This window comes from Tripterygium wilfordii, chromosome 16, assembly GCF_013401445.1.
Source record: "Tripterygium wilfordii isolate XIE 37 chromosome 16, ASM1340144v1, whole genome shotgun sequence".
Lineage (NCBI taxonomy): Eukaryota > Viridiplantae > Streptophyta > Magnoliopsida > Celastrales > Celastraceae > Tripterygium > Tripterygium wilfordii.
Window position 1 is genome coordinate 4,549,070 of NC_052247.1, and position 69,631 is coordinate 4,618,700.

A 69,631-nucleotide genomic window follows, 5' to 3' on the forward strand; every position below is an offset into this window, starting at 1 on the left:
CCAAGCTTTGACCACACCCTTGAGAAACCCACAAGAAATCGCACTCTTGTACACTCAAGGATGATCTCTCAAAACACTCCTCTCACTCTGTTTTTGTCTCTCTACAAAACCCTAAGAGAAAGCCCCAAACAAAGAACCCTAGATGGGTATGGCAAGGAGGGTTTGAAATTAAGCGATGTGGAAGGTCAAAAGAATATGATATAGACATGGATCCTGAAGAATATAGAAACAACAAGCGTATTATTGAAAGATAAATATGACTCATCAATCATGACAGATGCGAATTGCAAGGATAAATGATCACTACTTGTGCTAATCTCTTCCCTCTAAACTCTAGTCTTCAGAATTAGCAGCAATGGATTCAATCATATTCTTGAAGATTGTCAATGGAGATCAAAGAGGAAAAGCATCAGATGATCATTTTAGAGTAATATACTACCACCTAGTGTTTTCACATTGCTGGATAAATCTGGGATCTATTTTCCTTTCACGTTTCTCAAGGTAATGACATTTCAAACATATTTATGCGTAAGGCTACAGTGGGTAATACTAATTTCATGCTTTCATGAAAATCATTTATAAGAGTTCTTTCAAAAGCACACATGCCTAAAAAAATGATGTATGGATTCTCCGGATCGCGGACCGACCATAGAACCCTGTTCAATAAGTGTTTTATTTGTTCACTTATATATTGTATTTTAGCTACACAAAACAATACATTAATGCACATCTTGCTAATTAGATGGGTAATGCTATAGTGGGTCATAGTTTTGACCAACATTAGTGTATATTTGGTGAGAAATAGATTCATTTTAGGGTTATTGTAATATTACTTAGTTTTGCCTTGGTTATGCAAAATGGTTGTGTTGTCCCACATCGGTTGGCCTTGTGCCAACCAAGTGGTTTATATGGACAAAGTACACCCTCAATATGTAACAATGCCTTTTCCTAGGTTTGAGTGAGTTAGGCCTAACCCACTTGTTTGGGCTTAAGGAGAAACAAAGTCGTGCGGGTCCAATATATCCATCCACGAGAACCGAACAATCCAAAGAGGACAATATTATTGGTGTGTATGAGGGCGTGGATTTACAACAGGGTGTGACAGTACGTTGTAGCTTATTTTGATGCTATGTAATGGCACATTAAATGCATAATGTAGCCTCCCATCACCTGGACCTCCATAGAAGAAGCCACTCTCGCCAGAGTTGCCAATGTAGGATCCAAGAAATATCTTTATAGATGAATTAGTCTTTATATAGGACAACTGTAGATACGCAGCTCCACAGGTGCACACTTGTTGTACCTACAAAGAGCTAGGAGATGGAACTCCCCAATTTTCATGTAAGCTCAAAAGAGCTTCATTGAAGTGCAAATAGGTTAATCATATTCAAAAAACTACTCATAAATTCTAATTCAAGCATGATAAATTAAATTTGGCATATTAGAATGATAATTCTAAATTTTAAGTCATTTGGAAAATGTTTGATCATGTAATGAAGTAAATCATTCAATGTGTGCAAAATTTGAATTTACACTGTGTAAAGTGATGTCCTAAGTAATCGAACCTCTTATAAATGATCGATATCCTCTCATAAGTGATCGAACGGCTAGCTCTCTGATGCTATAGCATTCAGGATTTTAGCACTCAACTTCAAGTGACTAACTTTCTCATATGAGCTTCAAATTGAGCAAGTTTGGTGTCTATGAAAAGGTTAAGAAGTCTAGTTTTCAATTTTCAATTAAGATAATCAGATTCGAAGATTTGTTGAATAAATTATAGTCTCCTAAGTACCAAGACATCAATATCAAAGTTCACATGCAAGCATTAAATCATACGAGTACAAGTAATGCATTCAAGTTCATCACATTTCATGTACAATCAAATAGCATATAATGTTTTTATCATCGAAACCAACAATGTAGGATCTAGGTCCAACAGGGAACATGGACGATGTACGCAAATTTTATCCTCATATAATAAGTGGAGCAGATAATTCCTGAACTAGTGACGACCTGACAACTCTATTACTCCGCCACATGTTCGCCTCTCATAAAACCATAAAAGAAAAGACATAAGAGTCCCACTATGAACAAACAACTTTGAAAACCTAGGTCATAATGCATGTTGCTATCTTACTTTTTTTCATAAGCAAAACATAGAGACACGTAACATATAAGTTTGTATGCGTGTAATGTTGAAAATGTTGCTTGTAGGCAATAAAGGAATATATTGGTAATTAAGATATTGATACAATCAATTGTAATATTTATAATATGATCAATCCAATTTAAACACATGAACATAAGTCTAAATGAGAATATCGTTGGGGCGTTCCCTACTTGCGACACATTGCATCGGAACCCAGGTGCATTGAAACAAATACGTGTAATGGATTTCTAAATTCCAATGATGTTCTCATATACTTGTGTAGTCAACCCCAAATTTTTGGGATAAAGGCTCGGATGATGATGATGATGATGATGATAATCTTCTCAAAAAATTATTAATATTAATCATTAATTATAATTATGGTAGTTCAATACAATCACTCTCTATTTATAGAGGAATGATAAATTAAATCTCCTAATCATTCTCTAAAAGGACAAAGATCTAAGATTATAATTCAAACATATCGTTTGATTGCTATATTATCTCTAAGAAATTGTGTAAATATAAGATTACATGGTTGGGTTATTTTAAATACCAAAATTACCTCTAAAATAAAATAAAAACAGCTAGCTAGCTAGCTAGCCTTTCTGGGTCCTAAATTTTTCTGGCCCATGCCAAAGCGTATAATGGACTAGGTCATTATCAATTTTTAAGCATGGGCCGATTGGTACCACTTTTTCACCGTTGGGCTTACTAAGCTATGAAGCAGATCTCCCTTACAGCCCATAATAAACTAGCCATCGTTTGCTTGCTAATTCTCTGTAGCAAGTTCGATCAACATGGGAGGATACGAGGAGGAACTGATGAATTGTGTATCGAGTCATTTTACTTGTAATTGTAGAAACCAAGTCATCTATTCATATAAATCCAAAGAAGAAGAAGAAGAAGTTCAATAGAAAACAGACTCTGGCTTGTGAGTCTATGCAACAAGAACTGGTGTGGGTTATTGCATCTGTGTGGTTTGACGACGTCTAACTTAATTGGTTAAATAAATATGAATGTTTTTTATCGTTAAGACAGATCAACTGACTTAAATGCTTTGTCCAGATACGTACTGCAGTTTGTTGGAACCCGTCTAATGTCTAATCTATGCATGATGCATCCCTCTCTCCTCTACTGGCTCTGCAATCTATATATATATATATATAGGCCAAGCTTTATTAAAATTCAAACACATTTAGTGAATTGGTTGAACAGAGCAGTGACCCATTAATTTCCAAAATTATGTTTATTATTTTTTTTTTTTTTAAAAAGAGAGCCCACTCAATAGGTGGACCATCCTAAGACTCCTCTTATGGACCTAAACTCAAGCCGTCAAGTTCATGCGCACAGAAGTTTCTCACCTGACAACATAATAAGTTGGGTCAAAACCCAACGTATGGCATGCACACTCCTAACAAATTAAATGAAAATGAATATAATTTCTCATACATTATGTCAACATTCACATTGCTTCAAAAGAGTTGGTCCATTCTCGGGTATGTACATCAACATAAAGTTGATTAATTTTATAAAAGAAGTTGGTTAATAATTGAACAAAAATACCAAAAGAAAATACACAACAATAATATTATAATTATATATGTGATTAAGACCAATATTGGTCCTCCATGAAGGGGGACCATGAATTAATGCCAAGTATGTAGTTCTATTAGTGAAGCTTTTTTGCATCACATGATTCACCAAATTCCAGTCTTTAGGCAGGAAAAGGAAGAAATAGCACCCATGCATGCACTTGTCTAAGAAGAATATATATGGAAGTTATATTAATTAATTAATTAAGAATATATTAAAATTAAGAAAAAAAAAGTCTTACCTGCTTGTAATTATGATAAGAAACATGGGCTCTCATTAGCCTTCTGTAACAAGTCCACTACTCTACCATATGCATATGTACCTATTAAATGATGTTCCAGAGGAACCTTCCTTAGCTTCCTCAGATTATGTTGTAAGGAACAAAAATTCCACATCGTTTTGACATAACTCAATCGAATGATTGATAAGTAAAGCTCAATTCTTTTCACATTGAAAACACATTTTCATGCGTTTATGAACCAATGACAATGACTCATTAAAAACAAATCCGTGCGGACCCGTGACTTAAAACGGATATTATCTTGAATGTATTTGAGTTGAGAATTTTGAATTTCTAACATCTGTATGTATACATACACATACATATAGAGGAGACTATTTGTACTTATGATACTTCTTTTTTGCCATATTAAAGGGCAGAGGACTAAAGAGCTGTTGTTGGGATGTCATTTTTAGTGTGAGTTGTGAGAAGATGAAAAGTCAATACTTGTGAAGAATACACAAATGTCAAGACCTTCACATGTGTGCATTTAAAGGGGCTTTTAATTAAGACCCAATTGCATATTCCCAAGGCAATACAATTTTTAGTTTCTCTGGATCATAATTTCACGAACAAATTTCAAACCCTGCAGGGGGATCCTGTGATGATTTTAACTAAATTCAGAATAAACCATTCCTCAAAATACTTTATCAAATTTGAAAAAATAATAAGTAAATGTATCTTAACATTGTGAATACAATCATGTATTTTTTGTTTCCTTAAAAATAATTAAATTCATCAAAAAGAATTAGTGTCAAATATGAACGGTCGGATGAAATTTAATTAATAACTTTTTAGTTTTTTTTTTATGATTTTTACGATGAATTTAAAATTTAATGATTGAAATCACTTGTATTCTACATTTATGATTTTTCCAAAATTTTTTTAAAAAAATTGGTGCACCAAATGGTGCCCCGGATCCATGAAATAATCAAATGTGAATCCATTTTTTATTTTTTTGACAGGGGCATCTTTGTGACCTAGTCAAATGGGACCCTGAAAATCTAGCTACACATTTATTTGTGTATATTAAGGATATCATCCTTGTGGGGGCCTACAAATAATGTCTGGTCAGTGTCTAAGAGCCACGTCAACATCTTGCTACATACGTGTCAATTAATGGGTGATTCAGTCCATTTTGATGACCCAAATTTTCATTGTAATAAAAATAAATAAATAAGGAAAAAGTACCTTCTTCTTCTTTTTTTGTGATTTTCAATATCATTATTTATTGAGTCCATTGCTATAACAACAGATGTTATTGTGTATTACCCTGATAACTAAGATTCGAATCTTCCTATCTCGTTTAAAAAAAAAAATAGATCTTGCTGTACTTTTTATTACAGTCCCATTTGTCTTTTTTACGGAATATCATAATTTTTTTATTGAATTTACCATTCCAACAATATATTTTTTTACCAAACAAAAATCAAATTCATATGAAAAGAGACATAAAATTTTGAGTTTATATTCAATGATCGAGAATTGTCATATATGTCTTTAATGTTGAATTTGATTTTTATTTCAAACAAAAAAATAAATTGTTGAATTAGTAAAAAAAATCAAAATATAAATATAATTTTTCCAAGAAAAATTTGTAATGTCAAATTTTGTATTTTCCAAGAAAGTTCGAACAAGCTCATCTAAAAAATTTCGAGCTAAATCAGTCCTTCTACTTTGTATTTTGGAGTTCTGTTAACCCTAGTAGCATACTTTTGTTAAAATCCACTGACGTGGTGAAAAAATATGACATAATTTTTTATTTTAAGAAAATAGAAATGAGAGGTAAAATCGAATTTGTGTTATTATAACAATTAACAATGAGAGGTGGATGTACCATCTGGTTCGATGGTTTCGTGGTGGGGGTGTTTGGTGTGGTCTTTGGATTGGTTTTCTTGATCGTCTTGGTTTGGGGTTTGGTGCGGTTAGGGCTAGAGTGTTGAAATCTTAATTCTTTTCTTGTTGGTGATGGTCCAGGCATGTTGAAGTTGTCATTCTCATCTTCTGGGTTTCTCAAGTGGATTTGATGGAATCGTCGTTAATTTTTCTTGGTTTTTTCACTGTTTCGAATTAGGGGATTGTTTGATCTACTTTTTCAAAGTTTAGGGGCTTAATTGATTCTTTATTTGAAGTACAAGAGATTTTTTAATCTTAAAATGATAAGTTTAATAAAGTTAACGGCCATGTGAACATCGTGGGTCCGTTTGGTAGAGCGATTGGATTGATTTTCAATGCTAACGGAAAAGTTGTGAAAAAAAAAAAAAAAAAACACTGAGCTTAAAGCTGTGAAATATGCTGTGAGATGTTTGGTGAACTAAAAGTTGATGTTAGCGGAAAACATGTTGAATTAAAGTATTATAATATTAGATTTTATGATTTTTATAATAAAATTAATTTTTAAATTTACTATTAGATTAATATAATAAATATAATTTTATTAAAATTAATTTTAAGCATAAAAATCTCTTAAAAGTTAATATTCATATATTTTATTAAAAATATTAATTTTAAAAAATGGATCCCACATTTAAAATATTAATAAATTATTTAAAATGAGAGGTTATTTTCAAAGTTTAAGAAACAATGGGGCCACGTTGGGCCCACTTTAACCTTTAAAAAACAATAATATTTAACTACAAACAGTGGGGCTACTGCGAACTTCACTTTAACTTTTCGAAAAAAAAATATATACGAAGACGTTTCCACTTCAGATTCTGAGTTTCAGGCGGAACCGCTGAAGTCTCGGCAGCGGTTCCGCCTTTGCAGTTGTGCCGTTTGGTGCAGTGTTAGACGCCAGTGAATCTGCCTTGTCCGACGCTGCACCAAACAGGATGCGTATGAGGGGCTTGTTTAGTCTGTGGAAGGAGGATTCGTCATCTCAAATTCTCAATGACCAAAACAGACGGTTTTTAGCGTTGAAATCAATTACATCATTTTTGAGAATTCATAGATTAATAATGTGATTGTGGCAACCTGTTAGAGTTTTGAAATTGACCAACCACCTTTTTACAACCCTATTGCCCTATTGTGTCTAGAAGGGTTTTTTATTTTAATGGAACTTGAAATTAATATTTTGTTTTTTTAATAATTGAAAATAACATCATACAAGTTTGTCATTTGAACATTCGATATGAACCTAAATTCGAGACGTCAAGTCCGCTTGTGTAAAAGTTTCTCACCTAACAAGAATATTAGAATTAATAACATTCCAATATATATTTTATACGTTCATCTATTCATGCAATAGTCCACAAATCAAACGTATTAGGCAAGACGAAAATTTCATGTGGGTTCGCTCATGGAGAGAATTGAAATATGAGAGAAAAACATATAGTTTTTTCACATCTATATATAATGAGAGAATACCTCTATAAAAGTGTTTTTTTTTTCCGTTTTCTATTTTCAAACAATTCTTAAGTGATTTTCTATTTCATGTTTTTTCTAAAACGAGCAACCAAACATTTTTTCGAGATTATTTCTTGAAAAATAAAAACATAAAATGAATGGAAAATCTTGATGTTTTCTTCTTCTCAATAAACCACCATGGTCTTCATTAAGTATGTTGTTGGAACTACAAACCTAAAGAGCATCGGATGCCATGTCCTCGTCACTCGATCATAGTGTATTATCATGCATCCACTTAGTTGAAATCCTTACCAAAGATTATGTAGCAACAACAAATTGATTCATTGATTGCTATGTCAATTGGGCATGATGAGCTAGCAAGCATATACAAGGATTTAGCCTCCAAAACCATACTTTTCAAGTACTCCTTTAATTTGTCTTAATCTCCGACTCATTGTCACAAAGTGAGACCATTATATTTATTTAATTTTAGGAGGTCCCCATACATTGCCTCAACTTGACGTTGCGGTCAACGTCATTGACATGTCATTTAGACATCATATATTAATTGGTAAGCCAAAATAATGTGTGTATCAAAAAATTATAGTAAATCAAATATGTATTTGAAAAGAATAATAATCTTAAAAGTTATTGGGTGTTTTTATATGACATCCTCAATATCTCTCGAGTTGTAATTCAATACCAAAAAAAAAAGGCCGAGGTAAGACAAGGTATTGAGCAATTACATATCCTGGACCTATAAGATTATTCCACACTCAAATACACGTCTATGATTTTGTCTACTTTGGGTTATCTGGTTTCCATAGATATATTGGATCCGTACGATTTTGTTCCTCTGGACCCCAACTACTACAAACCACAACCCAACTCACTAAGCAACCTCAATTATTATGGGTCAAAACCCAACTCATTAGTAAATGCCCTTTTTGTCATGTCTCTAATTATTAACCGACAGTTTTACAAATAACTGAAACTGAAATCCTACAACCTCAAAGGTAACTTGAGAATAATTTGCTACTAGCTAGTCAATTAGCAACTCTCAACCTTAAGACAACCATTTTGTTGTATTAATACTATTTAGCATATATATGAAGGAAATTAGACGACCTTGCAAGACCGTCCGTCTAGCAAGGGGCGAATGTAGGGATGTGTAATTATTGATCATTAGATGTACGGTCTGAGCTGAGCTGGGCAAGGAGGGACTCCAATTCTTAATGACAATTCTCCACCAAAAACCATGTTATCAGGAACCAAAGTAGTAGTTATAGTTGTAGTTGTATTATAAACCACTCATCTATTTCATTTTTTGTTTCAATGTGGGACATTTGGTGTGGGTTCTATATGAAGGAAATTAAGCGACTTTGCAAGACCCTCTAGTAAGGGGCGATGTTGGGAGGTGTAACTACTCATTAGTTTGAGTTGGGAGGGATTTCAATTCTTATTTACAACTCTTTTGTAAATTCACACCCCATACACACCAACAATATTGTCCGTTTTGGGTTTTTTCGATCTCGATGATACATCAGACACGCACTGTTTTGTTCCTCCTGAACCCAGCTACTAAGGGCTGAATCCCATGGGTCAAAGCGCAAGTCACTTAGACTAGAAAAATGCATTGTTGTGTTTGAGGTGGGCTTGTCCTTACAAAGGATATTATCCTTCCTACATCTACCGATTTGGGATTCTAACACCCCACCAAAAATCATGTTAGATCATGTTTTTATGTGAAAAATAGCATATTAGACTTTAAGAATTAAGAACTAGTGTTTAAGATTTAAGTTTTAGAGTCTCAACTCTACCACTAAGGAAAAAAAGCGAGTTTGCCACTCAGATAAAAGACCAAGGTAAGTCGTCTCTTGGGTGGGTTCTCGGTAAGAAAAACAGACGAGCCACGAGGCTGGCCCTGATGGGCAGGATTGCTACCTAGCTTCTCGTTTAGGATTCCAATCCCCACACTTTCTCTCATTGATATATTGACCTTACCTCAAAAACATGTATAACATATGAGAAAGAAAGTTAACAGATATTATACCAATACATGTATCCAATATCATAGATACCTATATATATATATATATAATATACACTTCTTTTCTTGCTCTAAGAGAGCTAGGATATGTAGTATCTTTCTGCATAGGCTAGACCTATACATATATATAATATACACTTCTTTTCTTGCTCTAAGAGAGCTAGGATATGTAGTATATTTCTGCATAGGCTAGACCTATAAATATATGTATATATAGGTACAAGTTCCACCAGCTTGATTAAGGCCTAAATTGATGACCAAATTAAACACAAGAAACAAGTCTCCCCACCTAGACTGATTGTCCTAAATTAAGAAAAGCTATTTTCAGAACAACTCATCGCTATCCTCTAATGAAAAGGTCAACAGATCTTCATCATGATCACCATGAGAGACACCTTCATCAAAGAGCCACTTCTCCAACAGTGTCAATTGTGGAATTTGATCATCATGATTACTACCAGTCTCCAAGTTGGGCTTGGTTTCAGGAGTAGTAGCAGTAGTTAGATTTGCATTATTCTCATCTGCAGGAGAGGAATTGGAAGAGTTGAAGCTTGTTGTTGTTGCACTAAGTGCTCCTTCACTAGAATAAATAGTAGATCCTTTTGAGTTTGATTTTGGTGTCTTGTTCATCCAGTTCTCAAGCAACTTTGCTATGTTTTCAGCACTTGATGCATAAGTAGAAGGCTTTGTCTCTTGATCTTCAGGAACCAAAGTAGTAGTTGTTGTTGGCTTGTCAAGTGATAGAGCCTCACATAGGGCTTGTTTGGCCATGTGAATGTTTGTTTGAAGCCTCCTCTCCCACTGACCTTTTGACAAATTAGGACTTGGAGATGAAAACCCATCTTGGTTTTGTCCTGATTGGAGCTTCTTCAGCTTCTTCTTCAGATGGGTATTCCAGTAATTCTTTATATCATTATCTGTTCTTTGTGGAAGATATGATGCTATAGCTGCCCATCTACACCCACCAGGAAAAAAAAATCATGATTAATTCATAGATCTAAAGTAATCATGAACAAATCCCACATCTAATAAAAACAAATCAGAGATCTTGGTGTCTCACCTGTTACCCAAAAGGGCTTGAAGATGTATGATCATTTTCTCTTCATGGTCAGTGAAGTTGCCTCGTTTGATGCCTGGCCTGAGATAATTAGTCCATCTGAGTCTGCAACTCTTGTTGCATCTGAGCAAACCTGATGATAAGAACAAAACCCACCAAATTTTGAGGCCAAGAATTAAGTGTAAAGAGAAAGAGATAGAGATGAACATTAAGTACACAACTTTAATGCTGAAATCAACCCAAACAACCACCACAACCCTTGAAAAAGGAGAAATTGAAGTGTGTGGAATTGGGTATAGTACCTGTATTGGTAGGAACTGATCTCCAGTTGCCAGGTCCATGTTGTTGTATGTAAGAGACCAAGATGATATCTTCTTCTGGTGTCCATGGACCTTTCTTCATTCCAACTTTGTCACAACATGGTGGTCTACCCATCTCTCTCTCTTAAAACTCTCTCTATGGTTTGAAGAAGAGTTGTGTGATGAACAACGGAGAGAGAGATTGTGGTGGTGGTGTTCAATTTTTCTAGTAAATTGTTAGTAGAAATGGTGATTGAGAGACAAGAGTCCGAGGGCAAGAGTTCTGCATAATCTCTATGCATATGTAAGCCATATATAGAGAGAGTATAAACAGAAAAAGCCAAAGGAGTAGTGTTTGTTTAGGCTGACCATATTGAGGTAAAAGAGTCAAATGGGACAGCAATTAGCATTTACTCATTTCTTTACAGAAAGTCAGCCCCCTCTCTCTCTCTATCTAATTATGTACATTTGTGGAGGTGGCAGAAGCGTCCAGCAAAAAAGAAAAACCCTAAATTTACCCTTTTTTTTTTGTATGGACCCTAAATTTACACTTACCCTCTTTAATGGGGATATCCGTTATCAATATCATCATGTGAGTTATAGTAATTTAGTTAAGAAAATGATAATGAGTGTCCATATGACGTCAGATAAGGATGAAAAATGCATATTGAAATATGAAAAAAATAATGTGTATTTTAAGTTTTAAAGCATTAGGTGAGAGAGTGTTTATCGTACATGGTATAGTGTGGTATAATGTAGTGAATTCTTAACGAATGCTCTTAAGGTATACGTCATGCTCGGTTGCTTTTTTTAGGAAAAATTGATAATAATAATAAATGAAAAAACTTTTCAAAGGGATATAAATGTGAGTTGTCTTGGTGATGTGTACGTGGAAGGTGATGGGGGAGACTTTTGAAGTTGTATTGCATGGTCAATTTAGGATCAAATGTGTAAATAATGTCCATCAGGGGCTATCACCACTCACCCACATAACTGTTCACATTTATGATCATGTATTGTAAGTACACCATAAGTGGGGAAAAAACACAGAAAGTAAATGAGAATCATCAAAGGTAGATAAGTAGATTTCTATTTTAAGGTACCTAGTGATTGGTTGTTTCAAATTAAGGAGTTAAGGTTACCAACCTCCTGGGTTGCAAATTATGTGCTCTAGCTCATTAGGGCTTATATTAAGTTGAATTGAGGCAATCTTAAAGAGTACTCGCATGAGAGTTTCTTAGCAAATCTTTTATTATAGTACTCAAATAGGAGTATTATTTTTTGATAATTTACAGTATCTCTATAGAATAACAATTGTATCAATATCTCCATTATAGATCTTTACAACATTTAAATATTAATTTTATATTAAAAATTCCTAAAATAGCGTGGACACATTTTTTGGAGAGAGGGGAGAGAAAATAGGAGAAAGGAGAGAAGAGAGAGTATATTCTAATATTACATTATATTTTATGTTAAGAGGTTTTGAAGTGAATCTCCATAAGTAGAGAGCCACTCTTGCAAGTATCTATTTATCTACTTTTTAAAGATATTGATCTCGTAGTATTTTCGCAATAATATCATTTTTAATTATCTATTTTAGCTACTTATATCATTTTACAGGATACTGATGCATGTGTCGTAAGTTCGAGCTCAAACTCAAGTGATCTATCGATTTAGATTTTAATTTTGTTCTCGAACTTGTGTCAATAGTCAGCTTAGATTTCAATCTAATTAGAATCACAAATGATGTATGTATTTGATCAGTTTGTAAATTCAAATGTCGTTCCTTTCAAGCATAGTATTCTAATTAAAGTGTAGATAGAGGCTTCCTTAAATTGTGGATGAAAGGTAAATCTTCATGTATCATCTCACTTTTTTTCAAAATATTATTGGCAAGTTGTATTTTGTCAACGTGAAAAGTCGTAATGTGGTTAATTTTGATTTTGAAACTTGTAATTAGACTCATTCTAACAAAATAAGAAGTTTAGTTTCAATATCTAATGACCACGACGTTAATTATAAAATGTTATAGTTGCGGTCACATAAAGTCACATCAATAAGTAGCCGATTTATGTTTTTTTTAGTGCTAATAGCCACTCTTCCATATAGTTTGATCTCCTAATTCAAATCTATACCTTAACATCTAATTCACCGGCTACCTTACGAATAGTTGAGGGATGAAATTAAGTTGAAAAATAGTTTTAAGGATGAAAGTAAAAATAAAAATATAATTGGGGACGAAAAATACTATTTAACCAAAAAAAATTAGGGCGACTGTGATGAGACTCACTATTATAGGAAAATTACGAGATATATATTACACATTAATGGTGGAGATAATTTATGTCAAAGACTTGGAGATAAGCTCTCAAATTCCTTCTCCCTCTTTCCCTCCTCCCTCCCCCTTCAGTTTCATTTTTCTCTTTTGATTTGGTGTCTGTCCCTACAGATATGGTGGTTTTACCTTCTGATCTGATGGTTTTTCCCATTGATCTGAGGGTTTTGCCTTCAGCTCTGGTGGTTTAAAGTGGCGTCAACGTCCGTCCTATGGCAACTCTGATCAAACTTGTGAATGATCTGTCTCAAGGCTACAACACATGCTCCATTCTTTGGTAAGGTTTTATGGCAGTACCTCATCGTGCAACGGATGCTCCAAGACCGCTGCCTGTCTCTCAAAAAGAGTTTTATCTCTCTGTTAGCATGTTTGTGGCATCTGTTACAGTCTTGGGTCTTTCCTTTCATCTTGATTTAGGAGTTTGTTTCTATTGTTATGTATCTAGAGGAGTATCCTCACTTATGTATAGTGTATCGGTTTGACAGTGTGTTTGCACTGTGTTTAGGTGCACCTCACCTCATAGCACCACAGTTTTTTCTGACTCGCAAAACCTTTTTTGTCAGCAGAACTCACCTCACAGCACCACAGCTTTTTACCTCGCAGTATCTCACCTCACCTCACAGCACTCCCAAACGAGTACATTATATGTTGAATTGTCCCACGTAATCAAATTAGGTCAATTATTTTATTTTAGATTAATGTACAATGTAAACGTTAAGTGATTTTATATTAATATTATTATTCATCTAATATAACCGTAATTTAGATGCATCAAACGCACCTCACAACACCGTACCACAGTTTTAAAAGTGATGCGTCAAACAACTTCGCATTTGAACTAACGTCACAACAGCACAGTTTTAGACCTCACAGCAGTTCACAGCACGCCCAAACGGACACAGTGTAACTTGTCTTTTGGCTTAATACAAGTTTCTATTATTAAAAAAAAAGACGTGCAGATATATATTACACATTGCATACATGAATAACAGATAAATTATTCATAAAAAGGGCATCTAGCATTTAATTTTAACACTCATACAAGATGGTGACTTATGTAAGCAATGTTATGTCATTATTCTCTATCTTCTGTACTGGACAGAAGATATTCAAATTCCAGCTATTGGGGATAGAAGTGTTTTAGTTATGGATGATGTGTGTATTTAGGTGTGTCAGGACTTACTGTCAGTCCAAGATTCTGATATGACGTTGCACCAAATTTGATATGTTACAAAACGAGCTATATGGAGTCTGAGAACACAAGGTTGCTAGTTCGAGGTTGCCTTCAGGGAAAAAGACTTAGAATTTGATAAATGTCAAGCAAAAAAAGCAGGAGATAGAAGACTAACACGGGAATGAAAGAACTCCAATTGAAATTGAAATGAAAAACAACACATTGCTGGAATGTATCAGGAATTTCATTGATTGAGAATACATCCTGAAATGTATTAAGGCATGCTTTACAAGCTAAAACAAAAATATAGTCACGAAGGCTACAGCCACGGAGGCTTCAAATGTAAAGGGTTAATCTAAAGAACTAGTTGGCCTAAGCCATGCTAATTGTAAAGATATATGACCTTAGTCATTGCCTAAGAAAGAAGTAATGTTTTGTCGACGAGGGGTATGTGTTTGACACGGAATCAATATAAATCTCTCTTCTTCTTCCTTTTATTGTTTTCATGGTAATCATGGTGATCTTAAACTCCCGTTTTCCTAACACGATCTAGACATGTTCTGTCATGGGAGGTCGTGGGAAACTATCCTCTTGCTTATTGTTATGGTTATTGGGTCAATACTCTATCTAACTGTAACTTCCTCCTGATAATGGGCATCGTGGTGGGAATTCCAAGGCCATACTCCTTCAAGGCGGATGTGGGAGTGCTGGAAATATGCATCTTGCTCCACTATCCTTGATTGTAGGCCTTGTGCTTGCACTTGAGGGAAAATTGCTAAAAGTTGTCACATTACGCTATTGTCTTCGTGAACGTGGGAGAATTTCTTCTTCTTTAAAGTGCAGAACGAACGTGGGTCTGGTTTCATGGTTGACACGCAATCGTTGGAGTCGTGTCTGAGACTTTTTAGGAATATACATGCCTCAAACTCTAATTTCTCCTGAACCTCTATTGTGCTTATCCAGCTGAAATCTCGGTTTTTGTTTAACAAACTGTTTTAAATCAAAATTAAAATAATTATAACAATGAATCCCTTGTTTGTAGCTTGTTGGACAAGATTCTTCAGACATCCTTGATTTTCAACAATTGTTGCCTGGATTTCGACTTAACTAACACGGGATATACATGCAAAATGAACACACATTGATCTAAAATCTTTTTACCCTTGTCACGTATCTACTGGAGATTAGTTCACCATTGTAAATTGTAGATCCTTCACTACCACATGTTAGCAGGTGACTGAAGGTCATTTTTGATACAAACAGTAATATGCGGTGATAATTGGGCCTATTTATATACTTTTGTCCTATTATATTCACTTTTTCTTCTTTATCAAAATAGCTGAAAATATGTAAAGAACCTAGCTAGTAATTTCGTAAAGAATAGTGAATATCAGACAATCAGCGGCAATAAGATGACTAGAGAGAATTAGGTTTAGTAAACAAAAGATATTTTGATTGAAATAATTAATCTTCCATTAATTATATTGAATAAGGTAAACTTATTTCATTGATTGGTCCATGCATGAGGCCATTGAAAACCAAGAAACCAAGTCAAAATTGTTGTGTCGACTACTTGCACACGCAATTGTGAGTTGGCATATATATATATATATAGTTCTCAATTAATGCTCTAGTCTTGTATCATCTGTAACACAATACTTATCTTGTACAAGTTTACGTACCCCGTATCTCATATATATATATATATATATAATAATTCTCCTATAAGTAATCAAAGTAATAATTTAAAATAAGTACAGCTTTTTGACCATTGATTTAAGTGAAATGATTAGTGGGACTCATTATTTTGGATTCCGTATGTTTTAAATCAATGATCAAAAAGCTGTACTTATTTTAAGTACTTACTTCGAATATTTATAAGAGAATTCCTATATATATATATATATATATATATATAAAAGTTAGACTGAATTTTCACAAAGGATAAGGAGTTGAATTCTGCTTTAGAAGATTGTGGAACTTCAAATACTTTATCCAATCATGTGTGTACGCATTTCATGGTTATGACGCCAACACTTATTTTATTTTCTATCATTTTCTATTATTATTATTATTATTATTTGTTGAATATAGACATGTCATTAAGATATCGGGTCTGTTTCGCAGAAAATTTTGTCAATAACATAAATTTTAGCACCTCGCATATATAGTGATAGAATATATACTGAACAAAAATAATAACAGATATATTGTCTAAATGGTTATCATATCAATTAAGTATGAAAAAGTCAAGTAATTTTCAGTCTCTTGCTTGGATTGCGATGTGAGTAGACCTAAAACAATGCTTAATGATGCAACTCTGTCAATGTATAAAGGACATCAAGATGATACAAAATTGAAGGAAATTGATGATCATCGCTTTCTAAATTAATTAAAATTGTTGAATTGTCCACAAAAGGACACAAGACATGTACAACACTATTTATATATATAAGCGTGAGTTTTTTTTTTTTTTTTATTACCTGCCAATGAGTTAGTTGTTGAGAACAGTCTCGTATCGCTAAAATCATGAGCCCTAAAAAGCCTTAAAACAGCTATGATGGGTTAGGCTTGGACTTAAGCGTGAGTTTTTTTTTTATTACCTACCAATGGAAGTTAGTTGTTGAAGTCTTATATCGTTAAAATAATGATATAATGTATAGGTTATAAGTTCATGATTTCCTTGACTAAGTAAGATGTGTTTTAAAATCATGAGGCCTGAAAGGTTCAGGAAGACCTATGATGGGTTGGGCTTAGATTTGAGCTTGGGAAAGCTGACAATATCTTATAATGATAGTTAAGTTTGTGATAAGGAGTCCATTGTTGTTTCCTAACATTAGTAACCGAGTTCGCAAGAGTTGTTTCTCCTGTATGAGATTGTGGTTCAAGATTCATGAAATGAAAGATTTGTTTATATTTCGTCATTCCTATGGATTGGAGGAATTTTGCGCCTCACAAACACTTGTGAATGCTTATTGGTGGTCCTTTAGGCAGCTGGCCGTCCCTGTTATCCTTTCCTACAAAAAAAAAAGAGTTCTCTTTTTATTTCCTAATAAATTTTGAACTACAATGTCCTATTTGTATAGAGGTCCTTTAAAGTCGGCAAAATAAAATTTATTCCTGAAAAGTTTTTCCTATAATATTTATTGGAAGCCATGGTTTCAATTTCAGTGGGGTGTTTCATTTTTAAAATAATTAATATTTTTCTTATCAATATTATCACTTTAGATTTGGAAAATTCGAAAGTACATGTTTTTAGAGTACAAATATAATTATAAAAACTACATAGAATTTTTTTTATTAAAAAATATCTTATTAACTATCATGAGGTTCCACGACTTTTTGAACGAGGGAGGGAAGATTCAAACCCTGGTCATTAGGGTGATACACACCATCCTTATCATTTCAAATAATGACTCAGGTGTTGTTGAGATTCCACGACTTATAAACTCTAAATGTTTCAGTTTTTTAAGCATTTTATATATATAAATAAGTCTTTATCTTTAGTTTCCATGAATTTTTCTTCACATTAAATTCTATCTAATTCATTTTAATCGAATGACACATATTTAATTGAAAATATATTATAATATATGGCAGTAAATCATGTTCCCATTGTAGCAACTTAATTCAATGAAATCACTTCTCACATAAATCAAATTCATCATATTTAATTGGTTGCCACTCCATTGGTTTGAAATTGTGCCACCTCCCAAAATATTTTTAATCAATTATGTTGAAATTAAAATGTCAACAGTAGTCAGTAGAGAGGCCCATTGGGCCAATTAAAGCCAGGTAAACCACATACGTGGCAAACTCAAAACAATGTAGATTTGTAGTTTTGTACATTTAAAAGGACGGCTTGCATGTCCTCGTCACACTGCATATGAAATGGACGAATGGACATGACTTTTCTTAAAGAAAATGGACATGAAAGTATCATTTTAACTCAACCATTAGGATCTCAGTTATCGTATCTGTTGAGTTGGACGTATAAAATTTAAATAAATTTATAGGCTATATATGTCGCATATGATGCACATAAAATCTTATACATACAACATAATAACTAGAATAATTGAGATACTAAACTGTTGGGATTCTTATCATAACTGTAAATTTTAATTGTATCTCGTAGAGTTCAGGCAATAATGTCCGGTGTCCAAACTTTACAATATTAAAATAAAAGGGTCTTAAAGAGACCATAGGACACCTGTCAAAATCTTGATCAAATTGGTAATTTATTGCCACGTATACAACTAGCGGGGGGGCCCAATTCCCCGACAGAGGATTCAATGTGGTGTGATCTTGTGGAGTTGTAAAGAGTTGACCCCCCATGCATGTAGTCTATATATTTAATTAATTAATTAATTAACTAAATAATTAAGGAAGGTTATTTTTTTTTTGTATTTTGTGTTAAATAAGGTTCACACATGAAAATTCAAACTTCTGCGTCGACCCATAATCCTCGTTTTGATCTTTTCACTTCTCTTTTTTTTTTGTACAAAAAAATATATATTATGTATGAAGCACAACCAATTTGAGGCCCCGATTGGTCATGGGGTAAGTGATGAGATCCCTAAATTTGATGGAGATCGATATTTTTGATGAAGAGGAAGTCAAAAACCTAAATCCAATGCATGTCTGTTGTGTTTCTTTTATCTTTGTTGTTTGGTTGTCCGTGTTCATTTTGGGACAGTGTTAGTCATCGGTGAACCCAGGCTTTTGGATCACTGGGGGCACATATACAGTGTTGCGGGGGTCGCAACCCCTGAATTTTTTTTTAGAATTATTTATGTCATGGGTTTACGATTAATGAATATAGACCACATATACTTATACATTAATAATACTATACAACAGCTCATTGTGGCTATTGATTGGCTTGGAAAACACACTCGATGATAGAAATTATCCAAGATACCAATTGAAAAAATAAGTGAAATTTTTTGTTAAGTCCGGTTGCTCCAAAAGAATGTTTCACTAGGCATACGATCAGTCTAATCATACGTTAGCCTTTAGGGCACACCACAAATGAGTGGGTTTTTGGTCTTTGCTCACTCATGGGCTCCAACTTCTAAGTAATGGGCTTGTGGGCTTGTGAACTTGTGGGTTAAACTCACTTTAATGGGGCCCCAGTTTTTTTGAGTGAGGGCCTATAAAAAAATACTAAAATTATTTAATATATTTAATGTAAATTTTTTTGCCACTGGGAGCACATGCCCCCAGTGGCAATATATTAGATCCGCCTCTGGTCACCCCGTGTTTGTTTGTTTATTTTATTGTTCTTGAGTCCTGATGTCTATCTTTTATGGCTTCGCTTTGTAATTTTTTTACGCTACTATTACAGTGTTAGTGACATAGACAGAACAACAAAGGATCGGACCAACGTTTAAAGCAAAGTAAACACATTTCATCAGCTTCAGTCTACCATCCAGGCTGCCTCGTTGGGTGCAAACCACCAAAACTGGTGGCGGAATTGTGATGTGCATGGAAATAATGAAAGGAATTTATTATTTTTTTAATTTCTTAACTTAGATTGTTTTCCTCGTCTCGATCGCTTGATGTATTTGGTTTGGCTATTATTAGGATTTACATTAAAAGTGTTTCTAACAAAGAATGCATTATATGTTACTACAATGTAAAGATCAATCACTATTGTTTGTCCTCCTAATCTAAAATTCATTTCAAATCAATTCGGTCATTCGAGATCTACATAACTTAGAAATAAAACCTACTATATATATTTTTTTAAATGATATCGATACCATACAAATTTACCCAAAAGGACATATGATATGAACCTAAACTCGGGTTATCAGACTTGTGCGCATAAATTTTTTTCACCTGACGACATGATAATAAGTTGGGTCAAAGTCCAGAACGTGGTTATATATATTTTTTTAAACGATATCGATACCATACAAATTTACCCAAAAGGACATATGATATGAACCTAAACTTGGGTTATCATACCTATGCGCATAAATTTTTTTCACTTGACGACATGATAATAAGTTGGGTCAAAGTCCATAACGTTATCATAAAGATATTGCTATCAGTAAGAAATGTAATCAGGACTTTTCGAATCCATACCGTTTAACCTCAGAGAAATTCACCAGCTAGACTATTAAGTCAAGTCGATCATTCGGGAACTACATATATAACTTTAAATCAAACTTACCATATATACTCTATATTAGTAATAACCACCTCCTTTGGATTAAAACTTGTAAACTATTCAACTTTTTTAAATAATACATGCCAAAATATATATGTATGTATTCTTTTTCAACTTGTTTTTTATTCTGTTGCCACTTGCCGCTGCCATAAACATGATTAGTGACTCTTAATTAAGTATAAACCACCATGATTTAAAGTCTAACCATATGTAAGAATATCAAAGCCTGTTAGTTATGATTTATTATTTCTAGCCCCCAACACATTACACTAGACCCTTTTAATTTGTGTTTCTTTCGCTGATCTAATTACACTACAGACCCCAATTGATATTTGAGGGTAAATAAGTAATCTGCATACAAAATGGTCTTCAAATTGCTGTAAGTCAGACCATTTGAGAATCAACAATAGATTGTTATGAAATGGTCTCGGAATTTATATTGAGATATTACCGTTTGGTTGCCTTGGACAATATATGGTTGAAGAACCATATATTGTTGTGAGAAATAGTGCACCAAACAGTGCCTATATTTGGATTCCAGAGATACATAAATCTTAAACAGGTTTTCGTTGCTTAGGTGACCAAGAATAATGAGTCGCCGAGGTGGTATGCTTTGATAGCTTCGAGTCATTTCAATCTATCGAGATCATTGCAAAGAGGCAGCAACAACAGCCCTTGAATGATGTAGTGTACTGAGATTCTTCTTGATTGAATCTCCGTCACTGCGAGTGGCGTGATTGATATGATTCCACTAATCACGTCATTACCATTGGTTTGATTGGAAAATAATTAATCACGTCATTAGCAATAACGTGATTGAAAAAAACACAATACTAATCACACCACGAGTAAGTGGGGTGACATGCTAGATTGGTAAAAACTTGAAAGGCAGTATTGGTATATAATCATATGTTGGGTTCTATAATGGTGAAAAAAGGACTCGATAATCCAACATAAGCAGTTGGGAGTGGTTCAGTTATAAAAAGCCCAAACCAACTCATGTGAACCCTTCTCCCAAACAAAATTTCCTGATTAAACATCCTCAGCACTCCAACCCTCATCCCCCAAACATTCCCAACCATCCCCTTCTGAACATCTCCAAAACGTTGTACCAATCACAGCCTAAAGTTTTCCATTTGCATAACACAGGAGGACTGATTCATGTCAAGTAAAATTTAGTTCTTTCTGAAGGTGTGCATTGCACTACAAATCTTCTTTTATAGATAGAAATACGTATTCATAGATTGCAGGTATACAGAACCTTGGTGACAGTTGGTATGGAAGTATAGCAGCGTGGGAAAGAGAACTCATACCTCTTTCAATTGACAGAATAAAGCAGCACCATCATTGATGTTAAGCACTTAATTCAAAAGTCTCTTGCAAAAACTTGTATAGCTCGTCTGCAACAACAGTTGGATACTCTTCTTGTGGCAAAAGAGCACCGGGAACCTCAACAAATTTGCTTACTCCTTTTGAACCCTTGAGTGCTTGCATCTCTGCTTTCGACCTCTTTGGAGATCCCTCAGTTGACACAACCAAAACTGGTAATTTTCCTTCCAAATCTGCAAAGAGCTCAAGGAAGTCCTCTCGGGATTGAACGGGATCAAGGAGACCAGTCAAAAAAGAAGCAGGCACATAACGAGCACCCTTTTGTTTTGTTAGTGCATATCTGCTTTCAACAATGCTAGAAGTAACATTTTCAGGATTTGCATAGACATGTGATTTGTACTGGGATTGAATTGCCTTCTCATTGCTGACAAGCATGTTATACATCATCCAGCCAACCCCTGGCGCCTTTAAGGTTCCTCTAAGCAGTCCATACCTGTTAGTTAGGGAGGAATGGGCAAAAAATACAGGTTTAGGGAGGTTCGGAGAGGATCATATGGTTCATATATCGAGTTCCAAGCAAAAGACAGACCCATAACATGCCATGAATCTGAAGATTTATGAGATAATGTATCTGAAGTTAAGAGATTATAATTAACAGTTCACAATATGGGATGACCAACTTAATATCTTGCCTATGCGAATATAGACAGAAAAATTTATCGACTTTCAAGAAAAATGCATGTTCATCTAGATTTTCTTATCCAATCAAAGAAGCATGCAGATCGATTCCACTTCATTATCTACCATAAAGGTCCTTTTAAATACCTTGTTTCCATGCTGGAGTCTCTACCAAATACAATGGGAAGAGGACCAGCCCAGGTGGGAGCAACAGCAGCAATTGCTGCTGGCTTCACCATTCCCTTTTTCGCAGCACGAACTGTTATTGTTGCTGCATGCCCTCCTCCAAAGACCACCAAATCATTTTCTGACATACAAGTGAAAAAAAAAAGAATTAGCAGAATATACTTCTCAACAAAAAGGAGACTTGAAAATAATTTGCTACAGTCAAAGGACAAAAGTCAATTACATCCAAGAGATGATACTAATAGCAGCTTCCCCATCTATCTTTCATCAACCTCAACCAAAGTTTCACCTGCCCTGAAAGCCCTTCTATGCATTCCCGTACAAATAACTTCAAATCAATTAGAAGGATCATAGCATTGTATTCTTCTACTCTCATCTCCTCTTTAAGGGAAAACTAAACTATTAATTTCGTCCCGTTGTACACACCAAACCCAAGAACTGCCATAACAATTAAGCTGTGTCCCATAACCTTCTTGCACCGAAATGAACCTTTTGGAAGTTACATTGAGCATGCTCTTCATTTTATATCATGTCTAAGCATCCACTGTATACATGCATATTTCTACATGGACATCGATACAAAAACATACACACAAGTTTACAACAGAGCAACTTATGAGTTATGTCTCAAAAAATCAAACATGAAATGAAAGCGGACTTAACCAAGGAAGCAATAGAATTTTTTTGGTACACTTTCATGACTTACATATATACCTTAAAATATTATCTTTTATATTTTGGCTTGAAAGGATAATTATGCATCTTGGCTGATTGGACCATGACGCCACTTTAAGACCATCTCATGAGAGTAATATATGTCATAGGTATGCGAGACAATTGGCATATTAATCAATTATAACTCAAAGTTCAGATGATCATTATCAACATACATAGCCAACATGGTAATGGATCAGTCCTACGATTATTGAAAAATAACAAGCATTTACACTATGACAGTTGCTTTAACAACCTGAGCAGCTTAGTGGACTGTCTGGTGAATTGATGAAGTCAACCAGAAATTTCTCCATGATATCAGCATCGTAGTCCATTTTTGGTCTATCGGAATAACCCAAACCAGGCCAATCGACAATAGTAGCACGCCAATTGCCTAGACCAATTCTTTGAACAATGTCTATGGCCACTGATCTCCATTCTTCGACAGTGCTAACATCGGAAATGGTTGGTATCATTAGAATATTCTTAGGACGGTCTGTGCTCTCCCTCCAATGTTCTTCATAATAAATATTAATAGCATTGTTGTTGAATTTCCACTTCCAATTATTAGACTGAAAACAAACAAGATCGATTTTGAGATAAGACAGGGATATCAAAATGCAATGATTGACGTCACAAACTGTAGCAAAAATTAACAAAGACATCAATTTTCATAACAAAGATCATTGAACTAGGAAGCACATAAACGGACATGAGACACGACACGGACACTCCGACAGGAGAATTTCAAAATTTGACAGACACGAACAAGGCAGTGACATGCATCACCAGATCTTCAACTTTTAAGTTTCAAAAATTTTAAAAGATAATTTTTTTTTTGGGGGGGGGGGGGGGGGGGACTTAAACAAATTCCTCATGGTAGAACATCTATAAAAGTTCATATTATCACTGAATTGGTTAATCCATTCAGTTCAAACCTGTAGGGTAGGCTTGGTAGCACATGTATAACTATTTATTATATCAATGAATTTATTCAGATCAACTTCCATACCATGATGCTTTCTATCATTTTCTTCTTACTATTATTATTGCAATCAAATGAGAAATATATATACCCAAGATAATAACATGAGCACTTTGGTCAGTGACTGCTCCCAGATACATCTCTAGATTGGATTTTAAGCCAAAGTTCCAAACAATGCACTGAATACCTAAAAATCCTACACATCTAGCCACTCTATACGAAAACTAATTCACTCCAAGCAACAAGGGACCAAGCGCGTTAATCTGTTCACTAGGTGAATGTCAAAATGACCAAGTCAAATTCTCAAGCTGGGAGCCACGTCTATCTAGTGATTCATAAAGCGTGTGAAATCAAGAACTCCATTTCGTACAATCCCATCTTTTATTGCTATCAAATTATATAAATTTCAATAAAAAAGAGAAAAGGTGAATGAACAGAGAACTAATCAAGAGAAGTAAGAAAACAACATCGAAAGGTAAACTATGGAAGATTATATTCTTACCCTTAATGGGATCGGCGGCTTTTGTACAATGGATGCCGTAGAAGCCTTAACTGAGAAAAATTTCCGAGAATAAGCATTTGGAGAAACAAAGGTACGGCCTTGATATGTTTTGCAGGAGAAAGCGAAGGAGAAGATTGCAGTGGAGGCCATGAGAAAATGTGAAATGAAGAAAAAGTGGCTGTTGTTAAACGTTCGACGTTGTTGGTTATGAAACGAATAATCAGCCGCTTTGATATTCTTCCTTGTGTCGGTTCGGATCCCGGCCCCAGGTCCGAATCCAAGGCTAAGCCCGGCCCGTGAGCCTAGGAGTGGGTATTCGGGTTTTGCTAAAATGTTGAATTTTGACCAGATCCTGACCGTCAAAAAGAGAAAAAGATATCAGATTTAGGGCACAGTATCCAACACTCCGCTAGGGCTTTTAACTTAGTCAGTCACCCTCCATTAAAACCCTCAGCTACTTAGCCTCTGCTGCGCGAAGGGGAGGGAGGAGAAGGACAGACGGCAACGATGGTTCAGCGGCTGACGTTTCGTACACGCCATAGCTATGCCACGAAATCCAACCAGAACCGGGTTGTCAAAACTCCTGGTACACTACTTGACTACCTTATCTATGTATGTATGCATAGTATTCATCTTTGCTTGGAAATCAAGGTTAGATCTGCGTGCTATGGTGCTTAATGTTGAGCGTTTTTCGGGGCGGCTGTTGATTTTTTCCGGTGCAGAGTTTTTGTTGCTTTCACAGCCGATGAGAGTGTCTGTCTGTAACTAGAAACTGGCGAGATTGTGAGAAATCTGATATGGATATAGCTCTTATTGGAATAAAGATGCTTTTAGGATAGTTTTTTCTATTTTGTTTCCTTGAACATTGATATGCTGTTGAATGATTTTGATATTATTTACTTATGAGGAAAAGGAGAAATGTGGTTATAGAGACATAGCTAATGTTATTTTTTTGGGCTAACATTGGAATTCTTTTAATCTAACTGTAATGAAAAGGTATGCCTGATACATTTTTTCTTGTATTGTTGTTCTTGATTACCTGGCCTTGTTTAATGTCTCAAGTTTTATTATTGAAGTCTTATGCTTATTAGCTGTCACTCATTGATATTTAGGTGGGAAGCTTGTGTACCAAAGCACCAAGAAGAGAGCAAGTGGTCCCAAATGCCCTGTCACTGGAAAGAGAATCCAAGGGGTATCTACTGTTAAACAGTTATTATCTGAATGATGAATTTTTTAAGTTTTTTTTAGCCATTAAATTTGCATTATATAATTTATATTTACGATATCGAAAGCCAATTTGGTTTTATACTGGGACGATCCATAGTAGAGACTTGTAGAAATAAATAGACAAGAAAAAAGACCTCCATTTAGTATTTATAGATTTGGAGAATACATATGATAGGGTGCCTAGGAAAGTAATTTAGTGAATTTTAGAGGACAGAAGTTCCAATTTATTATATTACCAGGATCAAGAATTTGTGGGAAATATTCGTAGCTGGTGTTAAGGAATGGAGGAGTTTCAGGGGAGTTTCTCATCACAATAGGAGTCACAATAGATTGGTCTTATATCCATACCCTGTGCATATAAAATATAGGCATCTGTTGGTGCTGGTAGAATACTTCAAGTCAGGAGGCTGTGTTGCGTTTTTGAATGTTGTTAGTTTGAATATTCTTCTGACTAGCTGTTTTGTAGTAGTACTCACAGTATGCTGGGCCATCTGCAGATTCCTCATCTAAGACCTGCTGAATACAAGAGGTCTAGACTATCCAGGAATAGGAGGACTGTGAACCGTTCTTACGGTGGTGTCTTGTCTGGTGGTGCTGTCAGGGAGAGGTATGCTTCATTTTGGTAAATGAGCCCTATTTGTTCATTGGAGTGCTATTTAACATTGACATTTTTTGGATTTCCATTTGCTATGTAGGATCATTCGAGCCTTTTTGGTGGAAGAGCAGAAGATTGTGAAGAAGGTTCTGAAGATTCAGAAGGCCAAAGAAAAGCTATCGTCAAAGAGCTAAGATGGAAAAAGTGAAAAGAAATGTGATTTTGTTAATTCATTGGGCTGAATTAATTTTTGACTTAGACATGATAGATTGTGTTCTAAATTATTATGAGGTATTTATTTTGAACGTGAATGAGTAATTTTCATGGATTGGATTCTTACCATTGGCAAGTCGAAAATGGATTTAGATTCATGCCCTGTTTGTTTGCTAGATCTGTAGTTTGAAAGTTTTACTATTGTGCACTTCCTCGGTTTTCTTAGTTTAACTTCTATGAATTGTGAACTGTTTGGGTTCATGACTGCAGTAGCTAAGCTTTCTAAATGATTTTAAGTTTTTAAATGTCGAAAGTAATTGGAAATTCTTGTTTTGATGGTTGTGATATTATTGGGATTCAATATAAAATTATTTTGTCCCGGTGGTATGATTGATATTGAAATTAATTGGAACTTGGTCTCATAGCTGGGTTTCTTGGAAAATCTTGGCTTTTGATTATAGTGAGAGATTGCATCTCGTCTTTATTCTTCTTAGTGATTAGTTTTGCAGATTGGGGATCAATTACTTTTTAACTGATTAGTTTCATCTTGTCGGGGAAGATTATCATGTGTATGGCAGTTTTAGAATGTCTTGCAAGTGTCTAAGAAATGTTGTCCATTTTGTTCTAGAAAGAAAAAGGAGAGAATGTGTGCAAGCACGCTGCATATATTTCTTTTATTTTGCTTTTCAAGCAGTTAGGGGAGGGGGATTTGAACACGCGGCTTCTTGATTTATGAGTCGCGTGTTTTAAGTTAGGCTTTACGGCCACTGGGCCGCGACTTCTTTAATCTTTTAGGTGCTTTGAACAAGGGAATCTCTCTCTAGTTTTCTCACATTAACATCTGCATTTTGTAGCGTCACGCTGCCACCCCATTCCAATCATGGCTTGTTGTATCCCATTTTGATGCATTTCAGTTCTTGCATGTGAATTATTTTGTTCTTGAAATTATCCTGTGTATATGATGAAGGATAAATGAATTGCTTAAGATTGTAGTTCCTCCGTTCCCATGTAATTTCAATTTCATTAACAGTTTGTGCATTGTTTGTTCACTCTAGAACCAGTTCTTTGTATAGAATTCACATAGATCTCTTTTGTCAATTTTCTGAGCACCAAGGTTGGCAGTAGCTCTTTGTTAGTTTGCATTATGTGCAATGTTTGTATGAAACAATCCAGTCCTGGTCTGAATGGCACTTTTATGCGAGGAACAAGATTTTCATTTCTCTCTTGCTTTACATCTATTCTCTCTGAAATCAGTTCGAATATTAGTTGCCCTAACCCTAAAAATAGAGATGGTCAATGAGCCTTGGTCGTGGTTTGGCCACAGACACTCTGATGCTCAAGTAAGTCAAGTCAAATTAAAACCCATCTTAGAACTATATGCGTGTAGTGATTTTACAACACTATCCTCCAAAATCAATGCAAGCAGAAACTAATACCATAAAAGTCACATAATTAGGCTTAAGAACCCGATAAGAAGAACAAGCTAAAACTATATTTAACAAACCCAAATCAAACTTCTTGTCCCTAAAATCCCCCGAAATCATACAATTAATGGAAACAATTGTTCTCTCACTCGGAAATGAATCAAGCTATTCAGTAAGAACGTGACAATGTATCGATTTCCCCTCGCGAAAGGCCGAAAATTGATTTCAAGCTTTGATCAAAGAGGCATACACATAGGGGTCGAGTTGTTGCTGTTGGTTGGCAAGTATAGCGAGATGGCGGAGGATGGTAGGGGAAGGGGAGGTGGGTAAGTAGGCTGAGGAGAACGATGGTGGTGGTGGCATGGAAGAGCGTGGATGGGTTTGCGGTGGATCATGGACGGTCGGTATTTAGTTGATTTTCTACTGAATGAAATTTCGACTTTGGAAAGAGAATATATATACTAAGTTACTAACACACATATCTATTAGGGAAAATTAAGGATAAGTCCCTCATTGGAAAGTTTTGTTCCAATAAGTATACTTTTAAAAGTCTTATTCCATAAAGTTCGTATAGTTTCAACTAATATTCCAAGAAAGACAAAAAGTCAAAATATATGGTTTTATTGTCTAAAATACCCTTATCTTCATCCTCAAACATGGCACATGCCTCCTACACATGATTCATGTTGGATCTCCATCGGAAGCTTTGTTTACGCTGCCAGAAGCTTTGTTTCCGCCCTCTCGTGGCTTATTTGAGAGTTCTATGACATTTTTTATTTATTTTTCAATCGGGTTTTTGTTGTGTTCGAACGAGACTTGTAGATCTTGTTGTTTTCCTTCGATCTGTCATCACATCATTATTTTCGACAGTTTCTGTGGTGATTTTCATGGTTTTTTGTTCTGATGTGAGATCTACAGACTGCAGATGATATGTTATCTGTTTCGATTAATTTGATATCTGTCATAATGTTATCTGTTTTGTTAAAATGTTATCTGTTTGAAGTTTCAAAATGACCAAAATCGATAATATGTCATAACAGATCCAAAACAGATATAATATCTGCATATTCATATTCGATTTAGAAGAATATTGATTGATACAAGACATATAATATTGACAGATACAAAACAGATATAATATCATATACGAAACAGATATAATATCTGTAGATTTAGATCCGATTTCAGATGGGAAAAAAAATTTCGAAAAAACAATAAAACCTCAAAGGAGATACGCCTTAGTCTGTGGAGTTGATTGGAGGTGTTGATGGTCGCCGACGTTGGCCGTATTGGCCGAATCTAGTTCTTTTTCAAATGGTGACCGTGCAAGGGCAGAACTGGGGGGACTGCACTGTGCTGTAGCCCAGTGCAGATTTTTTTTTAAAAAAAAAATACTTATACAGATATATATACATAAATAGAGGCTAGGCCAATTATTCTTATTATACAAGTTATGAGTTAATAAACTAAGGCCCACTATCAATTTCTCTCCCAATTCTTAATAAACCAAGGCCCATGAATGATAATCCATGACCATCTAAGAAGCCCTTCAGCCCTTCACTGCTTCACAGTAACCTGATTCACCTCTTTCGAAGTGGCTTTTGAGTCTTCGAGAATTCAACTTTTCCACAGTAGCTTGCTTGTGCCGTGCGAGATTCAACTCCACTTCCACCCTCTAGTGCGGCTGCTCATCCTAATTCCTATGCTCCTGCTTATATAAGGTTGGTATAACTTATAAGGGTATGAATGGTGGTATTCCACTTGTAGCCCATTAGCCCCTAATTGTATTTTTTTTATGCTCAATCGTGACAATTTTTTATTGTAATGGCTGCAGCCTGCAGCGTCCTTTATTGCTCATATTTGCTCACAGTGAAGTGGCCGACAAAGATATCATCCCCTTGTAAAAAGGTTAGAGTTCTTGTTAATCCCAGGTATGTGGGTGACATGTCATTTGTTTTAATTTGGAATAGAGTTTCTCTTTAATCCCAGGCATGTGGGTGACATGCCATTTGTTTTAATTTGGAATACAATTTTTATTTAATCCCAGGCATGTGGGTGACATGCCATTTGTTTTAATTTGGAATACTGTTTTTCTTTAATCCTAGGCATGTGGGTGACATGTCCTTTGTTTTAATTTTCCTTAGATAACTAAAATTGTTCTGCTTACTTAGGTTATAAACGTAATGGCCCATCATCAACCACCACCTAAAAGAGGGAAAACTCTATTTTCCTTCTTTAAAAAGAAAGATGGTATTCCTGATGATCAACAAAATGCAGCAGCACAAACTTCAATTCCTAATTTGCGCACTTCTGAAACTGTTGTGGTTGAAAGTTCAATTCCTAATGTGCACACTATAGACACGACTTCTTTTCAACGAGATCCAGGCTTACGTATCCCAATTAATGGTTATCCAGTTAATCAACGAGATGAGATTAGACGTAAATATCTAAATGCAGGGCCTTTTCAACCAAAACTTTCTGAGTATCCTGGGACAGAAGTTGGGGACCAGCATCGCCGATTTCAGTATGCTTGGTACAAACAATTTCCATGGTTGGAGTATTCTCCTTCTAAATAGGTGTAATGTCGTAAATAACTCTAAAAAAATTTTCGGTGGCGCTACCCCCGAACCCCCATCAACTTCTAGTAGCCCCCAACTCCAATTCCTGGTTCCGCCCTTGTGACCGTGATTTCACGAAGCTTTTTCGACGACTCAAGTGATTTTCTTTTATTGGTGATTTTCTTTTATTGGTGATGACTGAGTTTTGATCGGGCTGACCAAGAGCTTCATTTCGTTAGTTCGTTCATCGAAAGTGATGACCAGACCACCAACTTCCGATATGGTGACGCAAGGAAAAAGAAAGAGGAATACGAAGAAAAGAGGAGGAAGAAGGAGGGAGAGTATTTTGATAAGTTGTTAGACTTTGTCATTTTTTCTAAAGTTTTTTTTAGATTGTCCTTTGTTTAATACAACTTTTAAGTTTTATTCTTATAAAAACCCCTATATATTAAGATTATCAAACTATAGTTTTGCTTCGAACTTTGTGGTCAACAACAAGAAGAATTATGTCAGGAGATGATTGGTCATTTGTAATGTTCATACAGTGTTTCTAAAGGACCTGATAGCGATAACTGCCAAGTTCAACAGAATCAAAAATATTCTCTCAAAACATCGAAACCAGGGCGGAGTTGTGCGTCTTTGAAATCATCACCACTGCATCTGTTTGTTTTCTCTGCAAAATCCAAATCCAAACCCAATTCTTCTTTTCGGTTCTCACCCGCATTTTAACATACACTCTCTCCTTCTGTTGTCCACTAGAGAGAATATGACGTTCATTTGATTTGGTCAGGCTAAAGTTCCTCACTTTCACCGTAAGAGTTCTCAATTCTCAGCTTCAATGGATCTGTTTTTGTCTTTCTTCTTCTGATGATGTCTGTTATAATGTTTTCATGATTCACCCTTTTCGTTTGTGATTCTTGTGATATGTTGCTTTAAGATTGATTGGGTGCTGCGAAAACTGAAGGAAATTATCTGTTGTTTTGATTACCAGTTAACGAAGAACTCATGTTCATTAAGCTGGATAGTTGTGTTAGATGTATTAGAAACTTATTATGGATCTAAGTTGGTTAAATTCCAATCGGTTATTGACTTGTTCAAAGGCATTCTTACATTTTAACTTGTTTATGGATTTGGTCACAGTGGTGTAGGAATCATTTGAATGGTTATTCATGAAAGGTTGGGTTTCTTTTGGTTTGCTTGATTTTTCTTTCCTACTATGCAATTTTCATATTCCAAACAAAATGTCTTATGTTGAGAGGAAGATTTGAGGAAGGTTTGTTTCGTGACCGTCTTATGTTTTGCCTTTCTCTTTTGGTTTGTTGTACAGAATCTGCATCAAAATGGCAACAAAAGGGAATTCTGGGGACAATAGAGCTAGGAGTTCAGTGTCCATCTTCATTGTGGTTGGTTTGTGTGGTTTCTTCTATATCCTGGGTGCATGGCAACACAGTGGTTTTGGCAAGGGAGACAGCATAGCTGCAAAGATTGCCAGACAGACAGACTGCACCATACTCTCAAATCTGAATTATGAGACACATAATGGTGCTGATGCCAGGACAGACGATGGTTCTGAATCTGAAGTGAGGGAGATTAAGCCATGTGATGATCGTTACATTGACTATACACCATGCCAAGATCAAATGAGGGCAATGACATTTCCGCGAGAAAATATGAACTACAGGGAACGGCATTGTCCTCCTGAAGAAGAGAAACTTCATTGCCTTATTCCTGCACCAAAAGGATATGTGACTCCATTTCCATGGCCAACGAGTCGTGACTATGTACCTTACGCCAATGCACCATATAAGAGCTTGACTATTGAGAAGGCTATTCAGAATTGGATTCAATATGAAGGCAATGTGTTTAGATTTCCTGGGGGAGGAACGCAATTTCCTCATGGTGCAGATGCATATATCGATCAACTTGCATCTGTCATCCCAATGGACAATGGGATGGTCAGAACTGCTTTAGACACTGGTTGTGGGGTAAGCCATGATTTCCTAATTTTCTCTATAATGCTCTTGTTTTTTTTCCTAATGTTCTGTTGTTTTTCCTGCATTGCTGGCACTTAGCCATTTCTGTCCTCAGTAAAGAATCATGCTCGATATGCTTGTCTAGATTTTTAGAGTTATTCTTTCTTAAAAAGCTAACCTATCACTTCTGTATTTATTATGAATAGCAGTTGATTTATTGCCCATGTGTATGGCTTAGGTTGCAAGTTTTGGAGCATACCTGTTCAAGAAAAATGTTATTGCGATGTCCTTTGCTCCAAGAGACTCTCACGAAGCACAAGTTCAATTTGCTTTGGAAAGAGGTGTCCCGGCAGTTATTGGTGTTCTAGGAACTATAAAGCTGCCGTATCCTTCTAGATCCTTTGACATGGCTCATTGTTCTCGTTGCTTGATTCCATGGGGTGCAAATGGTAATTCAACTACAGGTTTTCATATGAAGATAAATTTTCCAAAGAAATCTCAGTGTCTCTGATGGCATGTGTGTGTATAGATCAGGGGTGGCTGGCAAATTAAATTTCCTTCTCAACTTTGGGATTCTAAATATAATTTAAGTCCATGATGGTTTAAGATGGATGGATTAAATATTGTTATCCCAAGCTAAAATAAAAAATGGGGAGCAAATTAATGACAGATGAGAGTCTGAGACACAACTTTTTCTGAAATTTGGCATTTTGTAGGTTGTGTTTTTTCCTCTCTTTTTCCCCATTTTTGGCCTTATTCATTCTGTATTTTGTAAATATATAGAGTTAAAAGTATTTGTGAGAATGACATTTGACTTCTTCATACAGATGGAATGTATATGATGGAGGTTGATCGAGTTCTTAGGCCTGGTGGTTATTGGGTGCTTTCTGGTCCTCCCATAAACTGGAGGAATAACTATCAGGCATGGGAGCGTCCTAAAGAGGAACTTGAGGAGGAGCAGAGGAAAATTGAAGAGACAGCCAAACTTCTTTGTTGGGAAAAGAAACATGAGCTGGGTGAAATAGCCATCTGGAGGAAAAGAATAAATTATGATTATTGTCGTGAACAAGGTTCTCAACGCACTATATGTAAATCCAGGAATGCAGATGATGTTTGGTATTGAACTTTATCCAATTACTTTTTTAGTCTGTCAAACTTGTTTGACATTTATCAGCCAAAGCAAAAGACTTTGTGTTGGACAGAAGTTAAATTCTCTGCTTCTTTCTGATCAAATCCAATTACATGTGTCTTTATTGAAATATAACATTCTAATGTACGTTGGTGTAGGTATCGTGCTTGCAAATTTCTGCTTATTAATTCTCATAGTAGTAATTAGAAACAATTGTTTGAAATAAAATGTATCCACCTTGTAGTTGTTCCATTCGTCTTGCAACCATAATATGTCCCTGTATATGCATTAAAAAATTTCATGAGAATGTTAAACTATTTGGGTCAAAAATGTTTTTGAAATTAACATTCTGACATATAGTCATTGGCTAAAAGTTTTATCGTGTCTTTTAGTTTTCTTCTTGACTATTGCTCTTTTTCTGGTGGACAGGTACAAGCAAATGGAGGCATGTGTGACTCCATATCTGGAGACTTCTGGGGAAGATGAAGCTGCTGGTGGGGAATGGAAGCCATTCCCAGAGAGACTAAATGCTGTTCCTTCCAGGATATCAAGTGGCCTGATCCCTGGAGTGTCTGCAGCGTCATTCCGGGAGGACAACCTATCATGGAAAAAGAATGTGAACGCTTATAAAAGGATTAACAAAATCTTTGACTCAGGGAGGTACCGCAACATCATGGACATGAATGCTGGTCTTGGAAGCTTTGCAGCTGCTCTTGAATCTTCTAAATTGTGGGTTATGAATGTTATGCCTACCATTGCTGAGAGGGACACTCTTGGCGTCATATACGAGCGTGGATTGATTGGGATATATCATGATTGGTATCTTTCAGACCATCTTTCTGTTTTGTTATTTTTCTGATAAATTGATCCTAGGGTTATCTACAAATGCTAGTTTAAATACCCACAAGCTTATGCTTTCTTAAATAACCATTACCCAATTCTGATTATGATGATCCTTTCATAGTTCTTTTTTGTGTATTCCCCATGAAGACTGCATCCCAACCATTTGGGCTAAATTAAAATTGACACCTACATTAATATGGGTTAGTGTGAAACAGCTCATCCTTATGATTGAGCAAGAATAGGACATCAAATAGTTACAATTTAGTATCTTCTTGTTGCCACTTTGTATCCATTATCTGATTTGTCTGATGGTTCTTATGGCATCACTTAGCCTTAATATAGGCTTAGCAGTACTTACCTTACGGCTTCAATCCTTTTGTTTTGTATTTTTCTGATGCACCTTCCCCATGGATTTCATTTACTTTTAGTATCATTGAAAGCACAAATTATGCCCTTTTTCTTCATGATATGGTCAATATCTGTTGCACAGTCAACAATTCTGCCTGTTATGTGGTCAGTGTGAAAATATAGAGGATGAAAATTTTGATTCTGGTTTTTTTTCTTTTCTTTTGTGTCGGGACTCGGGACTACATCTTGTGATTTTACCTCATTTGAAGTTATTTATTAACGCATTGTGTGTTATTTTAGCTGAAGTACTCATCTGTAGTAGTTTAGTCCTAGCTTGATCAATTGCCCCTTTGTGGCCAGTTGAAGTGTCAATGGATCCTTTCTTGCTTTCATATGTTTCCATTTTTACTTGTTTTACAGTTTTCCCATTTTTGTAATCTGTCTGTTGTTTTTGGTCAGGTGTGAAGCCTTCTCCAGTTACCCTAGGACGTATGACCTTATTCATGGAAATGATCTTTTCATCTTATATAAGGATAAGTAAGTATTTGCTGGACTCTAAATATTTTGTTTGTTATGTTAAAGGCTTTGGGATTGATAACATCTATTACTACTCATCACAGATTGATTTTAGTGTCGATCTTCCATTAAAAATACGAGAAATGACTTCAATGATACGATTTTAGAGTTACTAGCATATATTGTAGTATCGACTGGGATTTTAGGTTCAAGCTGCATTTATGGGAACTATCTTGGATTTATGCATGGCTTAGGCGTCAGATCATATTTCTCTTGCTTCTGGCTGGAGGGATAGAGAGTCGGATCATATTCTCTTGCATCTGGGGAGAGAGAGAGAGAGAGAGATGAACTGTAGAAAACCAAAGATTTTGACCTTTTTATGACATTTTTCTACCAGTATCCATTACTTTATTGCATGCAAAAGTGCTTTAAGAGTTCATTTTATTTATATGAAACCTGTTTCAGGTGTAGCATGGAAGATATTCTTCTGGAAGTGGATCGTATTTTGCGACCTGAAGGATCAGTCATATTCCGTGATCAAGTGGATGTGCTGGCCAAGGTGAAAAGAATTGCAGGAGGAATGAGGTGGGATACCAAATTGGTGGATCATGAGGATGGCCCTCACGTCTCTGAGAAAATATTGGTTGCTGTCAAACGATACTGGGTTGCAGGTGAAAACAATGCCACCTCTTCTTAGTCATGGTAACAAAGGAATGCCAACAGTATAATTTTATCAGGCAATGCTAACTTTCTCGACTCAGATCTCACGGTCACAATTTTGTCACAAGTCAGTGTTTTAGCAGTTGAGAGGTTTGGCAATAGCTTCTGCCATATTTATTACTGATCAGCAGCATCAACTCTTGTTTTTTGAGTTGGATATATATATATATACACACACACACACATATACAGGACATATATAGGTTGTTCTTAGCCATAAAAGTCGCTGGCTGGCGTGGTCCTCCTAAGTCATGTCCCCTCTCCTTGTGCTCTCTGTAAAAAGATGATGAATTCTTCCTGTCGTCTTCCTTTTCGCAGTTATGATAAACCTTTGGGATTTTTTTGTAATTGATTTGAGCACAGTTGGCTTACCTGCATTGCCGTTTATTTTGACAAAGCTGCTTTATAAATTTGAAAGCTGATTATATATTGGCTTACCCTAAAATTCTTATTGAAATTTAATAGAACTCAATGTACTGTGCAACCATTTCTTGCATACCATGATCAGCAACCCTCAGAACTCTTGCTCTATTTTCTCATGAAAAAAAAATGGCATCGCAGCAACAATCTAGGGATGTGGATGGTCATTTGATGTCTAATGTTACTGCAACAAAGAAATTTTGGTTGGAATGGTGAGGTTGAATGTGGTAACTCGAGTTTAGAGCTGGCTCAACTGTCCGGTGGGTATGTTGGGCTGAGAAATTCTCGGTTACTAAAAAGAAAGTAATATTCCTGCTCATAATTATCAAAAGGTAGATCTTAAGCTCCAGCGGCGAGCAACATGTTGTTGCGGGGTCTTCAGATAAATTGGGTTAGATTTTGGAGAAACTTAATTAAGTCTTGAGATAAATTGGGTTAGACTCTGGATAGACTTGCAACATCCACAAACCTAAACATATTAAGATATTGTCCGCTCTGTGCCAAAACCCTCACGGATTTATTCTTCCGGTTCCAACGTCCTCGCTTAAGCCCAAAAAACCGGTCTTAATTTGTTAGGTTGTGGGTTATCCTTATCTATTGTCACTCCTCCCTTAATTTTCTCGATGTGGGATCTTATCACGGTGTCCACACATGGCATGATTACAGATATTATTATGCTTTCAATGTCATACAACTAGTGAGATAACTGTAATTATTTAGCAGGTAATGTCCAATCATGTGGAACCCTCTTAACTTTTCATCAGATCCCACAGGTCTATTTACATGGACTTTGCTTATTAAGGAATCAAGAAATATCTCTAGCCTTCTTCACTTTTCATCAGAGCTTTGTTCCTTTCTTAAAGCTTAGCAGCATCTTTCTTCTGTAATATATAAGTTATATAGCTTTTTGTGTCTCATCCATTTGTTTGTTTTGATTTTCTTTCCCAGCACAGCAACACCAGCACCTCTGCAATCATGGACAGCAAAATCATGAGAGCTGATGTTCATGATGCATCATTTTCTTCCTACCTCAATACTTCAGCAGAGAGTTTTGTGCTTAACTCAGCTCGGCCTCCGGTTAACTTTGAGAAAACCAAGACAAAAGAGGGTGATATCTGTGTCTTTGGAGCTGAGAAGTATTTCAGCGTGAAATTGGACGGTGAGAAGTCGAAAGCTTTGGACATTAACACTCCTACCAAGCATGGAATTACAGAGAAAGTGCAGCTTGGTTCCGGACGAAGAAGCAGGTTGGGAACTCTAAGTGTGACTTCTGAGGCTAGTTTGAATAGCCAACAACCTTCCTTGAGAAACTCATCTCAGGGCCGGCAAAAGAAGGTTAGTCGAAAATGGCTATTAGCCGCTTTTGTGTGCAGCCGATTATGTTCGGATGACAATTCCGTTATTGTCAGTAAAAATGTTCATGAAGGAGCAGTTCGCGGACAAGAATTCATGAAGCAATCAGTCCAAGTTGTTCCTAGTCCTGTCAAGAGGCCCCAACAGAGAATACTTGCAAACATAGAAGAGCATTCTGGGATGCAAAGATTGAATGTTAAAAAGCTGTTGAAAGAAGAAAAAATTGCAGAAGAAGAAGAAGAAGAGCCAGAGGTGTCTGGTTCAAAGATTATAAACAAGGGAGACATACAATGGTATCTGGAGAGGAAGCTGTCTATGTTAACTTGGGATGCCATTCCTAAATCCCAAAATGTGACTACTAGTTCCGCGAGCAGCCATATTTATGCAGACATAGAAAGTGAAGGAAGTTCAGATCTGTTTGAGATAGATAATCTATCCGTGAGTAGAAAACCCCCGTATGATTTGAGCTTTACGACCTCTACTATGACTCCATATTCGCCAAGTGAAAAAAGTGTCGAGTGGAGTGTTGCAACTGCAAGTGCCACAGATTTCTCTGCTGTTTCAGATTACTACAAAATGAAAATGACAGGAAGGCCTGACAGTCCTTGCTTGGCAACAAAAACCGGTGAAGTAGTCGAAACCAAATCATTGCCAGACAGAGGCACAAAGAAGCCACAAAGCAGTGAGAGTTGCAGAAAATTCATAGAACAAGCAAATGAAAAGGAAAATCCCAGCAACAGCAGAATCAAAGAACATATGAACTGATGCCAGTGAAGAAGTCACAGGCTGATAATATGGCGAAGCGCGATGGCCGATGATTGTGGAGAAAACAATGACAGTTGATTGAATTCAAAAGCTGAAAATGTAGCCTAAATGATATGAACTTTCCTTGCCAATTTTTTTTCGAGTGAATAAAAATCAGTTCACTGCTATATCTCTGTTCTTAAAATGCACAACAGTCCACAAACACAAAAGGAGAATGTGGATAACAAAATAGGTTTCTATTTTGGAGAAAGGTTATTAAGATTTTATCCCACTTTCGATCGGCATATTCCAACCGAATGACATATTTCTCACACAACAGAGAACAATATTTGTTGTGTGGTCCGCCTAGTGCTGCTGCTCCACACTCCGATCCCGAACTAACGAGTTTTATAGGACTAAGAACCAATGGCAACAGTCCAAGAAGAATAAAGTTGTGCGTGAAAAGATCAAAAGCAGGCAATATTAGTTTTTAGTGATTGCTTCGTAAATTCTTTAGGTCCAACATCTAATAATTCAAAACCACCAACCCTACGCGATGGAATGTCACGATGTAGATTGCAGAACAAAGAATGAGACTGACACATTGTTTTCAAGGACCACACAGGGTAGGCAACCATTGATGATAGACTTAAATAGTTTTTCTCAAACAGACATATAATTCACTCTTCATAGATATATGGTATTTGAGTGATGTATAACATACATCAAAACAAGCTCAAATAATGCAGGCCATATATATAAGCCCATTCTCCAATGTGGAATCTCGCATCCATCTAACACAATTCATTTTGGTGTAAGTGCAGGTCCACATGTGATGGGGTCCGCATGTGAATGGTGTTAAATAGATCCCGCACTTTATTTTAAGTGCGAGATCCTGCACTAGAGCAGAGCTATATATATATATATATATATATATAATGGAATTCTCCTATGAGATCCTAACTTTTAGGGTTTAAAACATTTTTTTTAAAAAATTTGGAAAAAAATATATATTTGTATTTTGATAAGTTTTACGAATCGAAAGATATATTTTTTATCCGAAACAAAAAACAAATTCAACATAAAAAAGTGCATGATAATTATGAATCGTTGGATATAAAACGAAAAACATTTCATACACTTTTCAGATTGGATTTGATTTTTGTTTTGAACAAAAAATATATCGTTCTAAAAGTCAGGATTTCATTTTAGAATTTGAGAATTCATATATATAGGTATTTGAATGATATGTACAAGTATTCAACAAAAAGATACAGGGATGTAAAACCTTGAGAATGACACTATTTATTGAACAGAAAGGGAAGCATACCTAATAAGTGTAACATTTTGCTTTCATTTACTATTTTGCTTTGTCAATCAAACCTCCAACTTCGCCAAGGTGTTTAGGAGGATTTGAGGGAAGAGCCGGTGCACATGTGTACCGGTCAATGGTCCTATGCAATTTTAGACCGTTAGTTGTAACTTATATCATCCAACGGCTGTCATATTTTATTTATTATTATTATTCTATGACTTAAAATCTTATCCCTCTCAATAACTCATCTCGCTCTCAATTTATTTTGAAAAACATCAAACAATACGGTATTGTTAGAAATCGCTGAATACAGCTGAATGACGTGGTACGTGTTAAGCAACCACTGAATATTTTCTCTCATGGTCCTTTGATAGGGGGTTAGTAATATGAGATGGAAAAGGAACCAAATATGAAAGAAGAGATGAATATTGACAACAAATTGTGCAAGAATCTTAAACACAATCACAACCAATATCCAGTCCGTTAGGAGAGGACAAAGCTCCAATAGATAATATTAACAATGATGTCATGATCTCCTAAACAAAGCCTATAGTTATTTATACTAAATAGACCAAAACAAACTCCTAGAAAGCAGGGAGCAGTTGATGAAAGTGGAAGTGGAACTGCTGCAGTTAATGAAATGGCTTGAGTGGAACTACTGTCATCGTGGGATGATTATAGAGGGACTTGGTCACTTAAAAACTGATCTCCATCTTCAGCATGTTTTCTCCACCTTTTTCGTGAATAAGTACGCGAAGGCGGTTCTGTATCAGTACACCCCCCTTGGAAACTCGCCTTGTCCTCAAGGCGGAAAGATGGAAATTGTCCAGCAAGAAGGTCATAATTCTCCCAGCTAGCTTCTTCGATAGGACGACCTTCCCATTAAACTAACAGCTCCAAAGTATGAACACCTCCCTCTTTGACCCAGCGATGAGCTAACACTTTGGCAGGGATGATATTGATATTCCAGTCAGAAGTAATGGGGAGTGGTGCTAGTGGAGTAGCTGGAACTTGTCCCATAGCCGGACGTAGCAAAGAAACATGAAAGATGGGATGAACTTTGGAAGAAGTAGGAAGTTCTAATTCATAAGCCATTGGACCAACACGTCGAATGATCTTGTAAGGACCAAAAAATTGAGGAGAAATTTTCTCATACCGTCTTTTGGCAAGTGTGTGTTGGCGGTAAGGTTGAACCCGTAAAAAGACAGAATCTCCCACATTGAAACTCAGCTCTCGTCTCTTGGAATCAGCATGTGCTTTCATTCGAGATTGTGCCTTCAAGAGGTTAGCTCTTAAAAGTTTCAGCATATCATCACGAGTAATAAGTTGTTCTTCAAGCTCAGCAATGCGTGTTTCACCCGGAACAAACGGATGAAGAGCTGGTGGATCTCGCCCATAAACAATCTTGAAAGGGGTAGTGCCCGTGGAAGTATGAAATCCTGTATTGAAAGAATACTCTGCCCAAGGAAGAAATTTATGCCAAGCGTGAGGTTGTTCATGTGCAAAACACCGCAAATAGGCTTCCAAACACCGGTTAACCACCTCTGTTTGGCCATCTGATTGAGGGTGATAAGCCGTACCCATACGCAAACGAGTGTTGCTGGACTTAAAAAGTGCTTGCCAGAAAGCACTAAGAAATATGACATCTCTATCCGAAAGAATAGATCTGGGTATGCCATGAAGTCTAACTATTTCCCTGCAAAAAATATCAGCAACAATTTTTGCTGTAAATGGATGAGATAAGGGCAAAAAATGTGAGTATTTGCTGAAGCGATCCACCACCACCAAAATGGTATCAAACCCATGTGATTTTGGGAGGCCAACGATGAAATCAAGTGAAATATCTTCCCATATTCGCTCTGGTAAAGGGAGAGGTTGCAGAAGTCCAGCGGGTGCTAAAGCTTGATATTTGTTCTGTTGACAAGGTAAGCAATTTTGAACAAAGACCTTGACATCATGCTTCATACCGGGTCAGAAAAAATTAGAAGAAATGCGTTTCAGAGTCTTGAAATAACCACCGTGCCCCCCATTCGATGAATCATGAGATTTAGACAAAAGCTTTTGTTTAAGAGGAGTGTTGTCAGGGATTACCAAACGATTCTTGAAGTAAAGCTTTTTATCCACCACCTGAAATTCTAGATAAGTAGTAGAATCTTGGGATAATGAAGCCATTATTTCCCGAGTGTAAGGATCCACTTGAAGAGCTTCCTGCAAATCCATAAAATCCAAAGAAATAGGAAGACCCAAGGCTAAAAAATCAGCATGTTGGGGACGCCTGGAAAGTGCATCTGCCACTATATTCTCTTTTCCAGTCTTGTAAATGATAGAAAAACTAAACGGAAGCAACTTCATAAGAAGCCGCTGCTGTTCATTAGTTGTAACTCGCTGCTCCAATAAAAATTTGAGGCTGTAATGGTCTGTTTTGACAAAGAAGTGGCATCCCAGCAAGTAATGTCGCCATTTCTATAAAGCAAGTACAAGAGCCAGCAATTCCCGATCATAAGTAGATTTCAAGCAATTAGATAAAGAAAATCCCTTACTAAAGTATGCAATCGGGTGATCAGATTGGAGGAGGATTGCGTCGATTCCATCACAAGAAGCTTCGCATTCCACAGTGAATGGTTGACTAAAATCTGGTAGACGCAGAACAGGTACTGTAGTCAAAACTTGCTTGAGAGTGTGAAAGGTTGTTTCAGCCACAGAAGACCAGTGGAAGCCATTTTTTCGGGTAAGACCTGTTAATGGCCTTGCAAGAGCCCCATAATTCTTCATGAACTTGCGGTAAAACCCTCGAAGTTCTTTCACATTAGTTGGTACGGGCCAATCTAGAACTGCTTGAATTTTCTCTGGATCAACTGCAACACCCTGAGCAGAAACCACATGACCCAGGAAGGAGATTTGACTCTAGCCAAACATGCATTTGGAAGCTTTAGCAAAAAATTGGTTATCCTTGAGGAGTTGAAGGGTGACTTGCAAATGGTGAAGGTGTTGTTGGACTGTTTGGCTGTAGACCAGGATGTCATCAAAGAACACCAAGATAAATTGGCGGAGATAGGGTCGGAAAAGGTCATTCATGGCAGATTGGAAGGTTGAAAGAGCATTGGTGAGGCCGAACGGCATGACAACAAACTCGTAATGGCCAGAATGGGTTCGAAAGGCAGTTTTGGAAATGTCAATAGGGTTGACACGTATTTGGTGATAACCGGACCTCAAATCAATTTTGGAAAAAATAGTGGCACCATGTAATTCATCAAGAAGCTCATCAATGTTGGGTATGGGGTATTTATCAGGGATGGTAATCTGATTTAATCTTCGGTAATCAACACACATACGCCAAGAGTTATCTTTTTTCTTGACAAGAAGGACTGGACTGGCAAAAGGGCTGGTACTAGGGCGAGCAAAACCAGATCGTAATAATCCAGAAACTTGATTTTCAATTTCAGATTTTTGAAAATAAGGATATCTATAAGGTCTGATGTTTGGGGGTTTTGAATTTGGTAGTAATGGTATATTGTGGGCATGGGACCGAAAGGGTGGAAGGGTATTGGGTTCCTGAAAGATAGATCCAAAAGTGTTAAGTAAATTGCGAATTTCAGAGTGTTGGTTAGCATTAGTACCTGAGATGTTGTTCTCTATTGAAAAATATTGAAAGCTGGCTTCAGCCTGTGTTTTGTGAGGGACCCCTTGGAGCTTATATTTCTTGCCTTTCAAATGAAAAATGAGGAACATTTCATTCCAATTGGCTTGTACCGTATTTAAGGAGGCAAGCCATTTGATACCCAGAACCAAATCAGCACCACCAATTGCGAACGGGTAGTAGTCTTGGGTAATTGTCAGCCCAGGAAGCTCTACCGATACTTCTTGACAAAGGCGATTGCATTTAATCACTTCACCGTTACCAATTTGAACTCCGAAAGGAGGAATAATTTGGACAGGCAGCCCGACTTCTTCCACAATCTTCTCCGTAATGAAATTATATGTGGATCCGCTATCAATCAAAATAAGAACTTGGCGCCCTTGAACAGTACCCAGAAGCTTCATTGTGGTGCCTGATGATTTACCCAGAATGGCATGGAAAGAAATCTCAGCCAAATCTGCCATTGATGGGTCATCATTAACAACGTTCTCATCTTCTTCGGCCGGTAGTTCGCTGTCCGTGAGCTCCATTAGCGAGAAGCTCGTTGGTTTGCATCTATGTCCAGGAGCAAATTTCTCGTTACACCTGAAACAGAGACCTTTGGCCATTCGCTCCTGTTTTTCAGCTTGCCAAGAGCGGGTTTACTGGGGTTGGGTTGTCGTTGGGGTGGCTGTGAAATTGCTGCGTGAATTGTTGTGAGGTAGAAGAGCTCGCGTGGATGAGGATTGGGGTAATGTATTGGGGCGGCTGGATGTGGTCCAATTGGGCCCTCTGGTGCTCCGATTTGGGCCTAGTTTGGTCTCAAATTCAAGGGCCAAACTCATAGCCTTGTAGACTGTCCTGGGCTTATGGATTCTAACATCAGCCTTTAGCTCCTCCTTTAAGCCATTTAAAAACACACCCAGTAAGCAATGTTCTGGCCAATTTGTAACTCGTGAAGATCTCTTGGCAAATTCTTGACGGTATTCTTGCACAGACCCAGTTTGCCGTATATTGCAAAGATATTCATCAGGATTTTGGAACTCTGTCGGACCAAAGCTTTCGTGCAAACTGTTGACAAGCTCCTCCCAGTATAGCAAGGTTCGTTCACGATTAACCCAAGCAAATAAATCAAGGGCATCACCTTCAAGATACATGGCGGCGATGTCGACTTTAAGATCCTCCGGAGTCTGATAATAACGAAAATATTTTTCGACTTTCAGGATCCAACCTCGTGGATCACCACCGTCATACTTTGGAAATTCCATTTTCGTATGAGGACACCGGGAAGGACTTTTAAACCACCAAGGATTGTCCATGTCGTCATCCTCTACTTCTGACCAGGTTGTTCTACCCTTCTCATGTGGTCCCATGGGAATTTCTTTGGACTTTCCTTTGCTAGAGACACGAGTACTGGTTTCTGCATGAGGGGCCCCACTAAATTGGGATTTGAGGGCTGTGACTTCGGCTGCAAGAGAGTCTATGGTGTTTAATTTGGAAGCGATGGCTGATAATTGTTGGGCAATGGAATCAGAATTTGGGATGGCTGGTGGGTCGGTGTTTGGGTTTACTGGGTCATTTTGCAGGTTAGAAGATCTGGTGTTAACCATGATGGATCGACTGCTCCGATACCAAAATGATAGGGGCTAGTAATATGAGATGGAAAAGGAACCAAATCTTAAAGAAGAGATGAATATTGTCAACAAATTGTGCAAGAATCTTAAACACAATCACAACCAATAACCATTCCATTAGGAGAGGACAAAGCTCCAATAGATAATATTAACAATGATATTATGATCTCCTAAACAAAGCCTATAGTTATTTATACTAAATAGACAAAAACAAACTCCTAGAAAGCATGGAACAGTTGATGAAAGTGGAAGTGGAACTGCTGCAGTTAATGAAATGGCTTGAGTGGAACTACTGTCATCGTGGGATGATTATGGAGGGACTTGGTCACTTAAAAACTGATCTCCATCTTCAACATGTTTTCCCCACCTTTTTCGTGAATAAGTACGTAAAGGCGGTTCTGTATCATCCCTGTTAGAAATGTTTGTATCATACATGTGCATTGTATATAGGGGCGGAGCCACATGGGGACCAGGGGTGCCCAGGCCCCCTAGATTTTGAACAAATAATTAGTACTTATATATATTTGTACTTACATAATTTGATTATTGATCATTGGTTTAGTGGCAAAGCAAGCTTCCTTTTATTGTGTAGATCCAAGTTCGAATCTGGCCTCAAGCATTTGGTTGTTTTTTTTTTAAAACCTATTCTTCTCCTTTTAAGTTTTTACCAGCATTTCTTTCTTGGGGATTGAGGTCCAAGGACTGAGGAGCAGATGAGGTAGGAGATTTTGTAAATACTTGTCTCTATGAGTGTCATGATATTTTTGTTTTTCATTTTAATTTTACCATATAATCAATGAGAAATTAATTAATTTTTCAATAAATAACACTAAAAAAATATTACATTCCTGTAGGAAACAAGAAGTGTTAGTGAAAACAATATTACATTGCTGGGATGAAGTAAGTATGTAAGTATGCAAACTGAGAGAAAATTAAAAGTAAAAGAAGGAACACATAAAACGTTCTCAAGAGTGACCGTAGGATAGAGAATGACAAATCCAATAAGTGTAATAGGATGTTGTTCCCCATTTCGTTCAAAAGTTTCTTATAGGTAGTTAAAATGGAAGAATAACAAACAATGTGGTCTGAAACACCACTAACAATGATCCAAGAAGATGAGGTAAAAGATTTAAATTTATTAAAAGGCAAAGACGATGCTAAAATACCTAAGACAGCTGAGACGGATTACATATGATATGCCAAAGAAGAACTACCTGCAAAAGAAGATGTAGAACCTAAATTTCCCATTGGAAGCTGCAATTTTAGGAAGGCCATGAGATGTTGAGTTTGCTCCTTTGAAAGTTTTGAAACTGATAAATTATCCGAGGAATTTTCATCCACAGTGGCTTGTGTATTGTTGACCAAAGAACTAAAATCATTAGATAAATAATTTTTTTGCTGTCGTGGATGATTGGAAGGAAAACCATGCAACTTTTGGCAGCGATCAATTAAGTGCCTAATCCGATTGCACTGTGTGCAAACAAGATTAGAATTATGGACAGAAAAGACTTTGGTTCCAAACCTCCCACGATCTCCAAGGGAACCTTAGCCATTTGACCTTACTGCCAAAGGAACAGAATCAACATATGTAAATGTAACAACAAACTTACTGCCAAAGGAACATAATCAACATATGTAATGTAACAACTGGTCCCAGAATAGAGTTTTGCCGTTCAGTATCAAGCACCATAGACAAAATTCAAAACTATATTATTGGTGGAAAAGGATCTAAGCCAAGTAATTGGCGGAGCTCTTGAGAAAACGAGTCATTCAATAAGAAGTGATATCTGACCCCTCATTACAGGTGCTCTTAGATTTTCCATCAATCCATTTTCCTTCAACTCTCTTCTGATTGCCTTTGTTGCGTCCGCGTTTTCTAAACCTAGCCATTAACTGTCACAATAAACAAATGTCAATGAGGTTGGAAATTACCAATAAAACATTTTTAATGTAAGCAGTGAGCTGTTCAATAAGAAGTTGGTCAAATATAGTGAAGGATACATAGCAAGAAGAGTATCACGCAAGTACACTCTTTTTTTTTTAACATGGTAACCATATACACAACTACTTCTAGTGATTGTCAGTTTCAACATTCCCAAACGTTGTTACGCATGTGTACAAGCTAATTCAAAGGCTATACATTTAACAGTAACATAGCTCGTAGTGAGTGGATTATCACATATAGTAACTGTTATAGACTGAGGGCAAATCATCATTAATTCACAACTTTGACAGCAGCTTAATATCCATGTTTTTGTCAATCGCAGAATCCCCATAATCCGGTCCACATAACATACATTTTACACCCGCTAAATTAATTAAAAAATATCTAGTAATCAATATACATATCACAGTAACCATATAATCTTGTCAGTGAATGATCAAAACTCAAGAGAATTTTACAAAAAGAAAAAAACTACTGTCCATACAGAGTGAGCATCAATTGTCTGTATAAAAAGACAAAAACAACAAAACAGACCGTTGAGACCAACTAGGACAACTTCCTCGAAAAATAAAATCATAAAAAAGTTGAAAATTGAAAAAATGTCAACTTTGAAAAGTATTGTGAATATGACAACAAAGAGTAGCATCGAGGGCCAAAAACAAAAGGGAAGGAATAAAACAACTCTGATTCTTCCGTAAATTAGTCGAGTGAACAAGATCAATTATTGAATAAGCAATCGCAAACTCAAAGTTCAATATTATAGTGACTGGAAGGTGGAGTACTCATTCATCAATTGTTTTTGTAAGGTGGGGAGTCATTCAAAGAAAACCCTAAACAGAGGGAGATTCAAAAAATATTCATTCGAATTCATATATGATAAGAACCTACATGTCTACGTGGCAATAAAGGGGTTAAGTCGGTTTACAATTGCTATGTTAGCTGTAACAGAACTAGTTTTTGGGAGTTATGAATGATACTGAAGTTTGTTCTTGACGTGTTCTCTATGTTAGTTCCTCTGTATTCTTCTTCTTTCATTTCCATATCTTGTTGGATTTAGGTTAGAAAGGGGTTTATCAATTGGTATCGGAGCTCTCTTGATCCTGATTGGAACCTACTGTTCCCTTCTCGTGCAAGCCGCCGCATCATTTTATTCACAATGTGCTTATGATCGAATCAAAGTTCGATTGATCTGATGATCGAATCAAAGTTCGATTCATTTTGCAAAGAGTTACAACGCGATCTGGCACGCCAGAAGAATCATGCTCCAAGTTTTCTTGAAGACGGTCATGATCCAGGTCTACTTCTTGAGCAGCGTCGACAAAAGGCAGATGATCCAGAGCATGAACTCACTTCGTCCATGAGTGGTTCTGTTCTTCCATTTGTGGCTAGGGTTGATAAAGCTGGTAGTAGTATATCATTGTTCTCGACTGGTTTAGACTCGGGAAAACCAGAGGTTGAGAAAGAATTCAAGAGAATTTTACAAAAAGAAAAAAACTATTGTCCATACAGAGTGAGCATCAATTGTCTGTATAAAATGACAAAAACAACAAGGATCCAAATTATGTATGAGCAGTGGCTACCATCCACAGAGTGATGGACAGACCGAAGTAGTTAACTGATGCTTGGAGACTTACCTCAGATGCTTTGCTGGTTCCCAGCCTAGGAAATGGGTGCAGTCGCTGCCATGGGCAGAGTGGAGCTACAACACAGCCTTTCATACATCAACTAAAGCTACTCCATTTGAAATTGTCTATGGCTATCCTCCGCCATATGTAATTGGCTATGAGACAGGTAGTGCTAAATTGGATATTTTGGAAAAGGCTTTAGTTGAGAGGGATAATATGTTAGATTTACTCAGAAGTAACCTCAGGGTAGCTCAGGAAAGAATGAAGCAACAAGCAGATAAGCATAGAAGGGAGAGAGAATTTCAAGTGGGAGATATAGTTTATTTAAAACTACTACCCTATCAGTTACCATCATTGGCTGCCCATTCCTACAACAAGCTACATCCCAGATTTTATGGACCTTTTGAAGTGCTTTCATAAACTCAAGTTACCAGAGACAACAAAAATTCATCCTATCTTTCATGTCAGTTGTCTCAAAAAGCATTTGGGAGCAGCTATTCAGCCAAGTATTGAGCTTCCATAGGTGACAGAATATGGATTGGTATAACAAGTTCCTAAGCAGTTTTGCGGGGAAGAGTATATAAAAAAGGTCAAGTTGCTGGAACTCAGATATTAATTCAGTGGGAAGGACATAAGCAAGATGAAGCCACTTGGAAAGATTATCATGACTTTATTACTAAGTATCCTACATTCCCTATATGAAGCAGAGGTCTCAGCTGGTTCTCTATACCTTGTGGACAAGGCTGTTTTGGAGGAGGGAGTAAATGATAGGAATCCACGTGTGAATTGTGAAAATGGAAGTTTACAAATAGTTAGTTTACTTTCGTTAATCAACTGTTAGTTGTTGAGCTGTCAATTAATTATGTTAATTGTTTGTTACAAATCTATTACTAATCATGCCAGTTGTCAGGCAAGTATTGGGACATGAGTATAATAAATACTCAGTTAAGAATTGTAAATGGCAGTTATGAAAGTAATGAGAATTTTGTCTTCTTCCCTATTCATCTCTTTCCTATCTTTTTTGTAGCAAACCTGCTACGAATCTTGATTTATGCTAGATTAGGTTTGAAAGGTGCTATGAATCTTGATAAAGATGGTGGTAGTAGATCATTGTTCTCGGATGGTTTTGACTCGGGAAAACCAGAGGTTGAGAAAGAATTCAAGAGGCTGAGTGCACATAGGGTGTTTGATGACTTTTGTCAACCAGGTGCACACAAAGTGTTTGATGATTGTCCTCAACCAACTGTTCATGTAATCGAGTCAAAACACCATATGGTGTATAATGTTGAAAGTTCTGTGATTCCTAAGATGGCGATAGCACAAAAGATTCATGTTGTTGGAGAAGTGAATCGAACAAAGTGGATGCCACAAAATTCTGCTATTGTTAGTGAGAAGAATATTCTAATTCTTGATCTTGGTGGCAGTCCCTTTGATGCTCCATTGTTTACCATCGAAGAAGGTATATTTGAAATGAAGGCCACTGCTGGTGACACCCACCTTGGTTGCTGGAAAAATGTTGGCTTTTGTAGAAGGCAACTTTGGGACCCTGGCGGATTGACCTTTGGTGCCCCAATTTGGTCCTCAAATGAGCACATTGTATTTGCAACTATGCGAGTTTCAGTTGTGAATCTTTGATCCTTGAGGACAAGGATTATGTTGAGAGGAGAGTAGTTGATAAGAACCTACATGTCTACGTGGCAGTAAGGGGGTTAAGTCGATTTACAATTGTTATATTAGCTATAACATAACTAGATTTTGGGAGTTATAAATGATACTGAAGTTTGTTCTTGACGTGTTCTCTATGTTACTTCCTCTGTATTCTTCTTCTTCTTTCATTTCCATATCTTGTTGGACCAATATAATACCTGATCTACCGTTGCATAGGCACGAAATCTTGATATATTACCCGACATTTGAATCAACCACGTAGCTAGCGCTTCTACAATGAGTATAAATTCCAGTCCCTTGCCTTGATACCTGCCACTTTATTAGTTATCTGGTGATGGAGCAAAAATCTCTGCAGTGTAGTTTTTTCTTTTTTGCTCAGCTCTCTAGTCTAGTCGGTGGTGGGTAGAAACGATGCTAAGAATGGAGAGAAGAGCGAAAGAGAACGATGTAACGGTCAAGAATTTAGGTTTTTGTGGAAGGACAAAAAGGACATTTAACATATGTTTTAACCAAAATAGTGAAAAAAGAAAATTGAGTCGATAAAAGATTGAAGATCAGCTACTAACTTTTCATTAGGGATGACAAAATTATGTTCGGTCCGCATGACCAAATTTGTCCGATTTAAATTAAATCAAGTTTGGACGTAAGTTATATATTTGAAATCCGAGTCCAAACATAACATATATATTTGATTTGAAACCGGTTCAGGCCAAAACTAGGAAATTTTGTCCGATTTATTTATTTGGACCTTAACCTGAGTAGGTTATTCTTCAATTTATTTGTCTGGATGTAAAATAATTTATATTTGATCAATCCAATACATTAGAAATCCAATCCAAATTAAGATTTAAATATATAAATATTTCATAAACACGTACTATTGTTTCACCCGAAAACAATTGGGGAACCAATTTTCTTTCCACCCCTATACTTTTCATCCACCAACTTTGATTTTAGTCATCTAACGGCCGAAAAAATAGGTGGACGGGAACGGAATTGAAGCCGACTAAACGGGAGTTCAACCCCTAACTTCCAAAACCCTAACCTTTTTAGTTCTCCCGCCCCTCACTCTCCTTGCCATACGGAGGAAAAGGCTAGGGTTTTAGCCAAATACGCAGGAGAGAGAGAGAGAGTGTGGCAGGGATTTGTTAGGTTCTTTTGTTTCTCCTCCGAGCGGGTGAAGATGGTGGTGGACAAGGGGAAGAAGATGAAAGTAGCAGAGAAAAGCGAAGACGACAACCACCACTCTGACCAAATTGATGGAGACCTCGTCCTCTCGATTGAAAAGCTCCAGGAGATCCAAGATGACCTCGAAAAGGTATTCACAATACTGTTTGCATTCGCAAAAGTTTATAATACATGTTATGTGCGTACAAGTAGAGATATACTATGCGTGCTTCCGTGTTGTACTGTTTGATTTTTGCTGATGGAACCGAGGATTTTGAAATAACAAAAACCTGTGTTTCATCATATGTGTTTTGTTTCAATTCCTAATCTTTATCACTGTGGTTGCTTTTAAGAAAAGATTAGTTCTTCCCAAGTTGTTGAATGGGGTTCGGTTAAGATAACCTGTGTTTCACCAGTGTTGTTCTCGTTTTGCCATTTTGAATTTCCAAACTTTGGGCTTGTATACAGCTATTTAATTATTCTCCTATTATTTTCTTGCAAATTCTATTCTCGGGTATATGAAGTGTACTCAGAATGTTGATCAGTTGTGTTCAATCAACTTGGATTTTGAGGTGCTTCTTATTCTGGGCAGTGCTAATATGCAGTGGAAAGTGATTGCTGAAGTAGAAATTGGCTCGGAGTTGAATGTTTTTATTTTTTATTTGAGTAATTTTGGGTTGAGGCTGCCACGAAATATTTAAGAGGAATGATTTTGGGGGAGTTAATTAGTGACTCAGTGACCCTACTAATATACCCCTTTCTTGTTCAGTTTTTTTCCTCGTTCACTTTGATACATGATCTGTGCAGTGTTTGCTAATCTGTGTTGTTTCTTTGGACTGTGAACCTATTTACTTTTTTTCTAAAAAAATGCATTCACTTAAAAATCAGTTTATGTTTTATTGTGGAAAATATCACTTCTTATATACCGCATGAGATTTTCATATGTTATGTTTGCTTTTCCCAGATTTGGAGATGGGCATATATTAGTTGCAAGCTTCATAAGTGAAATATACTGTTTTTGACTTTTGGAAACATGCATTTTTGTTATACTTTTAGATCAATGAGGAGGCAAGTGATAAGGTCTTGGAAGTAGAGCAGAAATATAACGAGATACGTAAGCCAGTTTATGATAAGCGGAGTGAGATCATCAAATCTATTCCTGATTTCTGGTTAACTGCTGTAAGGGATCTCTCATTACTTGTTAGTACAATATTATATGTATGTTGGATCTCAAGGAATTTAATTTGACCTGGCTTGCTTTTTGGCAGTTCTTAAGCCATCCTGCTCTTGGCGAGCTTCTGACTGAAGAGGATCAAAAGGTTTGGTGTTCTTTATTCTTTGGAATTGAGGATATACTTGTGTACTTATCTGTGTTAGTCTTTATGTACCCTTCAAATGAGCTGCTTGTTTGCTCCTGTGATGTTTGCAAGTGTATTGATTTTGTATTGTTGTTGCCTTTGTTACCCTTTAGATGTTCAAACATTTGCTTTCCTTGGAAGTGGAGGATTCTAAAGATGTGAAGTCAGGCTACTCTATCGCATTTGTAAGTATAATGTACATCTTTTTTTCCTTAAAATTTTTTATTGAAACTTATCTTTAACATTGTTCACTTAATGATGATTTTGCCCCTGCGTCTATATCTGATTCTTTAATTCTTAGAACTTCGAGCCAAATCCATATTTTGAAGACACAAAACTCGTAAAGTCTTTCACTTTCCTTGACGAAGGAACCACAAAAATTACTGCTACATCAATCAAGTGGAAGGAAGGCATGGTAAGGGCTCATCATATTTGTACTCCCGCCTATTCAACTTGTTTATGCTCTTTTCTAGTAATTTAATTATGTGATTAAACCGTGAAGGGCATACCTAATGGAGTTAATCATGACAAGAAAGGGAACAAGCGGCCTTTCGCTGATGAAAGGTTGGTTTCTCAATTTATCATCCCTTTTTTTTTTTTGTAGATTTGAAGTCAGTAGACAGCGAATTTTTTACATTTCAATGACAATCTTGTTGTTTAAAGATCATTTTTCTTAAAGATTATCACTTTTTTGGGACTGAATACTATGCTGAAGTTAGTTTTCTTAGAACATTAGGTTCTGGACCTTCTGGTTTTTATGTTTCATATCTCATCCATTTAAAAGGGCATACTTTACATTTACTCTTTTTTTAAATTTCTTTTTGAAATAGAGTCGAAAATTGGAATTTTTTTGTATTCTTGGTGTCATTGTTATTGTTACTGTTTCGTTGATTCGTATGCACTTTCTTATTGCCCTTTAATAAAGTTTTTTTTTTCCCGACTTCACAACAATTAATTATATTTGAAAGATGAAAATTTGCATGCTTTAATAGAGGTACAAAGGAGGTTTCAGCACTTTTGCTACAAGGGGGAAAAATTTACGAGTTTTAGATGCTTGAGCATCTATTACATATTTACATTCATCAGGCTAATATTGTGTCTTCCTCTAAAAGAAAGACACATAACTTGCTTAACCAAATGTTATATAAGTGTGATATGGGAAGTTCCCTCTTCCCAAAAGGTTTCTAACTAGTTTGGTGTTATCCAATTAACTGAACAATATTGCTAAGTTGCCTTGCCCATTGACAATGAGGGAATATGATGGATTTCTTCCCTGTTTGGTAATGGAAAGAGCTGTTCAGTAGCGTAGTGCCTCTCTTTGGATGGTTATTTATTGTGAAATCTTCTCCTGAGTGGTCTCCTGACCGCTAAAGCAACCTTTGCGGGGACATTTAATTTTCTAAAAGATCTCCACAGAAACCCTTCCTTTAATCTTCTTAAGTTTTTCTTAGACAATCTTGTGGTAATCTTTCACCCAAGACCACCACAAGACCTCCCTCCTTTGAAGCCCTTCCAGAGATGCTGATCTTTGAGTGACATTGATATTTGGTAAAGCATCATAAATCAGACCTGATCAATAGAAAAAGAATCTTTTGGCAAGTCATCATTCAGAGTAGAGAGTGACATTCAAACTAATCATTTCATTCTTGATGCATAATTTTCCCCTATCGTGGCACATTACAGTTATGCATTTTTATTCTTCAGTTTTTCTGGATACATTTCATGTTTTTTAAATTTCAATTAATAATTCATTATTATGACACATTTCCGATTCCCAAATATGCATTGTTTATTGCAGCTTCTTTAGCTGGTTTAGTGATACTCAACAAAAGGATGACGTGGATGAGATTCATGATGAGGTTACTTCTCTTTAGTCTTTTCATATGCTGGTTTGTGTTGGAAGATTTATGCCAGTATTACATTTATGGAAAATCATCCGTCCCTTCCCCCATACTGATGTATTTGAAGCTTTCAGATTGCTGAGATAATCAAGGAGGATCTGTGGCCCAATCCCCTTAATTATTTTAATACTGTAAGTTCATTTTTCCTTTCTTTTGTATCATTATTATCCACCAATGGAATTTGTTTTGGGTGAAACTGTTTGATACTTCTTTATTCCTCTAACCTATAAATTATTGTTTAATGTAGGAGGCTGATGAAGAGGATTTTGATGGTGAGGAGGCTGATGAAGAGGTAAAACAAAGTTCTTTTCCATCTCCCCCACCCCCACCCCCACCCCAACCACAAAAAAGAAAAATAAGTAATAACCAACAAATTTATTATTTTAATGATGCTGATTTAGCCTGAAACTTAATGAATGTATTATATTGTTTCTATATTTTTTAGGGGTACTTGATACTTTAGTTTCTCTTGTATCAAACTAGTCAGGCACCTTTTCCTTAGTTGCTATGTTCTTGTTAAATGAACCCTCCCCAAAAATCACCCAGGAAAAAAAGAAATGAAACCTAATGAACAAACTACTTTGTATTAGTAACTATTTTTTGGGGGGTTTTAGTAACTATGTTCTTGCTGCCAGTCACTAATGCAATGGTAGGTGTTCTATGTTATTGTTATAATCACTGCATCCAATCCATGCAATGGTTAATTTTCTGCTCTTTGTGAAATGAAGAATATAATTCAGGCTCTCTAATTTGAATTAGTCTACCTGTTTGGACTGCTGTAGAGAGCAGAAGGTGTGGTAGAGAAAGATGGTTTGACGGTAGAAAGGGGCTAGATAAGTGATTTGAACATTCATGGAGTTTCGAGGTAATTGTAGACTAGTAGTTTGGAGTGCCTAAAATATACCTGGACGTTTTTGAAGGTAACGAAAGTGAGTAGGGTGTGAATTTGGTAATGGTATGGGAAGATGTAATTTTCGAAAGGATGGATGTAGTTTAGGGGTCTGGAGAGACAGATTCCTTGCTGACATTACCCTCAACCTGAATCGAAAGGCTCAGAACCTAATCAAGTTATAGTGTGGTATTATAATGAGGTATTAGAGTGTTTGGAGGTGTGTCCTCTCAATTATTATGTACATACTACTAGGGTTCTACAACCTTTCAAATGGGTAGCCTAGGCTTAAATGATGTGACGCTTGACAAGCATCATGATTTGAGATTTTAATCCTTTATGACATTCCATGGCATGAGTTGAAGAGCCAATTGACAAAAAATCCGAGTTATTACTAATGAAAAATTAGATTTAATACTTGTGTGCATGGTAAGAGAAAGCCCGCGGATTTTAGTTGTACTTGGGGTGAGTGATTACTTCAAATGTCGAGGGTTTATCAGTGCAAAGTCACTGGGTTTTTCTTGTTTATGAGGAGGGAAGGGGAAGGAAGCTTTTCCATATTTCTTGAAAAGAACTTATAAGTCCTGCTCCAAGTAATATTATACTATTGCAGCTATCAGAAGATGCAAAACGAACTATTTACTCATTTGTGACATCAGAGCACTTGTGAATCTGAATCTGCTCATTTAGGTTTAAATATTAGATAACTGAGAATATGTGAGACACATTTCTGTTTGTGATCCATAAATCTCAGTATTTCCAGGGCATGGTTGCATGTATTTAAGGATGAAGTTAGTCTCCTCCGTTGTCCAAAATTTAGGCATCAATCTACTTTTGTTGATGAAGTCTTTTGTTTTCCCCAAGTTCTTAAGCGTATGAACTCATTTAGTGGGTGCTGATTGATTATGGAAATGTTCAATGATCTTCTAAGAACTTTTTACTTCTTTTTGTCCAGTGAGCTGTGTGCAAATAATTGGGAAAATGGCTACAAGTTTCTCGGTACTGACTGATGTAGAAAATTGGGGATAGCTGTTCAAAGTGGCTTGCAAATCGGTTGTTCACCTTTTTCTTTTTTTCTTTCAGGGAAAGGATGGTGACGACTCTGATGAGGACGAGGATGATGACGATGACGATCTGGACGAAAAATGACAAGGCAGGCAAATAATGCCCCCTCTTCAGTTAGGGATTTACTTCTGTTAGCCATGATTCTTTGGCATGAATGAGCTTGTGTAAATTTGTTTTTAGTGGTTTTATCTCAACGGATGGAGGAGAGTATCCAACCTAGCTCTACTGTTATGATAGTTTCTTATCTCGTGTAGGCGACTAAATGCTGACAATTACCAGCTTCCTTTGTTTACTTTTAGTCAAAGGTGATATTTATTTTTGTGTTTTTTTACCTGCTAGGCAGGTCTCTTAGATTAAAATGGTATGTTGTCTTATTCTTGTTTTTGGTAAAACTTTATCATGAGAAAGAAGTAAAAAAAGAGTTATGTCTTGAACGTAAATCTGTTTTGCAGCCCTAAGCGCTTATTACCCGTGTTTGGTTTCCTCAAAAGCTCAAAGATGTGGGCTTCCCTTCTTGCTTGTGTGTGTTTGTGTGATAATATTTTTGAGGGAAACGCAATGGAGGTTTCTTTTATTCATTTTGTTGTCTTGGTACTGTCTGGGGGTTTGCATGACTTGGAGAAATTGAAATGTTTGATTTACCTGCCAATCGTTGCTGAGAAGAAATGGATGGGAATGGCAGGAAAGAGGCCATAAAAATCATTGGCGAAGCTTGCTCTGAGTATGGTTTTTTCTTTTCATTTCGAATTGATGTGCAGAGCCTTTGAGCTTCGCAGGACATTTTTGGCACTACACAGATGAGGAGAAGCACAAGTGCAGCCCTGCTTCTGGTGCTCCCGTTGCAGCTGGTTACGGTAGGCAGCTTGCAGACGAGAATGAGTATTTGCTGGTGTTTTCTCCATGATCTGGATTCAATGTTCATTGCTTAAATGCTTCACGAAGGCAGGTTATGCGAAGAAAGAAGCATTCGACTGGTACACGTATTCATGCCAACTCTCGGGCTCTGTTTGGCAGAGTTTATATAAGTTGTTAGATGTTTGACAAAATTTAGCATAAGCTAACTAACTCACTCTAAAATATTTAAGCTTAGTTTTGAAGATTAAAAGAAATTATAATATTATATATAATATTATCTTAATAAAAAAGAATAAAAATAAGGTTAATGACATTGTTAGTCGTTATATATTCAATGGAATGAGGTTGTTGCGAGCATCGTCATTCATTCATTATGATTTTGAATGACAATGTTTGCAACAACGTTAGTGAAAAAAATTATTCAATCTATAAAAACGCTGTTTCAAATAGTGTCATTAGATCATTTTTTTTTTAAAAGAATAGGTGATGTTGCATCATTGTTAAAAACCTACACTAAAGAAATTATTCGATCTATAATGAGGTTAGTAGGAAATTTTTAAAAAATGTATATATATATATATATATATAATGATGCTACTTTCACTAGCGTCATTGTCAAAAACCTATACTAATGACAAGAGGCGGATCCATACTCGTTGACTGGGGGCCCGGACCCCAAGTGAAATCATGTAAACTCGTTGTATATATTGAGTAAAATGTATCAGGCCCCTAGCAAAATACACCACACCCCCAATAAAAAATATAGCAGGCCCCATAAGACTCGATAAAAGTGTATCATGTTGCCTAGGCACATAAGAAAAATGTATCATCTCAACTCTCCTTCTCACTCTCAGCTATGTTTGCGTCTTTCACTAGTTCTCTGTCTAGGGTTTGGATCAATAATTTCCTATCCCATTTTGAACAAACTCAGTACACATTCAAAATAATAAAAAGTCATATTTCGCATTTCATGATTAATTTGCTGGTTTGAGTTTTCTCTTATGTTTTTTGCTAAAAGCTTGTCAAATACTTTTTCCGTTCTCTTTGTGTTCAATTTTTAAATGATTGGCTGCATAGTTGTGCTCCTAATGCATTCGAATCCTGAATTCGCCACTACTAATGATGTTACTCGAAGTAGCGTCAAATGCTAGTTTACAAAATAGTTTTGAGTCAACATTATATTACAAATAAATATTGATCTCAAAATGTTATTTGCAAAATAAATAAATAAATAAATTGGTGTATCGTGAGTTTAGATGTAGGTTGGTCATTATCTATATTAAAAAAAGGAGAAAAAATTGTTATACTCAATAGTGAAACCATTTAGTCTTTCCGTTTATTCTAAAGTGAATAAATCCATCTTAAAATGAGTGAATGACACACAATAACTAAGAATGACTGACAAATAGATCTTTTTTTTTTCGAAATATCACTAAAAAATATGTTTCTCATTTGAATTGAATTATTAAATCATTCACTTAGAAATCGATTCATCAATTCATTATTTAGAACATGATTAGATATTCCTACTGTGGTTAAAATAGATTCATTAATGTTCATAAAGTTTTTATAGGTGGAATTCAGTCCAACTTAGTTAATCAGGTAAAATAATTTAATATAAAACTAAATTACTTTATTTATGCTATTAATCTCAATATAATTGATGTTATTTTTTTTTTGAAAAAGAGGTCATATACCTTATTGCATTAGGTTATCTAATAAATTGGGCCCGTAGGCACTCGGGGGCACCATAAAGGTGGAATACAACATAAGAACTAAAAAACAAAAACAAAGTAATAAAACACAAATACTAACCCGAAAATCGCCAGACATTGTTGGATGATACCAGATTACATCAGACACCGCCGAACCACTGTCCAATGAGTCCAACTCCACCGGTCCAAGCCGGGTAACAAAAACTAAATAGAAAAAACAAACACAAACTATCAACTTGGATCTACAACACCAATATAGATCTTGGCTTCCCTTATAACAAGAGATACCAAACTCTCTCAATAGATGTCGTCGGAACACCGGAAACGCCAATGATCTACGACAGATGGAGGAGATCAAAATCCGGAGAAGAAAATCCCCATAAAATCCTTATTCAAAACATAAAACATCACAAAATGAAACAGATCTGGACAGAGAAAGGGGTAGATCTAACCTATGAGAGGAGAGGAAAAGGTGAAAGAAGAGGGGAGAGGAGAGGGGAGGGGGTGGGGAGAGGAGAGGGCTGGTCCTCCTCTCCCAAAGCTTTTCCAAATAGATTTTTTTTTTCAGAGAGAGAGGGCTTTGCCACCCTTAATTATCATTGATGCTATTAGGATTAAAATTAAAACTGCGAGAACTTATATAAAGTAAGGATACCATAACTTAGTCATGATTCAATTCCTTTTCTATCTAAAATCCTACATAAAATTATGTTTTACCTGCCTAGTATACGTGGTTTGTAGGCTTTAGTTGACAATTAATTGGATTAGAGATATGTGTATATGTGTGTATAAGATTCGATTTTAATGAGAAACATATTTTTGAGTGATATTTAAAAATAAAAAACATAAATTTCTAATTTACATACTTAGCATAGGAAAAATAAAATAAAATAGTTCAGTTAAATAATAAAATTCCACCATATGATTATGATATGATTTACAGAGTGGAAACGAAAACCTTTCCAACTCAACTGTGAATTGGATTGTCGAAAGTGATGGTGCTGGTGTTACAGATATATCAGTAACAGTGTGGCGGTGATGTTGGTATAATCGTTTGTGAAAGAGAGAAGAAAAAAGGAAATGGTGATGGCTAGAATTAGAAATTGGTGGAGCCATTCCAAAACAGTGCTTCTCATCTGGGCTATTTGCCTCTTCTTTTCTTACTCTCTCCTCCAACTGGCGTTCTACAGTTCCTCTACTTCTTCTTCTTCAGGTATTAATCTCTTACTCTCTCTTAGTTTCTTGCTCTTCTCAATTTTGACCATGTTTGTACTCCATAAATCTCTATTCCTACAGTGATTGCCAATTTATGTTCATTTTTTTGGTAGGATTTGAGGCCCATATATCCTAGATAGATAATTTGTTGTAGATAGTTGTGATCTGATAATAAGCCCTAGGTTCTCATGCATAAGTGGTTTTAGATGTTGAATTTAGGGTTTACCCCAACTGGGTTTTGATGGGTTGATCGTATACTGAACTGGAGCTGTAATTTCAAGGAGACGCATCGATGGAGGCTCACTAACAGAGAATTCTTGGATGGGCAGATTCTTTAACTTCAAATATGGAGCAAAGATCAAGGCTTTATGATAAAATGGGAAAGGATTTGGATGAGCATGGAGCCAGTTTTTTGAACAATGGCGAAACATCTCAATCTTTGTCACTTTCTGAGCTCTTCACTCTGAAGGATGGATCTGTAACACCTGTACTTAAGGTGGCATAAGGATGAACTATAATGTAACTAATTTTGTTTCAAGTTTCATTTTACTTGGAGAAACTGGTGATATTGTGCCTCCTACTTGCAGGCAGCAAATCCTCCTGTACGAGCTAATGTTTTGTATCTGAGTCCAGAATACTCTGTGCCAATCTCGTAAGAATTTACTTTTGTTTATGAAGATAGTCTAAGATATTATTATCCATTATTTGATATGTTGTAATTGAACATACAATATGATATGAAGCTTAAATTGGTAAGAATTTATAAAGGCTAGATTTGCATCACTTTGTGTCATCTCTGCATCCTATTCTTACAAAGGGAAGCCTTTGGTTGATATGTTTATCGATTTTGATAGTCTTTTTTGCATTTATCTTCGTCGAAGCTTGTCTACGCATGGCCAAATATCATTTTCTATTATTTGTGAAAATAAAGGAGCTCTTGGACTAGTGGTAGGTACTCCTTAGGATTTCGGGGATGTTGCATTAAAATTGAATTTAAGCATATATTTTGCAGCCACAACCCCAACTACTTCAAACTAAGGCATGTTGACTTGGGTTGAACTTGAAAGTATCTACATGAGCGAGCAAGTGTCTTTACTGTATAATTTTGAAATGTGTATCAAAACACCTTGTATTTTGAGTTTAGATCCCTTGCCATTGTCTGTAAGTGTTTAGGACTTTGTATCTTGTAGTCCTCTTTCTTTAATTTTTTAGTTCACATGTGAAAGATTATTTCTTAAATCATACATTTATGTTTGACTTGCCACAGGGAAGCTGTGAAACAGATATTTAACCCATATTTTGATAAAGGTGAGCTGTTTCTTGGCTATGCGATCACATTTATGTTCTCTAAATGTGAAAAATTAGAAGTTGACTTGATTTATTGCTTGAAAGATAACTCCTTGTATTAGTTTATTTATCTATCCTTCACATACATGAGAATGTAATTGTCTCATTGTTGCTGTGCTTACTTGTATTTGGTTAGCAATCTGGTTTCAGAACTCCACGTTGTACCATTTCAGTATGTTTCATGCCTCACATCATATAGTTCCTGTTCCTGCCACTGAAGAAGAGGTATATTACCTTTTACAACTGTCTAAGTATTCTCTCTTTTTCTTAAAATGAAAATCTCTTTTTGTTTTATCAGATTGAAGCTGAAGCTGCAGCTGTTAGAGGTGTTGCAGAGGGTCTATGCCCTTTAAATATATTCTTAGACAGAGTGGTTTTAACTTCAACAGGCGTACTCTTGGGTTGCTGGCAGGTAACCTGTCATGACTGGCGACTGCACGCCCCCACCCTAAATCTCACCTTATCTTGACCTTTTGGAAGTGTACCATCTCATAAGAAAATTTTCTTTCATGTTACTGGAATAATAATTATAATCTCAATACATCTTGGAATTGCCTTCATATGTATTCATTATGGTTGTGAAGACACTCTTAAGTTGCTGTTGGATTTGAGGTCAGGTTGAAATAGTGAACCAGCCAATATAGAGGAACGGACTTTGAAGTATAGAAACCTAGACAGCAATATTTTCAAAGGAAACTTCTATAAGACAGAAAAAAGCAAGAATATCAAAGGGAAGAATAGTGTAGATTCCATTTGAAAACCCAACTTTCCTAGCACATTGTATCTTCTTATTTGATTCTCAAGTGAGAATCATGATCTAGAAATCTCTTATAATTTGTTCGTTTGGCTTTAATGGTCAGAATTTTGTTTTGGTCATCTTATTTCAACTTGGTCACGATCTTTCTTTCTTTCGTTTTTTTCGTTTTTTTCTTTACAAAAGCCTTGATGTCTTTTTGTAAGGGTGAACTTTGATATAATGTTGAAGTTACTTGATTTGCTTCTTTAGTGTCATCGACTCATAGGTTTAGAGCACTGAAACTGCCTATCCTCATTGCAGAGCTAAGGGTGCATCCATTGTCCTATTCAAGGCAGATTAACCTAAATGTCATTTTGTTCTTATTCTCTATAAGTCTGTCGTAATTGTTGCTTAGTGACTCAATCAACCATATAGAAACATCTTTCTATTCAAGAAGCCCTCCTTATTTGACCCAAGTCCTATTAGGACTATATTTGAGGATATTCAGTGTGAATGAACAGGGTCAAGAATCTTTTTTGATGAATTTATTATTAGTCACTAGTTAACCGATCCTCTCCAGCTTTATTTATTTATTTGTATTTTTCAGGTGATCTCGGGAACTGATCCTGTAAAAATCCGGGCTAAACTGAGATCTGCACTACCACGTGCACCGGAGAAGCAACTTGTAAGGAACCTGTGACATTCTTTTTTCTCTAAGAAACCCTATCCTTTCAGGCTAGTGAAGGAACTCTAAATGTTATGTTCCAATGCTCATAAGATAAGTAGAAGGGTTTATTCCCAGGATGAGGCATTAATTAAATCAAGATCTTAATCGTTAATCACAGGGTGCTCTTTTTGCTCCTACATTTCACATAACCCCTACCTAGTCCTCTGCTCAAACTCCACCTCCGATATAAAGAAATGAAAATAAAAAAATGAGAAGAACAGTGACCTTGAACCCACAAATTTTGGACATCAATTGGGAAACAAGCAACAATTTTATTGTTCTCTGCCCTCAAGTAGATTTTAGGTCTTCACTTGATTTCAAGTAAACATATTCTGATTGTTCTTGTTCAATTTAAGAGAGTGTAGAATTTGCTTATGAGTGTGTAGAACATTGCCATTTCTGGTCTCATTGCTATACTTTCTGATATTTATGCTATATCCTCATTTTGTGGGTTATCTTGCTTGCAATATGAAAACTTACCCAAAAAAAAATTGCTTGCAATATGACGGGTGTATATTAACTAATGTCTCTATTTTAGTATTTTTATATTACTAATCCTCTGTTGCATCTTCTGCTGCAGTATGATGCTGCTATTCTTCATACATCATTTGCAAGGCTTCTGGGTCCTCCTAAAGCTCAACCCACGGTATTTCCACTAAGCATATGTCAAAAAAAAAACAAAAATCCTAATTCTCCGATCGGCTTATGCTTGCCATAACTTAAAGAAGTTCAAAATTTTTGAAGTTCAGCCAATTAGGAAAACCCTATAATCTTCTGTGGCTCCTACTGCCAATCAAGTTAAATAGTGGTTTTTTTTTTGTGTGTGTGTGACGTATGACAAGTGGAACAGTGGTTTAACTTTAAAGAAAGTCTATGAGGTAATTTTTGGTTAGATGCAGTATTACAAGTCTAAGCCGAGCCATGGACATCAACTTTTGGCTACGTAACACCATGCACAAACGCAGTAGTCCGAGATTGAACCTGTGTATGTCATGTCTTGTTGCCTTGGAATATTTCCTGGTTGAGACATTCAGGCTAAAGCTGACTGGCAGTACGGGCTTTTGTTGACCTCTTTTTACATAGTCCAAGGACCAATGCAAATATTCGATGTTCATCGAGACACAATTAATTCTTATCTTCTTGTCTCTATCTACGCTCATTCTCCATGAATATTTTGTCTACTCTGTTTTGTGGTTTGTACTCATCATTGTTTTTCTATGCAGGAGCCTGATAAAATAGCAGATGGCATCCAACTTTTCCATGAGCTAGTTGCTCGCTTAAACAACCAACTTCGGGGATATAAGGTATGTAATGGTTTATTATTTGTAATTTGTCTTTGCGTTTCTTTAACTAGCAGTGTAGCAGGGAAAATATTTGCATGCCAAACATTTTTATGCCCTCTTTTCAGAGGGAGGAGTGGGATGGGAAAACCCAACCCAAACCCTACTCTGTTGTTGGGAATGCCCCCATGGTTAATTGGCAAATCCCTCTACCCCAGACCATCAGGTCATGTGGTCGAATCTCCTCCACCCCCAATGCCCATGTGTTGGGCCGTACGTATATAAAAAACCCCATTATCTCATCATATCATCCCTATCTGGTGTAAAAGTTGCAATAAATATAGGAAGTGCCAACCACCTTCTCACTAAATTCAGCTTGAAGCCAACGGGGTTCATGATAAAAATCATCGCATGTGTTGTTAATCTAGTTATTTAGTTTAGTGCAGCTGAGTTTGTGGAGGCCTACTGGGTTGATTACCTAATATTATATTAATCTATTTTGGTGGACTATATTTTTTGACCCACACATGTAGCAGAAATGCATATGTTGCGCTGGATTTGTGGCAATACTAGGAAACATAATATTAGGAACGAGTTAGTTAGATCTAAAGTAGAAGTAGCACCAATAGAAAGTAAAATGAGGGAAAACCCTCTAAAGATGGTTTGGGCATATCCAACATAGAGATAGTAGTGCGGTAGTAAGAAAAATAGATAATGTTCACATAGGAGATAGTAAGAAGAGAAAGGGAGACCGAAAAAGACTTGGATGGAGGTAATTAAGGAAAGACATGAGTGTGGTAGGAATTAGGATTAGTTGAGAGTGTAGCCCAAAGTAGGAATGGCGAAGAAGAATCCATTGCCTAGATTCAATTGATTTTCTCGTGTCGAATCATGTTTCTGACCCCAATTGATTGGGATAAAGGCTGACAGCAACGATGTCGATGCATGAGATCTTTGAGAGACAAAAGTAGATATTTAAGCAAGAATAATAATCAGGGTGGCTGGGTTGGGTGGGGTACGGTAATCAAAACCATTGCCTCTGGGGAGGAACGTAGAGTTCTGTTTTTTGGTGCGCTCTCCATGAATGTCCAGGCGCCAATTTAAGCACCCAAAACCTGTCAAATTCTGACATGGACAAGATTTATGGTTTTCTTTAGTAACTAGGAGTGTTAGTTAATTATTACTTTTCGTATTGTAATTCTATTTCTAATATAATTATTAGGAGTTTTAGTAGTTAATAAGCATTCTAGTCAAATTAGTGTTTTTAATTTTATTAGGATTTACTTGTTTTTAGTATTTATAGGATTGTAGCCGTTTTGGCATAAAGGAGGCTAATTGATGAATTAAAAATACTCTAGGTTGCACCCCTACAACTCTAGATAATTACACAAAAGGAGGCATGACCTTTTCTTTTTCAGACATAAAAGTGTCATTACTTTTTAGTGGTTGCCAAATAGAGTCCATTTGTGTTAATTGATAATTGAGGGTTGGCTGCTTGCAGCCAACAGAAGCCATTCCTCGCGCTAGACATGTCGCCGGAAGGAAATAACTTGCCACTAGACCATTAGTTACAGTGATATTTTCTCTTCCCATGAAGGTGTGCTCAAGTGGTGTAATGGCTAACACCATATAGTGTTTGTGGTTTTTATTTTGATGCAGGCAGTGGTCTCGGAGCTCTGGTATGTAGAGGAATATGATGTGTTGGCCCTTGCATTGAATGGAAGAATGAATATCCGCAGGTTTCGACTTGGATGCTCAAGAACCTGAGGTTTCTATACACGAAAGAAATTATTAGAAGCATATATTGTATTTAGCAGGAAAAGAAAAAAACTTTGGCACAGCAGTCACCCTTGCTATATGATCTATAGTGCAAGTGTTAACGGATCTACCATAGTCCGCTACATCAAGCAGATCACTGTAGATCCGCTAGTGAGTTCCGGTATTTTACAGGAATTGCTGGGAACAAAATTTTCAACTTTTTTTGATATTGACCCTTTAAAAAGGCAGATATGGTGAGTTTACAAGAGCCACTGTGGGTGCTCTTAGTGCGCCATTACAAATATCCACTGCTAGGATTATACATTCATATATATATATATATATATATATATATATATATATATATATATATATATATATATATTTTATGGTTTGAACTCGAGTCTCGAGACATCTATGGGAAATGTCAATATTACCTCAAATAATTATTTCCATTACAATTCATAAGTATTATGTATTGTCCTGTATAATACGAAATGTCAGTATTACCTCAAATTGGTTACCTTATAACTCAATCTTTGCAGTAATAGATGTCATAATTAACGTAGAAATATGCCATAGGTGTCACCCTGATTGACCATTCTGGCTTATTTCGATACAAAATTTTGGGGGTTATGTTCGGAGGGTCATAGATGAAGTTCCAGATCCAAGAAGACATTAAATGTTATGTTACATATCAATATTGCTAAGGGCTCAATTTGACTCACATTTTTAGGGTATAGGGGCTTTTAATGGATCTCTTGTTTGAAGTGCAAGATCGTTTTTGATCTTAACATTACAAATTAAAATAATCAAAAAAATTCATGTCAAATACTTAACGACACTTCTTTGCCACATCAACCCCATTTTAACCCATAAATTTAGCCATTCCATATGTTTTATCTTGTATATTTTACCTGTGCACCCTTAATTCAACAATGCAAGGAATCCCATATAATCATCTCAAAAGCATTCTAGGTAGGAATCCCAGATAATCATCTCAAATGCATTCCAACAATGTGTGACATTCATTTGTTGAGTGTGATTTTCGATGGGCCCTTTTCGTCAATGTTTTAAAAAACCGGATTTCGAATCATGCCGATAGCCCATCGATAACCAGTTTGACCGGCTGGCTGGTTTGATTTGATTAATTAAAATTTTTGATAATTAATAATAAATTATAAAAAACTTATAAATTTTTAGAAAAATACTATAAATTAAAATCCATCACAATAAAATAATCACCACAATAATAACACCCTCAATCTCAAATTAAAAATAATATTACCAAATTTAATTTTCAATTAACAAACATTCTTATAAAAAAGTACAACACAACCATATAAATTATAAAAATCTAAGTCCAACATAATCATTTAAATCTCAATTAGGTCACTTGGGCACGTATGCCCAAGTGTGGATGCCAGACGCTCCCGCCAACATATTTTTCGCGGAGAAACTTCAACGACTCCTGTTATCCTCCTAAATCAATTTTTTCATAAACTTCTTTAAATTTATTAATTTTTTTTTTTAATGAACCTAGGGAAAAAAAAATATAATAAAGCTGACGTGTCAAGCAACACAGTTCCACTCGACGATGTAAGAAAGCCATAACATAAACTGATAAAAAGACGAAAAGGAGTCACAAGAGGAGCACGTTACATGCTCACGTGTCCATATCCATAACGTCGAAACGTAAGTGGTTTGCCACGCGCCTTCGTGTGTAATCGCTTCTCCCCTTCCAACTTAACCAGTTTTTGTCCGGCAATCAGAAACCCTAACCTCTTCAAATCCTCAAATTTCTCTCAAGATTGGATGGTTTCGCTCCGCTCTGTTTTGTAGCACTTGCACTTCGATTTCGAATCCATTTTTGTTCTTCAAATCCTTCTGAGGTTAGCTTTTTTTTTTTTTTTTTATTTTTTTATTGAGGGAATTGATTTTTAAGTTTAGTCTTCGTGGATTGATTGGTCTTTAATATTGGGCCGCAATCTGTTTGTAGATTTTGATTTAAAATTGACTGCATTTTTCTTATTTCATTGAACGAAGAATTCTGAAATGGTCTTCTTAGTATTTTGTAGGGAAATTTAATCCATATATATATATATATATATTATATTCTGGCATGGGTTCGGAGGATCCTCCAAGTCTAATCAATGAGGCCAATGTTCCAGAGGATGTATCCGAAGACAGGTTAGTGTTTGAAGCTCTATTGTTTGGCTATATGTCCTTTAGCACCATTATATTGCTTCACATATTGCTGTTTAACACTTGAAAATTGTTGGATTCCGAGTACTATCACTATGCGGAAGTTCTACGTAGTCAATACATTTATGTACAAGTATTCGTACTTAGTTACCTGTAAGCTCATATCAGATAACCTTAAATTTTTGTTCCTTTTATTGAATTCCCCAGTATTTCTTTCGCTGGTTTTGGATTTCAAGTTCAAGATTTTGGACTTGGAGTTTTTGTTACCTTTACAGGCGAACATATGACATGGGCTTGCCCGTTTGAGGTATTCAAGGGTGTTGGATTGCGAGGTGTTCGGCTCCCAACCCTTGACAGTTTCAGGTGTTCAGGACTGTTGGGACAAAATCTTTATAAGGTTATATATAAAAATCCCAACACCTCCCAACAACTTCCAACCCCTCCTAACCCAACACCTCTCAACCAACACCCCTGAACACCTCAAACGGGCAAGCCCATAGTGGTAGAGTTTTTTTTGAAAAGAATTTTTTTTATTAACGGCACCAAGGGGGTGCAACCCAAGAGCGAACTTGATTACACAATTTCGATATAATCGAAAATACTAGAACAAGTCCCAATCGACCAGAGCTTAAGCTCTGAAAGCCAATTATCCAAAAAAATCCCCATCGAACACTCCTTCTCGCA

The 69,631-nt window shown here is 36.2% G+C and overlaps 8 protein-coding genes across 12 annotated transcripts in view; 6 read left to right on the top strand and 2 right to left on the bottom strand.

Moving 5' to 3' along the window:
- Positions 1 to 9,432: 9,432 nt before the first annotated feature.
- On the bottom strand, positions 9,433 to 11,104 carry LOC119980653 (myb-related protein 306-like). The gene is made up of 3 exons (XM_038823452.1): positions 10,780 to 11,104; positions 10,481 to 10,610; positions 9,433 to 10,375 (listed from the first exon to the last, which is right to left on the bottom strand). Exons 1-3 carry the CDS (start codon positions 10,910 to 10,912, stop codon positions 9,745 to 9,747), a joined length of 894 nt encoding a protein of 297 aa, XP_038679380.1. The 5' UTR covers positions 10,913 to 11,104; the 3' UTR covers positions 9,433 to 9,744.
- A 10,485-nt stretch (positions 11,105 to 21,589) lies between these two features.
- Positions 21,590 to 25,068, bottom strand: LOC119981329. The gene is made up of 4 exons (XM_038824414.1): positions 24,864 to 25,068; positions 23,633 to 23,948; positions 22,624 to 22,783; positions 21,590 to 22,291 (listed from the first exon to the last, which is right to left on the bottom strand). The coding sequence occupies exons 1-4, from the start codon at positions 25,011 to 25,013 to the stop codon at positions 21,823 to 21,825; spliced, it is 1,095 nt and encodes a 364-aa protein (XP_038680342.1). The 5' UTR covers positions 25,014 to 25,068; the 3' UTR covers positions 21,590 to 21,822.
- Positions 25,069 to 25,293: 225 nt separating this feature from the next.
- LOC119981330 (60S ribosomal protein L34-like) lies at positions 25,294 to 27,074 on the top strand. The gene is made up of 4 exons (XM_038824416.1): positions 25,294 to 25,449; positions 25,976 to 26,055; positions 26,588 to 26,697; positions 26,786 to 27,074. The coding sequence occupies exons 1-4, from the start codon at positions 25,371 to 25,373 to the stop codon at positions 26,877 to 26,879; spliced, it is 363 nt and encodes a 120-aa protein (XP_038680344.1). The 5' UTR covers positions 25,294 to 25,370; the 3' UTR covers positions 26,880 to 27,074.
- A 2,848-nt stretch (positions 27,075 to 29,922) lies between these two features.
- On the top strand, positions 29,923 to 36,786 carry LOC119980511 (probable methyltransferase PMT2). Of its 2 annotated transcripts, XM_038823233.1 has the most exons (8): positions 29,923 to 30,043; positions 30,157 to 30,230; positions 32,208 to 32,865; positions 33,092 to 33,302; positions 33,681 to 33,969; positions 34,412 to 34,801; positions 35,633 to 35,710; positions 36,155 to 36,786. In XM_038823233.1, the coding sequence occupies exons 3-8, from the start codon at positions 32,221 to 32,223 to the stop codon at positions 36,384 to 36,386; spliced, it is 1,845 nt and encodes a 614-aa protein (XP_038679161.1). In that variant the 5' UTR covers positions 29,923 to 30,043; positions 30,157 to 30,230; positions 32,208 to 32,220; the 3' UTR covers positions 36,387 to 36,786. The 2 variants fall into 2 exon arrangements, with proteins under 2 accessions (XP_038679161.1, XP_038679160.1); XM_038823232.1 differs by lacking the exons at positions 29,923 to 30,043; positions 30,157 to 30,230 and adding an exon at positions 31,379 to 31,692.
- Positions 36,787 to 37,687: 901 nt separating this feature from the next.
- LOC119981470 (protein PHYTOCHROME KINASE SUBSTRATE 3-like) lies at positions 37,688 to 39,114 on the top strand. Its single transcript, XM_038824600.1, has one exon. The coding sequence runs from the start codon at positions 37,805 to 37,807 to the stop codon at positions 38,945 to 38,947; it is 1,143 nt and encodes a 380-aa protein (XP_038680528.1). The 5' UTR covers positions 37,688 to 37,804; the 3' UTR covers positions 38,948 to 39,114.
- Positions 39,115 to 51,711: 12,597 nt separating this feature from the next.
- On the top strand, positions 51,712 to 57,549 carry LOC119980381 (NAP1-related protein 2-like). Its single transcript, XM_038823058.1, has 10 exons — positions 51,712 to 52,047; positions 52,953 to 53,075; positions 53,165 to 53,215; positions 53,368 to 53,439; positions 53,556 to 53,669; positions 53,757 to 53,818; positions 55,053 to 55,113; positions 55,230 to 55,286; positions 55,403 to 55,447; positions 57,128 to 57,549. Exons 1-10 carry the CDS (start codon positions 51,913 to 51,915, stop codon positions 57,191 to 57,193), a joined length of 786 nt encoding a protein of 261 aa, XP_038678986.1. The 5' UTR covers positions 51,712 to 51,912; the 3' UTR covers positions 57,194 to 57,549.
- A 3,070-nt stretch (positions 57,550 to 60,619) lies between these two features.
- On the top strand, positions 60,620 to 67,014 carry LOC119980428. Of its 3 annotated transcripts, none has more exons than XM_038823121.1 (10): positions 60,620 to 60,892; positions 61,101 to 61,390; positions 61,482 to 61,546; positions 62,162 to 62,202; positions 62,378 to 62,466; positions 62,540 to 62,653; positions 63,585 to 63,662; positions 64,285 to 64,350; positions 64,928 to 65,008; positions 66,644 to 67,014. In XM_038823121.1, exons 2-10 carry the CDS (start codon positions 61,241 to 61,243, stop codon positions 66,749 to 66,751), a joined length of 792 nt encoding a protein of 263 aa, XP_038679049.1. In that variant the 5' UTR covers positions 60,620 to 60,892; positions 61,101 to 61,240; the 3' UTR covers positions 66,752 to 67,014. The 3 variants fall into 3 exon arrangements, with proteins under 3 accessions (XP_038679049.1, XP_038679050.1, XP_038679048.1); XM_038823122.1 differs by having other exon boundaries at positions 61,176 to 61,390; XM_038823120.1 differs by having other exon boundaries at positions 61,224 to 61,390.
- A 1,405-nt stretch (positions 67,015 to 68,419) lies between these two features.
- LOC119980506 (transcription factor bHLH47-like) overlaps positions 68,420 to 69,631 on the top strand; it is a 4,629-nt gene continuing 3,417 nt past the window's right edge. The window contains exons 1-2 of one of the 2 annotated variants that reach the window (XM_038823222.1): positions 68,420 to 68,634; positions 68,811 to 68,932. In XM_038823222.1, the coding sequence (XP_038679150.1) occupies positions 68,865 to 68,932 (68 nt within the window). In that variant the 5' untranslated portion in view covers positions 68,420 to 68,634; positions 68,811 to 68,864. The remainder of the gene's footprint in view (positions 68,635 to 68,810; positions 68,933 to 69,631) is intronic. The other variant, XM_038823221.1, reaches the window with a different exon arrangement.

What these genes read in the sequence shown, in the direction of transcription:
- LOC119980653 (XM_038823452.1), bottom strand. Translation starts at nt 10,912, where the DNA reads ATGGGTAGACCACCATGTTGTGACAAAGTTGGAATGAAGAAAGGTCCA. An exon ending in ATCAGTTCCTACCAATACAG is followed by an intron (nt 10,611 to 10,779) that starts GTACTATACCCA and finishes TCTTATCATCAG; the next exon opens with GTTTGCTCAGATGCAACAAG. An exon ending in CAAGCCCTTTTGGGTAACAG is followed by an intron (nt 10,376 to 10,480) that starts GTGAGACACCAA and finishes TGGTGGGTGTAG; the next exon opens with ATGGGCAGCTATAGCATCAT.
- LOC119981329 (XM_038824414.1), bottom strand. Translation starts at nt 25,013, where the DNA reads ATGGCCTCCACTGCAATCTTCTCCTTCGCTTTCTCCTGCAAAACATAT. An exon ending in CAGTCCACTAAGCTGCTCAG is followed by an intron (nt 22,784 to 23,632) that starts GTTGTTAAAGCA and finishes CTTGTATGTCAG; the next exon opens with AAAATGATTTGGTGGTCTTT. An exon ending in GACTCCAGCATGGAAACAAG is followed by an intron (nt 22,292 to 22,623) that starts GTATTTAAAAGG and finishes CCTAACTAACAG; the next exon opens with GTATGGACTGCTTAGAGGAA.
- LOC119980381 (XM_038823058.1), top strand. Translation starts at nt 51,913, where the DNA reads ATGGTGGTGGACAAGGGGAAGAAGATGAAAGTAGCAGAGAAAAGCGAA. An exon ending in CGGCCTTTCGCTGATGAAAG is followed by an intron (nt 53,819 to 55,052) that starts GTTGGTTTCTCA and finishes TGTTTATTGCAG; the next exon opens with CTTCTTTAGCTGGTTTAGTG. An exon ending in TGGATGAGATTCATGATGAG is followed by an intron (nt 55,114 to 55,229) that starts GTTACTTCTCTT and finishes TGAAGCTTTCAG; the next exon opens with ATTGCTGAGATAATCAAGGA.
- LOC119980428 (XM_038823120.1), top strand. Translation starts at nt 60,760, where the DNA reads ATGGTGATGGCTAGAATTAGAAATTGGTGGAGCCATTCCAAAACAGTG. An exon ending in GTGCACCGGAGAAGCAACTT is followed by an intron (nt 63,663 to 64,284) that starts GTAAGGAACCTG and finishes CTTCTGCTGCAG; the next exon opens with TATGATGCTGCTATTCTTCA. An exon ending in CTCCTAAAGCTCAACCCACG is followed by an intron (nt 64,351 to 64,927) that starts GTATTTCCACTA and finishes TTTTCTATGCAG; the next exon opens with GAGCCTGATAAAATAGCAGA.
- LOC119980511 (XM_038823233.1), top strand. Translation starts at nt 32,221, where the DNA reads ATGGCAACAAAAGGGAATTCTGGGGACAATAGAGCTAGGAGTTCAGTG. An exon ending in CTTTAGACACTGGTTGTGGG is followed by an intron (nt 32,866 to 33,091) that starts GTAAGCCATGAT and finishes TGTATGGCTTAG; the next exon opens with GTTGCAAGTTTTGGAGCATA. An exon ending in ATTGGGATATATCATGATTG is followed by an intron (nt 34,802 to 35,632) that starts GTATCTTTCAGA and finishes GTTTTTGGTCAG; the next exon opens with GTGTGAAGCCTTCTCCAGTT.
- LOC119981470 (XM_038824600.1), top strand. Translation starts at nt 37,805, where the DNA reads ATGGACAGCAAAATCATGAGAGCTGATGTTCATGATGCATCATTTTCT.
- LOC119981330 (XM_038824416.1), top strand. Translation starts at nt 25,371, where the DNA reads ATGGTTCAGCGGCTGACGTTTCGTACACGCCATAGCTATGCCACGAAA. An exon ending in CTGGAAAGAGAATCCAAGGG is followed by an intron (nt 26,056 to 26,587) that starts GTATCTACTGTT and finishes GGCCATCTGCAG; the next exon opens with ATTCCTCATCTAAGACCTGC. An exon ending in GGTGGTGCTGTCAGGGAGAG is followed by an intron (nt 26,698 to 26,785) that starts GTATGCTTCATT and finishes TTTGCTATGTAG; the next exon opens with GATCATTCGAGCCTTTTTGG.